General features: G+C 31.1%; 3 protein-coding genes across 8 annotated transcripts; 1 reads left to right on the forward strand and 2 right to left on the reverse strand.

Annotated features, from left to right (window-relative positions):
- The first annotated feature begins 2,423 nt into the window (after nucleotides 1–2,423).
- LOC137813454 (small RNA degrading nuclease 5) lies at nucleotides 2,424–12,659 on the forward strand. Of its 4 annotated transcripts, none has more exons than XM_068615710.1 (14): nucleotides 2,424–2,549; nucleotides 2,908–2,964; nucleotides 3,035–3,100; nucleotides 5,074–5,207; nucleotides 5,290–5,402; nucleotides 6,221–6,349; nucleotides 6,438–6,508; nucleotides 6,816–6,875; nucleotides 8,465–8,520; nucleotides 9,848–9,908; nucleotides 10,049–10,316; nucleotides 10,648–10,829; nucleotides 10,916–11,211; nucleotides 12,325–12,659. In XM_068615710.1, exons 1-14 carry the CDS (start codon nucleotides 2,457–2,459, stop codon nucleotides 12,446–12,448), a joined length of 1,710 nt encoding a protein of 569 aa, XP_068471811.1. In that variant the 5' UTR covers nucleotides 2,424–2,456; the 3' UTR covers nucleotides 12,449–12,659. The 4 variants fall into 4 exon arrangements, with proteins under 4 accessions (XP_068471811.1, XP_068471812.1, XP_068471813.1 ...); XM_068615711.1 differs by having other exon boundaries at nucleotides 2,424–2,515; XM_068615712.1 differs by having other exon boundaries at nucleotides 2,435–2,549; nucleotides 3,045–3,100.
- Nucleotides 12,660–18,450: 5,791 nt separating this feature from the next.
- LOC137813455 (scarecrow-like protein 1) lies at nucleotides 18,451–22,474 on the reverse strand. 3 transcript variants are annotated; one of them, XM_068615716.1, is made up of 4 exons: nucleotides 22,153–22,366; nucleotides 21,628–21,772; nucleotides 20,551–20,613; nucleotides 18,451–20,452 (listed from the first exon to the last, which is right to left on the reverse strand). In XM_068615716.1, the coding sequence occupies exon 4, from the start codon at nucleotides 20,411–20,413 to the stop codon at nucleotides 18,638–18,640; it is 1,776 nt and encodes a 591-aa protein (XP_068471817.1). In that variant the 5' UTR covers nucleotides 20,414–20,452; nucleotides 20,551–20,613; nucleotides 21,628–21,772; nucleotides 22,153–22,366; the 3' UTR covers nucleotides 18,451–18,637. The 3 variants fall into 3 exon arrangements, with proteins under 3 accessions (XP_068471817.1, XP_068471818.1, XP_068471816.1); XM_068615717.1 differs by lacking the exon at nucleotides 21,628–21,772 and having other exon boundaries at nucleotides 22,153–22,474; XM_068615715.1 differs by lacking the exon at nucleotides 22,153–22,366 and having other exon boundaries at nucleotides 21,628–22,094.
- Nucleotides 22,475–52,301: 29,827 nt separating this feature from the next.
- Nucleotides 52,302–54,148, reverse strand: LOC137815472 (transcription factor CSA-like). The gene is made up of 2 exons (XM_068618588.1): nucleotides 53,998–54,148; nucleotides 52,302–52,891 (listed from the first exon to the last, which is right to left on the reverse strand). Exons 1-2 carry the CDS (start codon nucleotides 54,146–54,148, stop codon nucleotides 52,302–52,304), a joined length of 741 nt encoding a protein of 246 aa, XP_068474689.1.
- Between the last annotated feature and the right edge of the window lie 17,941 nt (nucleotides 54,149–72,089).

Genomic DNA, 72,089 nt, shown 5'->3' on the forward strand with positions numbered 1-72,089 from the left:
ACATAACCCACTTATCCTACTTCCCACTTTCTGTCATCACTATTTCTTTATCTTTGTTCTTCCTCTATATTTTCTTCTTTTAGGTTTTGATTTTTGAAATCTATGTTTTACATGTTATATTAATATTTTATTTGTTTTTTATTTGTTAATTGTAGAGAGTTAATATTCATAGCAAAATAGAGTAATCAGAGAAAGAGAAACTGAGTTTCGTTGTCGCGCTCACTCCCCCCAATCGTCGTAAGGTTCTAACACGAAGGAACATTAGATTTGGGTGCGAAAGATGAGAACAATTTAAACAAGTCTCTATACAGGTCCAAGGGTCCAAGGTGAAGAAAAGAGAAGCAGATTTCATTGCATTTTCTTCTTATTATTGGTTGTTTATAGACCTAATAAAAAACATTGGTTTAGTTCCTATAATTGATCAAATATTAAAAATTATTAAAAAAAATATGAAACTCAAATTCTATTTAATTATTTTTTCGGTTGAGTTTGTAGTTTTAAATAAATTTTAACTATTACCAAATACATATATTTTTACCCATAATTAATAAAATATTAAAAATTATAAAAAAATATGAAACTCAAATTCTATTTAATTATTTTCTATCTTGAGAGACGGTTTTAAATTCAAATAGTAATTTTAAATTTTAAATTTTAAAAATTCATTCATTCTCTTTACCATATGTAACTTTTAATTATCGTTCTCCACTATTTTATTAACCTACCATTTAACTCTATACTCTTTAACTTCTCATTTTAATGTTATTAAGAGAAATTGTTTTTGAATAATAAAAAAAATACTAAAGAAAGAGAAATAAAAAATGCGGATACACACTACTATTTTAACTGTATACTCTTTAACTTATCATTTTAATGTTATTAAGAGAAATTATTTTTAAAAAATAAAAAAAATACTAAAAAAACAGAAATAAAAAATGCGGATACACAAGCACGTCAGAATGTCTGTGTTCCCGCTAGTTAAAATAAAATTATTTAGCAACTGAATTTATCATCGTAGTTTTTATTTTTTTACACTCTAGATATAAATATACATTCCAAGTGGAATTTGAAAAATAAAATGACGATAAATATAATAATTTTATTAATATTTTAAAATTATATTTAGGGATAACAACACTGTTCTGGATAACAATGGATGTTATGGATCTTTATTGGCTTTGTTTAAAATAATTGTCCCATTACTTGTTGGATACTTATAAAAAAATAATATCCATTATGAATACTACAAATGGAGTTGTTTTTTTTTTTAAATGACAAATTTAAATAGGTTTTATTATAAAATATACATTTTAAAAAAGTAACATTTTTAAAACAATTTTAATTTCATAAATATAAATAAAGAATATAAATATATAATAAAATTATAAATAATTCTTCAATCATTAATATTTCTCTCACTACTAATTTTATTCTTATTGTTTTTAAATATTAAATTTATTAACAAGTAGGAGATAAGTATCCACGTATTGAATATCATTATATCTATATCTGCATCTACTTTATTAATAAACAGAGATAGTTAAAACACACGTATCCATTATCTAATTTCTTTTTTTATCAGCAATCCATTATCTACATATATCTATAAAGATATTCATATTCATTTAATATTGAATATGCTTTTTATTTAAAGAAATCACATATGTAGCTTTTTTCGGCTAACCCTAACATTGGCAACATTAGTAGGAAGCTTATGTTTTGGGTTATGAAAATTCTTATTTTATCATTTTCAAATTATACCATCTATAAAAGTTATTTTCCATCTTATAAATCAATTTTTTCTTAAAAGTTTTTCTGATTCGATTTTTGCTTTTAAATTATAATAATTGTGCAATATAGAAGAAAAAAAACTTATAAATTGTGTAATCCAAAAGGGTATATGTCATTCTCTTTAAAAAAAATGGAACAACTAATAGATTGAGACTACATTAAGTGCGTGTGACATCTTCGTTAAAAGTCATAATGATGAAAAAGAGACGATATAATTAAGGAACTTGATTTTAGTAACGATTTTCTTTCTAGCGGTAAGTACGGTTAAAGAAGACAACTAAAATAATGGAAACAATTTGAATTGTGAAATCCATAATAAAAAATAATTTTTGAATTATGCGTACTTTTAAGAAAAAAATATTTTTCAGATTGAAAATGACTTGTACATGTTGAAGATTTTCTTGATTTCACGTTTTATAAAACACTTTTATGACATCCGGATGGTATAATTTAAAAAGGGCAAAATGGGATTTTCACATTTATGAGAGTGCAGAAAAAATGTTTGGTGGTGCAGGAAGAAATTACTTTTGGGCTAATCTATAACACTGGAATGGGTGGCCCATGTGTTTAGAAAGAGAAAAACAGAGATCATAACATTAGTATAAATTAAATGTTTCTTCCTCACACGATTCATACCCCAAGTAGAAGTAGAAGCCGCAGAGAGAATGAGTTCCTCTGAAGCCTTCCTCAGCGTTGAAGAAGATGATTCTACTGCTAACAAAAAGTGCGGCTTGTTCTACGATGTTTATGGACCCGAAGTACATTTTCATATCTTTTTTTTTTCCTTTTCAATCAATTTCTTCTTTCTATATTTCTTAACTTCTTCAGGAGAAGCTTTTGTTTTCGTGTTCCTCTCATGTATCTTATGTCTGAGCTTTTATAAAGAAAAATAATAATCAAAATGTGGTTTCAATAAGGAGGACGTGCTGTTTTTTTGTCTTCTTTTTCATTTTCTGTTGTTGTTAAGTAGTTGTGTGTTTTGCTGTGAACAGGTACAGTTATATTGTCGCTTGAAATGTTGTTCTAAACTGCCAATAAGTTTTCCTTGTTATGTTTGTGCTGTTTGTTTCTTGGTGTATAATTAAAAGGAGTTGATTAATCGTTGTGCTTTTGCAGGGCAAGGCAGATGTTGTTTTCAATTCTCCAGAAGATAATTCAATTCTTGATCTAAAGGTAAGTTTTTGCAAGCATTGGTGAATTGAAATTTGAATCAAAAGTAGTCATGACTGAGATGGTGAAGCAGGATATTCAAGGACTTGTAACTTGGGTGCTTGGTGAAGGATTTATGCCGTCATGGGTTTTTATTAAGGTACTAATTATCTTTTATTTCAACAAATACCCGTTCAAAAGGAAATATGATAAAAAAAAGGTTTATTTCTAGCTTTTTAGCTCTTGTATTCCAAACGGCTTCCGTGGTTGTGGGAACTGTGTGAGTTGTATCATGTTAATACTGGGATAGCAAGGTAAACAGCCACTGTGAAGTGACAAACCAAGTCTCTTTTATGGCCGGGTGTTGCAAAAATATTGTCATTGGACACGCTAGCACTCACTGTTCAGATGGACACAGACAAAATGAACCACTGATCAGCACATGGGGGCACCTGGTCACATCAGCAGTGGCAAGCTCAGCTAGTTGGGCAGTTTTGCCTTGGTGTAAAGAGTTGTGGGAGGGAAAATGCAACAATGAAAGAAACATTTGTAGATATATGAGATAGACAATGGCAGAGACAGGGTTTTAAATAGTGTACTATAGTGCCACTATGGCATCGTAATTGAGCGGTTTAGTTTAGCGGTAAATAGCAGATGCAGCAGATGGGATAGCAGCACTATGTGATTCTACAAAGAAAACCCTCTGAACAGAGGCATTGGGCTTTTCGGGAGGGCTATTTTAGATTTTGATTTCAAAGAATGAAATCTCCATCTGTAATAATAGTGAGAATGATAAAGAAGACATGATTTAGAAGATGTGGATTGATGATTCTTATCTAGGAAACTTATATTTGACATTTGTTCGGATACACTTGTGTGCTTATTTAAGGCACCTGCTGCTTTTTATTGTTATTTAGGAATGTTGTGAATTTCATGTAGCTTTTTCAGAATTTGAGGATATATATGTATATACATAAACTATGTAAATTTTTTCAGAATAGTGGCTATCCCGCTATGAGCTATCTCACTTATAGCAGTCACTACGGGTCACCATTTAAAACAGTGACAAAGGAGAGGGAAAGCAAAGATGAATGTAAACAAAAAAAAGTGTTTTTCTTTGTTTTAAGTATCATTTATGGGAGATTTTCGTTGAAAAATTTCAAGTATTAATGTGATAACAAACCAAGTATAAATTTATTCTATTTCTGCACTTGTTAATGATGTATCTTAATTTACTCATTCAGTATAATATGCTTTGCAACATAGGATATTCTTTTTATTGGAGGAATGTTGGCAAATATTCTTTTAGCTCTTTGATACATTATTGTTATTCTGGAGAGAAAGAAAGTACCCGGAGGTTGCACATCATCCAATTATTGCTTCTATGGATGCATTACTAGAAGACGAGCTTGATTTTAGAAATAAAAAATAGGGACTAATAAAAATTTGGTTAGGATCAAAGCATTTGCTTGAAAGTCTTAGTTTTGATTCCTGTAACCTGTTGCCAACAACATCCTTTGGTATATATGACCTGTAAATGCCACTTATAATAAGCAACTACTAAATCTGGTGGCAGGACCTAATCATATAATGGGGGTCTCTCCCTTCCTACTAGATGATATTAGTAATGAGGGACATAGACAGTGAACATTCGTAACAGCATTCTTTCTCTGTTTCACTGGTAGTGGTCTGAATTTTCTTTGGTATTTGGCTACATTTTGCAGTAAAATGTTCTACATCTTCATTTGTTTCTCTATGTTGAGTGAGTTATGGTCTTTGCAGTTTTGTGGTTCTGCTTTAACATTGATTTTCTGGGGCCTCTAACTGGCTTTGAATGTTTCATAGGACTAGTTTTATGTTAGTTTAACAAAAGGATTAATTTTATCAATCTTTATGCTTGTTTAAGCAAGCATGTCATTCAATTTGGAAAAGGTTGTTAGACTACCCTAAAAAGCTTTAAGTTAATATTAAATATATATTGGCTGATCCTATACATAAAAAAAATAGTTGATCACTCTTGTCAGTTTAAAAATAGCTACAGACCTTTTGATTTTTAGACCTTCGATTTGTATCCATATGGCATATCACATTTTATTTTGCCAGTATCACTAATATATCACTCATTATTTGCAGAATAAACCTCTTATTCCCAAAGTGGTTATGGTCTATATGCCAGGCCTAGATGCAGCTTTGTTCTTGTCGCTGTCCAAAATGCTTCGTAATATAAAAAAAATCTGTGGCAAACCAAGGCCTGTCCTGGCTCTTAGGTGTGTAGAAAATGTATTTACTTGTTTCCTTCAAAATGTTGTTCCTCTTACTTAAACTTTTCTTTTTTCTCTCCCTGGCTAGCTGTGTGTCAGATAGTATGCAGACGATAGATGCACTCCTAACATGCAAGATGAAAAGAAAAAGGGATGAGAACAGTTCACTTATGAGGAAACCTGCTCTTACATCTCATCAAGGTTTTCATTATTCAAACCAATATATGCAAATGTCTCTTAATATGTGTTGAATTTGAGGTTCTAGTTATTGATACAAAAATTCCTGGAGTGGCAATTTCCTAAAATGTTATCTTGTCTGGAACCTGAAGTCCTCAAGTTGTTTATATCAGTCCCTGTATTTTGCCAACTACTTAATTCTTAAAGAGTTTGGTAACACAGCAAAAGGAAATAGCTTTAATCTGGAATCCTTTCTGCTTAATTATTGTGTACAATTGATGCATATTGACCGATGAGTTGAAAAAGTAAGATATCAAATTCAAATTTCCTAGGATGGCTTGTCTTTTGGATTGTATATCTGTAATATTTGGGGGGTGGGGAACCAATAAACTTCTTCGTTATACTTGACATAAAATTGACGGTGATGGTTTATGGTATTTTCTTATAAATACTTTACAATGTTTATGAATATATATTCACATGATTGTTTATAAGAATGGAATCCCTGTTAAGTTAGCAAGGAAAGTAGGCTTCTTGGCGTTAGGATTTTTTCTGACTTATGATATATGCACTCATACCACTGATATATGTTTTGTAACTTTTCTCATGTTTCACTCTCAATTGTGATGTAAGTACGTGAGATTTCATTTCTCTTAATTTTGAATTCATTTTAAGATTACTATCCTATAAACTAAACAAAAAAGTTTTTGAATATGACAATTCAAACTAAATCCTATTGTGTGTTGTTTTTCCACTTGGAGCAACTTTATTTGAGCTGTTCTTTATGGCCACAAACTTGAATGCATTGCTATCATTCAAACTTAAATTCCATCTTGATGCAGAAGAAGGTTGTCGTGATACAGACAGTCTATCATTTACTGAGCTTACTAAAGACATACCTTTCCCTGTTACATACTATACACTAACTGAGAAAGAGCTGGAAGAGAATGGATATTCTTTTAATCAACCAGGTGATTTTTACTCGGCTACTGATTATATGTGTATCTTTATGAATTTTTTCTTACTGGACAAGTTTTTTTTATGCCCAATTGTTTACAGGTTTTCTTTCTACTTTGCCTGCACCTTCAGGATCTCCTTTTTATGAGATGTTGGCACTTGATTGTGAGATGGTAAGTTAATCAATACCAGTTTGGTTTAAAGCTAATGCTGTTTTTATCACTGAGAAATGAAGTTGTGGATGATTACTTGTCCATATTTTTACAATTCCTCTGAGAACTAAATGCATTTAACATGTGATGCATGGACTGCAAGTTATTCCAGCATAGTTTAAAATTATACTGACTGACTGTCGTTTTATTGGCATACATGGCCAAGAACTTCATTTTATATTGAGACAAATTAAAGTAGTTATGACATTTTTTATGTATATCCTGGAAATATGCTATTCTGATCAATCTACTTTTACCATTTGCTTAGTGCATAACAAGTGAAGGTTTTGAGCTCACAAGAATTAGTCTAGTGGATGTCAAAGGACAGGTATTCACTGATTTTTTTTTTCTGAACTAGCTTTTTGTGAAGTAATGCATCTATCACTGATTTTAAGAGGAATGGTCATTATTTTTAAAATTTTAATAAATATTTATGAATATTCTAATTTCTATTTCTTGTGTTTGTTTCTATGTATCTATTTCCATTGAGATCATGGTAGTCAAAATTGAGATCTTACTCAAGATCGGAAAGGGAAATATGAATCATAAATTAGAAGATTGTAACACGGATTGTAAGATCTTACAAATTTTATGAAATTTATATATATACCCAAAAAATCATTATATCTCACTTAAAATTCACAATTTAACTTCATAATATAAAACGATACATCATTAAACACCACATCCTAGTTAAATCAGAGTAACTCCTTCATAGTTACAAAACAATAACAAAATAATACTCCAGCTATACCAAATAATCTTGTAAGTTAAATTCACAATCTGCTTAGAAACTTTCAACTCCATCATTTTCATCTGCTTCACCATTCAAATCAGTCATGTCTAAATCATTCTTTTGTAAAGACTAATCCTCCTCAACTTGGACTGGAACCAAGTTTTCATCCAAATCCAATGCTTCATTCAGCTCATGCTCATCTTCCACAATCTGCTCTTCATCGGATGAACAATCATCATTTTATAATTAATATTCAAAACTCAGGCTTGAGCTTAGTACATACGTGACAAATGGTCGAGGAACATATGATGAATCAAATAGGGACCTCTTAGAACCACATCAAGAACTGTCTGAAAATAAAAATAATAGAACAGATGAGGCCCTGCCACTCTTAACTTGACATGGAAAAACAAAGACGCCGAGTAAAATTTGGGATTTGCCTGAAATGATGCTGGGAGTGCAGGTTCAGTGGCAGATATGGAGGTCGGCTGTAGCCAAGTGTCTATTCTTTTCACACTCAAATACTAGTGAAGGGTGAGAAAAAGGTGTTATCCCAAATCAGATGTCAAACACGGGAGTATGGGGAGTATGAGAAAAATACCCAAAAAAGGCTCGAATGGTGAGCAAATTTGAATGAATAAACTGTACATTTTTATTTGTGAAAGAATAGCAGCTAAAAAATTTGTGGTTGTCTATGTTAGCAGCCATAATATGTGGTTGTCTATGTTAGCAGCCATAATATGTGGTAGTGATTCTACTCCTTCAAAACAGTTTTTGACAGCAAAATAAATAGTTTCACAAGGCTGCTCCCAATGCTCCTCTGCAGCAGTGGCATTATAGTGTGCAGTAGATAAATAGGAAGTTGTTACCTGAGAACGCTTCTTAACAAAACTCTATGTTATGTTGCTTGTCATTGCATTTTTAACAACTCTGTTCTTTTGTTTTGGCCATTAGAAAAAAACATAACTTTTTAATTGTTAGTGAAGCTACCCATATTTGTCTGGAAAAGACTAAATGCTGTTGTTTAGAGATTCTGTTTTGATTGTCTTTTTTTCTGTTTTATCTACAATCTTTAAGAAATTGAAATAACCAAGTTACATATTGAGACTCGGTCAATTCTTTAAAATTGGGATCTTTTTCTTGTACAGTGATGGCTTAATTTCTAAGATTTATCTTTTCAGGTTTTGATAGATAAATTGGTTAAACCGTCAAATGCTATCACTGACTACAACACAAGGTAAGTTGTTGTTTGAGTATCAGTAGTGTACCTGTATAAGCTCACTATTTAATATTGGAAATTAAAAATGCTATTGCTTAATAGATTCATAAGTTGATCTAATCAACACCCATATTATAAATTTGAGTACCTATTTTTCAATTTGAGGATATCTCTTTAATGTATTTTTCCACATGACACATGTTTTCACCCTTATTTAGCACTTGCTTTTATATAGTCAAAAAAATTCTTGAATTATTAATTTTTTTCAAATTTTCATTTTTGCATTAAGACGTTTCCTCTCAATTCTCAGCTTTAATTGCATTTAAATTTATCTTTTTAAATTAAAATTTTTATTTTCATCTTAAATCTGAGATACTTCTAATCTCAAATGATTTCTAATCTGAAGGTACTTTTTGTTTTTTTTACTTTTTTTACATGAATTATATATATTTCTTATTAGTTAAAATGATTTTTTTTTTTCACATCTGTAAGTTCTACAAAAATTAGAAGTCACCCATACAGCCATTCACTGGTTCAAAGTTCTAATGCGAAGGAAAGCTATCGGTAATCCGGGGAGTGGGTGAATTATCTATTATGTGTAACATTTGTCTTTTTTTATTTTTCCCTTCTGATGGGAGTAATTCTGTTCTGAGACCTTCACTGTCTTTTCTCTTTGTAAAATCTTCTCGTAAGGTTGTTATTTGCATAGGGGACTGTTTAGTTTATAGGAGGGGAGAGAAGGTAGTCCTTTTCTTGTTTGGTTAACAATGGTAGGGGAGGGTTTTTAAAAGTTAGTTTTCCTTTGTACCCTTATAAATTTAAATTTCAAAACATTCTTAGGATATTTTAGTCATTATAATTAAAATGTTTTAAATCTCCTCCAAATCCCCCAATATTCAAGGGAGAAAATATTAAACGTCCCTTCTACAAAATCCCTCCCTCCTCTTACTTTCAGTACTCTCCAACCAAACATTGTGTTATTGCATAAGATGAGGCTTGGGGGTTTGGTTTCCATCTTATACGGGATTGACTCCTTTTTTATGAAAATGAATAGATTAAATTGATATTGTTAGGTACCCTAATGATCCTTAGAAAATACTGAGAGGAACATATCAGAATGTTGTCAACTTTCTAGAGCTAGAAACCCCTAAATAGATTGAGTATTATATGTTGTTGTTTGGTCTTGGTGGGATACTCTTATCTATTTGCAATTAAAGCAAAGCAGTAGAAAACCAGAAAATAAGTTTAATCTAAAAAAAAGGTTGAAATTGTTCTGTATGATATATTTCTTTTCACTGGATTTGGAACTAAATTGTGTGCATCAAGTAATAATTATGTTGTGCAGATTTAGTGGAATAACGCCTGAGATGTTAGATGGGGTGACAACAAGTCTTAGAGACATTCAGGTTCAATTACTTGGGTTATCTTGATTTGGGTCTTTTGTCTTATTTCGGCTAATAGGCTCAGACCTCTGGTTCTTTGCTGAACCATTTAAGTTGAAACTATTTGTTTTGCTGATTTAATTTCTTTTGCTTTGCATTTTCAGGAACTGTTCCTAGAGTTTGTTTACAAGGAGACTATCCTTGTAGGGCATTCTCTGGAAAATGATTTATTAGCATTGAAGATATCCCATGACGTGATCATAGACACAGCAGTGTTGTACAGACACCCCCGAGGAGCATCTCATAAAAAAGCTCTAAGGTTTCTTACTAAGAAATTTCTTGCAAGGGAGATACAACAATCAGAGAATGGACATGACAGCATTGAAGATGCTAGAGCTACCCTGGAATTGGCACTATTGAAGATCAGAAATGGCAAGTACTTCTTCACGCATTATTGCGGCTGCTGAAATCTTTATGTTGGAAGTTTTGGATGCATTATAGTTTCTGTATATACTCTGTAAAAGCAGATGATTTGCTTAATCACGTGTAGAGCTGTTACCCTTTTATGTTAGTGTGAAGGGTACAGCCATCATAGCGGCAAGGTAATAATAAATATAGGATGTATTTAGGAATTTGGCAAAGCACAAATGGGGATCGGAAACAGAAGACTATACTGTAGTGTAAAATAAAGAAATTTTCTATCAACAAGCTTTTGGTTTGCCATATTGTTGTTAACGTTACTGCTGTGATCCTCTTGAAACAGGGCCTGACTTTGGTTCCCCTCCGTCCTTTACAAAGAAAAAGTTCCTTTCTATTCTGAGTGAGTCTGGCAAAACTTCATCATTGATTGATGATATATCCATAGTAAAACGGTATGCCTCCGAGTCCTCTAATGCAATTCCAGTGATCTCTGATGATGAAGCACTTGCAAAGACCAAGAAGGAGGTACATGTCATAAGCTGGCTTCCTTTCCGTTTAACATTTATGACTACTTTATGGTCTCGTTTCATGCCTTGTGTTTTTTGTTTTAGGTGAAGAATGACAAGGTACATTTTATCTGGACACAGTTTTCGGAGCTACACTCATACCTGAAGAAGAAAGCTGAAGATTCTGATAGCTTGAATGAAAGACTTGCAGAGATGATGGCATTGCAAACATGTCAGAAAAATTCTGATCAACAGAAAGGCTTCAAGTTGAAAGCACCTGCTGAACTGAAGGAAATTCTGGTTCGCATGGATGCTAGAGTTCATAATCTCTATTTGTCATTACCCACAAATGCTATGATGATAATTTTTACTGGACACGGAGACACTGCCATTGTCCGCAGGTAGAAATGCTTACCTTTTTTACATTCCAAGTATTCTATCTTTCTATTTGTTTTAATTGCTATGCACTTTCCATCTTACAATAATGTCGGAATAAATTAATATGACCCTAGAATGATGCATTTTTCCATGAGTCCTCAATCCTCATTTCATACATAATTTCCATAAAAGTTTCATTTGTCCAAATCTAGAAATTCTCCACCTACCCTAGTTAAATTTGAGAGCCAGATTTACTCATGTAACTTGTTGATTCCTCATGTCTTGATGGGCCTTAGATCACATTGAACTAACTGATTTGCATTTGAATTCAATGGTGCTGTATAGTTGGTGAGTCGCCAACAAATTGAATGGCTGGGGTTCTATTTTATCAAATGTTGGTTAGAAAACTGTTTGTGATAATTGGGCTAGAGATGAGCATGAACCAACTCATTCCACCAATCTGCTGGCCTGTTTGGGGTCATTTAACCCAGTTTAATGTTTGTTTTCTCTTACAAAATATAAATTTCTTGAACAATTGTGTAATAAATTTTTTTGTTTAACATAATATTTTGTTTAAGGTAATAATCAATTTGTTTATTTTAAAAAACATATAATATTATATAATTTAATTCAAGCTTTATACTTTTTTAAAGTTCGGGTTTAAATAAATGCCTCGGTGGAAATTTCAAGTCGGGTAGGGACATAGGAAAACTTGTCCCAACTTGCCTCTTGTTCACCCTTGAATTAAGCTAGAAAAAAACATCTTTTTAGTGGAAGCCCCTTAATTTACTTGGGAATTATTCACATTTAACACTGGTAGGATCGTACCCTAGGCGACACTCATAATGGTGTCCTTTGCCCTTGGCCACCCTAATTTTTCATAAAACCACTCACCATTTATTAACCCTTTAGCCATTGTCAATGTGATCTGGCTGATGAACATTACTGATTGAAACATGAAACCTAGTCCACAACTCCATTATGCATGAACTTTCAATTAATATGGGAGCATAAACAAACCTATGATTGCCTTATTTTTAGTTAGACTTTTGGTGAATTAACATTTTTGTTTGTTTATTCTGCATGTTATGTTTTGTTTTTTAACATGTTTGACCCCCCACACCCCCCTTTTGAAGGTTGAGGAGAATGCTTGCAGAGCAGACTGAGCCTAATTTTTGTCGTGAAAAGATTGTGGACATTTTGGCAGAATTTCAGGCTCAAGCTGAAGTAGCATTGTGTTTTGTAGGCATAAAGCATTGAGTATATTGAGTATAGTTAATTCAAAATGAACTGAAATTAAGTTTTGTTAACATGTGGCGAGTATCCACAATTTGATTGTGAACTTTGTAAATATAGTGGCAGAGGCCTTAGAGTAGTTATACGTGTATAGGCCTTAGAGGGGGCAAATATGAAAGTGCCCAAATGTATTGAACTAAGTAGTTCTGCTTCTATTAAAGTTACTTTGTCATCATACATTCTTAGATACAGTATTTCCTGCTTAGTTTTGAACTTCAGTTAATTACTTCATTTATAAAAATTTCTTAAAGAATGTCATAAAATTGAATTTTTAAACATATAGTGTTAACATTTCTATATTTTGTTTAAATAAGGTATAGTTTAATATTAATTTTTGCTTTAATAACTATTTTTTGGAAATATTTCTTTCCTTTACTCTCAACATCCATAGAATTTTGGGAAAATACAGGATTTTTTTTTCATTTAATGGTTAAAAAAGTAAATAAAGAATAATTTTTTAAATAAAAATTGAAGAATAACAATTAAAGATTGTATGCACGAGTCATCCAAATAGAAAAAGAAAGTAATAAAATTTGGGAAGAAATATGTTTGGCAAATTTGTCCTGCACCATAACATCAACCTACATTCAATATGCTATTTAAAATAACGAAAATACTCTTGTGAAATAAAGAAAAAGAAGTTAAATGAAAGAAGAGTGTGGATAAAAATATATTTTTCAGAACTTTTCTTAAAAGTATTTTGGATTTGAATTTCTCGAAACACATTCTTCAATTCTGAAAATTTTATTCTGGAATGTATTTTCAAATTGTGTTCTGATTTTTTTGAAACACATTTACGAATTCTGATTTTATTTTTTCAAAGTGCATTTTCAAATTTTGTATTTTTGGATTTTCCTTTTTTTAGAATTTTTTTTATTTATTTTGTATTTCCTTTTCCATAAAGAATTTTTTTTACCTTTGAATTATATTTTGGATTTTGGATTTTCAAAAGGTAGTTTTAGAAAATTTAAAAGATGATAAGATACAGGTTGAGGTTGAAATTGATATGGCCCAGAATGAACTTGTCAACATATTCACTGACTAGAATAATTTCTTATATTATTGTTATAGATAAATAGTTTATTTACCCAGTGGTGTATGGTTGTTTATTTTAAAAAAAAAATATTTTAGCTTGTTATAAAATTACGTATTAATTAATTTATAAAATTGTACATTAAAATATATTATAAAATAAAAATAATTTATTAATGTAAGTTAAAAGGAATCATAAAATAGTATTTTTATAAATTTAAATAAATTATACCAAAGATTTAAAATGCAGCAACAGATAAATTTGAACTTTATCTTGGTCTTTTGTGTGCAAGAAAATAAGGTAGCTACTGTATGAAATGCAAAGAATACACTTTAAAAGGCATAAATAATGTGTTACTGTAGAAAATACAACTTCTTCAAATGAAATGCAAAGAATACACTTTAATAAGCATAAATGTGTGTTAGTGTTGAAATGAAAACTTAATTCAACTTTTGAAAACTTTTTGAAATGATCATAGAAGTTACAAAGTAACTCTAGGACTTGTATCTTGAAGTTTTTTATAAAAATATTCGAAGGAATGTGTGAATAAGGAACAATTTGTTTTTATAGAGGTTCATTCATCTTTACTTACATGTTTTTCTTTTCAAATTAGAAAGATTCAGTAACAAATATCAAAGTGGTTTTAACTTTGTCTTTTCACCATTGATGTTTTTTTGTGTTTACTTCTTACCTTCTAATCCCTCGAAGGTTTCCTTTATATATTACACCGGAAATTGTAGAGACAACTCTATAGGTAAATTTGCCATTTTTAATAAGATAAAACTTTGAGATTTTTTAGATGTTTTTTTAATAGATTAGAGTAACCTTTTGCATGGTTAACCTTTTCAATTATGCAGAGCCTTTTTTTTTTCTTCCTCTTTCATGTTATTAATCTTTGTTAGAGGTAGGTTTAGATTTATCTTAAACAAGTATTATATAATTTGGTAGAGCCCTTAACATGGATTAGTTGATACGTTAATTTGTTTCAACAAGTATTATATAAGCAAAGTATAAATATATCAATAGATAAAATATAATATAAGATTTTTTTTTGTAATGATAAAAATGATTTTTTTTATGTAATTCTTTTATCGACATATATACACATAATATAAAAAAAAAGTCTAGATTTTCTATGTGAATTCTATAACCCACATTGACACAGACAATTAATATAAAAAAAAAATCTGTTAATTAAATAATTGTTATAAAAAAGTTCATTTTCTATGTCATTTTTAAATATTCGTAATAGAACAACTTTAAAAAAATGTTATGTACACCATTTTGTGTTATTTTTTTACATTGGTTAAGACTCTAACCCACGTTAAAAGCAACATTTCTATCACCGTTATAGTTTCAACCAATATAGAAAAATGTGATTTTGAAAAATATATATATTTAACTTAATCACTTCTCAACATATATAGCAAAAAAAAAAAAAATCTCACACAAATATTTGGAAATATAAGCTTAATGATGTAGTAGATAAAATTATAAATTTTATTAAAAGTAAAAGTTAGTGTATTCAACTATATAACAATTAATAACTATACAAAGTTATTAATTCTAACATGATTATTTACAACAAACACTTAGAAAAATTATGTTTATTGTTCTTGAATCTATTGTAGCACTTCATCCTTCAATGCGATATGTCATTAAATTTATACAAATCAAATATTTATTTGATCAATAAAAGATGAAATAAACATTTATATATCTAAGGTATTCAAGTTAATTGTATATTGTTAGATTTGAGGACTTAAAGATGCTCAAGTCTCATGTGATGCTGTTTTGAAGATGAAGATTGAAGATTAAGAAGTTGAAGATGCTCAGAGTGTCTTAACTTTTGTTGTAAAGTTGTTTGAGTATTTCACATAAGGTGTATATTAAAAGCACACAACCACTTCCAAAATGAGTTAAAATGTTTTTGAAATATGATTTTTTTAAAAAGGTTTTATAAAGCTTATAATTGATTACATTCTTGTTTAGTCGATTAAACTGTTCTTGAAGAGGTCAAGAATAAAATAATTGATTATATTTCTTTTAATCAATTAAACTAAAGAGTTGTGAAAACTTGTTTTAGTTATTTAATTGATTAACATTGGTTTTAATTGATTAAAATAAAAGTTGTTATAACTTATTTTCAAAGAATAATCTATTAACACTAATAATAATCGATTAAAAGCATTAGTCTTACTTTTTAATTAATGCCTTCGAATCACTATAAATATAACATTTTTTCTCATTCTTTAACAATAGTATTATGAATTGAAAAGTGTATTATGAGTGATAAAATTGAGAGTTTTCAAATGCTCATTTTCAGTTATATAGATTTAAAATACAATCAAATATTTGATAAAGGTTGTGTTATTGTTGTTGTTCCCTTGAGAGCTTCTGTTGTGAATAATATTGGTAAACTCTTTCTTCTTTTTTGTTGGAGTGTTCCAGTAGTGGTTTGTAATTTTTGTTGTTATTTTTGGTGATCAAGAGTTGATAAGTTATATATCCTCTTGGATTGTAAGAGTTGTCAGGGCTAATATCCTCTTGGTATCAATGTTTTCTGTTGTAAACAAGAGTTGATAAGACATATATCCTCTTGGGTGATAAAGAGTTGATAAAGGTTGAGATCCTCTTGAGGTGTGTCAAGAGTTGATAGGCATACATTCTTTCTGTTCAAGAGTTAATAGAGGATGATATCCTATTATAGTGTATATCCCATTGAAGTTGTTTAGAAGTTAATTTTTTTTGTATTAACTTTGAAAGTTAGTGAAACCATCAATTCTTTAGTTGAATTATTAAGACTGGATATAGGATAATAATGAATCTTTCTTTTTCTTTCTCTTTGTATTTGTGCCTTAACCAATTCTTGTGACAATCTTGCTACCACTTATAATTGCATTTAGTTTTTTTATGTTAATGAAGTTTTAAAAGAATTTCAAGAAAGGAGACTTTTGTGAAAAAGATTTGAAAGTCAATCCAACACTAATTTTGGTTTAATGAAGTTATTATTTTTTCCTGATATATTTTACCTCCTCAATGAGGCCCTAATATTTGTGTATATAATATATATGTGCCTCATTACTTAATACCCACACTTTTGGCTCTTCATATGATGTGAACATTACATGTTAGTAATCATTAAATTTGTTAATATTGAATTATATAACAAATGAAATGCAATAATAAGAAAACTTATATGTCTAATGTATTCCTAATTGCTAAGGTGATAGTTTTTTCTTATGTAATGAACACAAAAGAACAACAAGGAAAAATGACTAACAGATTTGTGAGTGACTTCTACAAGTTGAAAAAATATTAGCAACAATTAAGTCTTATATTAATTAAAATTTATAAAATGTAGATTTATTGATATCAGTAAGGCTGATAAGTGCCAAATTTTAGTAATATTTCATAAAATATAGGTACTTATGAGTATTAATTGCTAAAATATGTATAAAATACCCTTAATTTATGAATTTATACATTTTTACAAATTTTATGATTTTAATTTGAATAAGAACGATTTATTCCTATGTGTTAATTTCAGGATTCTTAGGGAAGAATGGAGACAGTTGAGCAAAAGGAAAATATACAAAGCTAAAAAGAGAAAGTTGGAATGCATCAACACTCAACAAAGCTGCCCAAATTCGTAAAAAGCTAAGATGACACCAGTGGATCTTGCTCAAGCAAGTAGAATCTCGCTTGAGCGAGATAGCGCTAGTAACGTTGGGTGTTTTTATGTTTTACTCGTCAAATGAGCCCATTAGCACCCAAGCAAGAAGTCGCTCAAGTCCAAACAAATTAGGTTATTCAGGAGGCTTGAAGCACAACCCCAGTGTGCAAGATTGAGAGAAAAACATCATTGATTGACTTGTAACTCAATTGGAAGAATAGAAGATGTTAAAAGGTGTTAGAAGACACCCAAATATATTATCTTGAAGTTTTGGATTAAATGTAGTATATTGATTTCTTAGACTTATAAGTGTTGATTTTTTAAGTAGCTTGTTCCTTTAATACTAAAACCTCATAATTGACTTTGAGGTTATATTTTAAGTCATTCTAACCATGTTTAATTTATTGTTTTCTCTTAAAAGTTACAAGTTATTTGAAAATTTGTGAAATAAAAATAATTTCCATAACCACTTGATGATATGGGAACAATCAAAGCATTTATTAGGGCTCAATATATGCTATCCACATGTCCATGGAAACTAAACTCACTAATCCAAATCCAACGTGATCCTGGCTGATCAACATTTGATTGAAACATGGAAGCTAACCCACAAGTCGCTTTCGATTAATTTTGACAACTTAGAAAGGCTGGGAACTTAAATAAAGTTAGGACTGTATATGACTTAAAAATAAGGTCAAAATATGAAAGTGCCCCAAATTCTGCTTCTGCTTAAAATTATTCATTTAATTATCAGTGATTAATAAATTAAACATTTGAATAGGAAGTTTACTTAATTACCTGATTAATAATGTTTTATTGAATAAAAAATGTCATAAACTTGAAATTTAAGGAATAATCCATATTATAAAAAAACTTGAACATTCAAACTTATTATAATAATAAAATACATAATTCAGTTTAGTAATTGATTAATGAAAGTAAAAAAATCATAAAAATAGTATTTTTAAATATTTAAATAATTATTTAAACAATCTGCAGCAAATTATAACTCATCAAATTACACTAATAAACTAACTAGTGAATTTCGATTTGAAGTTATAAAAATATCATTTTTCCTATCTTTAGTTACTCAAAGTTTTGCGTGGGAGTAACAGGAATGTGACAGAAAAAACTTTAGGAAAACTGAATAGAAGCAGAATTTGGTATGAACTTTGTTAAAATCAATTAATCACCATGAACAAAGACTAACTTTAACCGGATATCTAACTAGAAATTATGTGAATAGAAGGCTGAGAATTGATAATTGTTTCATGTGTGATATCCCCATTTACCTTCATCCAAGGTTTGTATCAGCATAAGCTGCACGTTAGTAGTATACATCAGAGTTTGAACCAAGCATAAACATATAGATACAGACTAAACAAGCAAACAAATAATACATTAACACTACAATGAGTCTCATGCAATAAAGAATTTATGTGGGTCACTTCCATGCTGAAGCAACAATTAAGTTTTTGTCTTCCCACCCAAAATGAAGTGCTCCCATTTCCTCCTTTATCTTGAACCTGTCACAGTACTGCTTAATAATCAGTTTCCTAATTGCTTCTCTCACATTTGTGCTCATTGGGGATGGAGTGAAGCCAGCCATTGTCAACCTTGCCCTCCACTTTCCGGCGACTTCATACCGTTCTATTCGATCCTCCCCCTCACAAGCCACAATGTTGACAATGTCCTTTGCCAAACATTGCCTTTCAACATTCATCCTGTCCTGGCTCTCCCTTGGTAGAGTTGCATCAAGTGTGTCAAACACAGCAGAGTAGTAATTGTATGCTTCAACAAATCTTTGGAGAAAAGGGGAGGTGTTGGTGTTCATGTCCTGCTCCACAATTGTCACAAGTTTTGGATTCAAGCACTTAACCATGCGAAGAAGTTGGTCTCTCTCGTTCACTGTGGATACAGTTTCATCACGCATGTGATGAAGCTGGAATGCAAAGTTCACCACAAGTGCTTCACCTGGACGACAGTTGAGCATTGATGGTGAGACAATTGAGGTCTTTGAAGCCACTGCTTGAAACTCAAATGGCAATCCAAGTTCCTCTGCCAGCTTTTCAAGCCTTTGTCCTATGATGCTCATGCCACCAATGGAGCGCTGCACAGTCTCAGGATCATCCACCCCAGTTAATCTCACATGATGTGGTCTACCTGGCATTGATGCAAGTGTTTGTATTAGAGTTATGTACTGAGTTCCTTGGCTGATGTCAAAGTCTATTATGTGAACCTTCTTTTCATCTCTAACAGCCTCAGCTATGGCGCCATTTGCAGCAATGTATCCAAATTTAAAACACGGGCAGACCTCAAATAGGATCTGCATAGCTGCCAGGCGATCTGAAGAAGGAGGTTCTTTGCATCTCAATGCTTGATAGATGCATTTTCCAGATGAAGCAACACGAGCTACAAGCCCTTCCACCATGTAGGCTGCAATTCTTTGAGAAGGTTCCCCCTGAATTGAGACCATTTGCCTGAGATTGTTTATCATAGATGTGGCTTGCTCTTCATTTCCTTCTGAAAGTGCTCTAGCACAATCACAGAGTAATTGTTTGGGGGTCTGGGAAGAGTTTTGTGAAGTTTCTTTGGTAGTGCTACTTATGCTGCTAATATTGGAAGAATCTGAGGATGAGGACTCCTTTGGTGAGTCATGAAGTAGCATATCTTGAAGCGGATTGGCCCACTCGGCCAAGTCAGGATCAATCTCCATGCTTTGGACAGTCTCAAATATATCTTCCTCCTCCTCTTCTTCATCAGAAAACAAAACCCTCTCCAATTCTTGTAGTTTTAATCTCATTTCACCATCAAAGTCAAGGCTATCAGGGCTCCTATTTTCCACGAAATCTGATTCAAAATTGGACTGATAGGCATTGCGACGCCTTGTAGACAGGATACGAGTGTCAAATGGGTTATTAACAATCACAGAAGCTCCTGAACTAGCTCTGAGCAGGTAAGAAGAGGCACCATCAGGGTGAACTGAATTTCCTGATATGCTGGAACTAGACGGTTCTATCAGTTCTTCTGATGGTGAATAACGGAAGTACTTTTCATAATTCTCACTGGAGTAAGAATCTGTGATATACATGTTTCTGTGCTTATCTGGAACAAAATTGTGGGAGGACAGATCAGGTGTAACATCAGTTCCCTTTAGTGTGTAGAGCTTGGCATTCCCATACGATGTATCAGCCAATTCCGTGGATATAACCAATGACATATTCTCCTTTTATTCACTCAGAACATACAAAATTTAAGTCTGCAACCAAAACATCACAAAGATAAAGTCAGATAGATGCTATAAAATCTGCAATCAATTAAAACTACTGGGCTTTATGTTTTTCTCCCCTTTCCTACCTTGAGAAATAGTAAAACGATGCTCACTGATGAAATCTTGTTGAACCTTCTAGGATATCTTTGCTGAGATTGGTGAAACAAAAGGGAAGAGACAACATTAGAAAACATTTATAAACATATGAAGCAACTTATTAACAAAATTTAGTTATTGGCTTTGACCACATAAATTTATATGCAGATTAAGTTTCACCCAGCATAGCAAAGAATTTCATTCTTAATAGAGTGGTTTCAGTCACAATATTTGGGACGACGACAACAACAACAACAAAAACCTTATCATAAGACGAGGTCGCCTACATGAATCACTCGATGCTATTCAGGTGTTGAAAGACAATCTTGAGAGATACTATTTATCAAGCAACACAGAGTATTTGGAAGAGAAAAATAGATGTAGTCTCGTTTAAACCAATGTGTACAATCTGGTGAAATGAAAGCAGATGCTAACAGGATTAAATCCAATCAACATAACCAAACGCATTCTTGAAATCAAATGGAAATACACAGGAAACAAAAGTTTTTGCATTGACCGATGATTCTTCAGACATTAATCTTATCTGGCACTAAAAAACGAGGACTCATACAGAGATTGACAAAATATTTGCCTTTTCAAATAACTAGAAAGCACAAGAAAGGAGTACCTTGGTTGGAACACAAATTTTGATTTAAAAAGCATGAGACTTTCAAGAACAGTTAGTCAACCAATCACTTTGTGTTTTTCATATGAGAAATTAAGGGGTTAAAGGATCCACTGCGACGAAACAACGTTATTTTAAGACAACAAAACTCCCTTCCAAAATCCACCTTTGTTGCAAATGCAGAAACAGAAAAAGATGAAGTGAAAAAAATATTTTTGGAGAACCAACCCATGATAGGAAAAGTTAAATAGTCCCTGAAAAAACACTGAATTCAGAAACTATAAAGTAAGGACATTTTTTCTCTACTCTTGGTTTAATTCAACCAACAATTAAACACAAGAATTGTAACCGATACCCCTTATTAAGAGCCACCCAATTTACAAAAAGTGAACCACATGAACAAGATTCTAGAGGTAGAAATCAAACAAAAGATAAAGGGTACCTAGTGAAACTTCAAACAGATGAGGATGATGATGATGATGCTCCTGGAGACAGATACGGAAACTCGGCTAAGGCTTTTGACCAAGAAGCAGAGAGATTGATTATAGGCAACCCAAAGGGCAAGCAAGAGAACCTATTGATGAGTCCTTAATATATTAAAGAAAAATGCTTCCTTAGCAAGGTGAGATTGGTGGAATAGCAACGAATCAGATAGACAAAAGATATACTAAGAAGGTACTTGAGAATTGATATGCACAACCAATCAAATCTAATAATAATAAATATAGATGTGGACAAAGGAAGGAAAAGATAACAAGACTTTTAAGTTTAAAGGTTCCAATGAATTAAGAATTGTGGTAAGTTAGGAGCAATGGAGTAACCCTAATAAAAAATAATATGAATTTATGAACATTTGGTATGGTCTAAAGATGCCCATTTATTTATTCATCTATTTATGATAATCATGATGACAATCTTAGCTTCTGGAACCGAGTGAAAATGGTAAGCAAGTGGAAAACAAACCCACCTAGAATCAACGAAACTTCTTGGAATTCACTGAAACCTGTCTGTCTCAGACCGAAGACATTGGCCACACGAAACTATGATCACACAATGACATAGATACCCATCATGGACGGTCCAAACTGCAAAGAATGTCCACTTGTGGGATTCACATATTTCGGCAACCAATGTAGTGGCAACTGTGTCTTTTCACTCTTCTCTAACTTCAACCCTAATGCGAAATTAAGGCACACACTAGCTTATTTATATTAAATTATTGATTGAAAGGATTGAATGATTCTAGTACCTCAGTTTGGAGAAAGGATGAGAATCCACATCTTTTCAACAAGCAATTGTTTATGATAGGATTTGGAAATTTGAGTAAGATTATCTATAAAACGTGTGAAAGTAGAACATTTTATAATAAATACACAAAAACATTTTAAGATTTTATAGAGTATTTAGTTCACATTTGGAAGAAAAGGAATCCTACAAATTGACGCGTTACTAAATGAATATACTTGCGTATTTTTGGTGAATATATATTATGCCTTATTTATTCTATATGTTTAAGATAAATGAAATATTTTAAAATAGTACTAATTAGTATTGTTTGGAATACATAAATTATTGGGTATTGTTTGAACATTTCATTATAAAGAAAAGTTATGTTTTATTATAGATAAAAATATTATACATTCTAAAAGATTATGAAAATTGAAAATGTTTTTTATTCACAAAGATGTTTAATATTTACAATTTTGTTCGTGTTGCAAATTCTTTGAAATTGATTCAACGGTCTTCCTCTATAATTGTTTTTTTTTTCTTCTAACCATGCTTAAAGCTTTGAGACACATTAAATGCATTTGACTTTAACATTACTTGTGTTTAACTGCTTTTGCAACACCTTTAGAACACAATAGAGATAAACAGGTTTGGGCAAATAATTTCTTTCCTTCTTTGAGTAAAATGTAGGGTCTAACATAGTTGGTTGACTCTACAACACTAACATCCTGCCTTATCCAGAAAGTTGTTTGCATGGAACAACTTTCAACACATTCTTTAATGGATCTTCATGTTAACAAATGTTGTGAGATCTTCCCGAAAGAATGAAGAAACGAGCATTCCCTGCAAGCCTAAAGTAAAATTCATAAGTTTGATGTATACCATAATATACTCAAGGCTTGCATCCGTTGGATGAAGTATACTTATTGTTTGTACAAGCAAAAACTTATCAGACTAAGTATACACGCTTACATATGTTCAAACAAAAACTTATAAGATGAAAAGAATAAACAAAGAACTTGTGTTCTGTGTCTATTGGACGAAACTAAACATTTGTGTCAGACATGATCTTAAAAAGATTGTGTTTTAACACTTTGTTGTTTAAGCATAAAATCAAAACCAAACAAATGATTTGTTAAACTTTGAAACATAAAGGGATATTAAAAATAAATCCTAAATCCTAAATGAAAATCAAAGTGTCAATCTATATAATTGGGCAAACAAATAAATTGACTATCTAAACCATTCAAACATTGTTGATAACATTTGAGTTCTGGGTCAACCCACCTCTAACCACACTCAAATACATTTAACCCGCAAATTAAGTGCGTCAAGTTAATTTGGTCCATATTAAAAAAAAAACAATCTTTTCCAATTAAACATATCTCAGATCTATGGTGAGTCAGGTTGGCTCATGAGTTTGAACTTATTTTTACACTTGTAATTTTATATGTAAACTAGAGAACATGTTGTGCAATTAATTTTTGTTTCGTAAACAATTAAAAAAAATTAAGTGGGGTGAAAGAAATCCTCTCTAACTAGGATGTCAATGGAAAGAGTATGAGTTTGATTATACTCATCCTATTTTTTAAGTAAAATATTTAAACACTTTCGTATTTTTAATATTCAGCTATACAAAATTTATTTTTCATTTTTGTCCCTATTAGGTAACATATACACTTGTACACATATATGTACTTGTCCAAAATTTATTAAATAATATTTCTACAGAGATAAAAATAAAAAAATAAAAAAGATGATATTATCATGAATTTATTGTCAAAATCACACCTTTTTTTTTCACTTCTATGTCAAATAACAATAAAGAATTATAATAATATAAATAATAAATAAAATAAAAATAATTTAGTAATTGAAAATAAAAATAAAAATAAAAATAAGGAAATATATAGATGATTAAAAAGTTGAATATTATTCATATTCAATTAATCCATTCAGTATATCATCATGATAAATTCGAACCATACAAAAAATACTGAGTTTTTTTTTATTCCTCACTTTAACACCATGAGACAATTGCACTTGATAAAAACTGAGATGAATTTTATAATATTAAGAATTAACTTTTGTTCTGATATGTTAAAAAACTTAGTAATTTAATTCTAAATTATTTCAATTTTAATTCTTAAAATTTTAATTATCTATAATTTTGGTTGAATTTATGTTTATATAGTTTTAATCCTTAATTTTTAATTATTTATAACTTTTCTTAATTTTCAGTTGAATTATCCATGATATTTTTTTATTTTAGACATGACACAGATTAGAGAGAAATATTGATAAATGCATTATATTAGTGATTTAAGATGTTACTAAAATAATTTTATATGATTTAATATATTTGTAAAGTAAAAAATTAAACAAAATTATAAATATTTATAAATTAAAGAATCAAAATTATTTACAAAAATTAATTTTATATGATTTAATATATTTTTAAAGTAAAAAATTAAACAAAATTATAAATATTTATAAATTAAAGAATCAAAATTATGTAAAAAAATTCAAAGACCATAATTGCGTTTAATTAAAAATTAAGAACAATTTTTTTTTAAAAAACTTAATAAAAATTACAAATTAAGTGAAATATAGAAGCCGAAATCTATTATTAGTTATATATATATATATATGTATATATATATATATTCATTAAATTTGAGGGCAATATCATTTACACGTAAATTCTCCATTCTAATAATTAAACTATGTCAAAATTAATATAGTGTATTGAAATGTTATTTGTTATATTTATTAAGAATTATGGCTTCCCATACCAATTTACAAAAAATGTTGAAGTTTTTAATTCGTTGTATGAATAAAAAAGATGTGTTTTCGAATAAAAATGTTAGGAACGCGCTAAAATGACACGAGTGGGAGTAGCCAACATACCATTATAACCACTTTTTTTTGTTTATATCCGAAAATGTCGCGTAAAATTTCAATAGTGCCTTCTCACGTACAATCTTTCATCATAACATAACCGTGTGACGTCTTTCGTACTCTCTTTCCTTTTTTTTAATTTATATATTATTCGTATAAAAAATCATTTATCAATTTTATTAATAATTAATTTCCATAATAAATTGAATAGATAATTTTTTTATTGTATCTCTCTGTCTAGTTATATTTTCTCATCGTCAAAACATAATCGAATCTGACATATAACATCACACTTTTATTCTATTAATTCTCAAAATTTTAGTAATATAATATGTTCCAGTATAATACAAATACCACCTTTAATTTGTTGTATTATACTACAATTAACTTGTTGTTAACAGGTGATACAAATAATAAATATTATTTATCTAAATTAAAAGAATTCAAAATAGTTAAATAAAATTTAAAATATCATCGTAATCAAACAACTAAAAATGTTGTTAAACCATAATTTTTCTTAATAAATTTAACTCAAATTAATAATTTTTTATTTATTTTCTCATTATCTTTATTTTTCTTATGTTTACGTTTGGATTGGTACAATATGGAAATAAAATTAAATATTCACTAATTTTCATTTTAACTTTTATATAAAATAATTCATTCAAAAGTTTATGTTGGAGAATAAAATAAATTAATCAATGCAGCATTAAAAAGTTGATTCCTATAGGTACAACATTTTAACCAAATTAACACACTTAAATTACTTATTTTCTAAAATAACATATATTAAATATTTAGCCAAATAACATAGTGTGTAAAATAATTATTCAAATAGCACAATTTACAATAACAGTTCAAAATTCAAATTCATTCTAAACTTGATTTTTTTATTTAAAAAGTAAAGAATTTTTTTTGTGATAATTTTGAGTTTTTTTTAAATATTTAATAAAATTGGGTAGTAAAATAATTTGTTAAAAAAAATCATATATAACATAATAATTTAGAAAAATAATAATTTTATTAAATAATTATTTATAAAAACATATCTTTTAAGCAATAACTATGTATAAAAATATGTAAAAAAATTGTTAACAAAATTAACATTTACAAAATTTAAGAAAATTTATTTTTTGAAATTTTGGTTTAAATTTGATAGGAAAAAATTATTTTTTTAAAAATAGTGGAAAATGTTTTATATAATTGAAATTATTTTTTTATAAATAAAAAAATATAATAATTAAAATATTTATAAATTTAATATTGAAATTGACTTGGAATATTTTTAGTTATAGGATTTGTTTTTACATTTTTTACATATACTTAATCTATACTTCTTTTTAAATAAATAGCTATTAATATTTTTTTTTTCAAATAATTAGTTCTTAAAATAATTAATTTTTAAATATTTTTTAATTATAGAGTTTTAAAATAATTATTTGTTAATATAATTAGTTTACTAAATTATTATTTTAATTTTTTAAAATATTATTTTTTAGTATAATTATTTTTCTAAACATAAATATCTAACATAGTATACTACCAAAGAAAAGAAATGATTTAAATATATTATTTTTGTCAAAATTTAAGTTTTTAATACCAAACATTCTAAGAGTGGAAAATAAGAAATAATTGAAGGCTTGGACCAAGTCAGAGATGTGCGTTTGTACCTTTTTCTTAGTTCAAACCTTACTTCCCACCAACACCAATATTGGTGGCCAATCTTTGACTATTTTCTTTCCCTTTTTTGCTACCGCGTGCGACCTTCAAAGTGAAAAGACATAAAAGCCCTCACCCTTTCACATTATTCTTCACTAAAATGATCACACAACAAAGATGAAACTAACATCTTCTTCAACAACAAACTTACTTTGAATTTCATCTTATCTTAATCTTATAAAATGCTTCCTAAAATTATAATCTCTAAAAATTATAAAAATATTAATTGAAGTTTTATAGGTTTTTATCTAGTTACATACTTTTTAAATTTTGTTGGCAACTTTTCTTTTAATACAAGAATTTTATAAGATTTATATTGTAATCAATATTTATGTAGTTATTAACATGAATATGTATTTTGAAAACAAAAAATATTTTTTATTTTTTAAATTTAGTGTTACATTAACATATTTTAATAAAAATATTTTATAAGACTAAAATTTTATATATTACAAAAATTTAATTATTTATATCTACTAGTGGGGAGGAAAAAATGAACCACTCTATCCAATGGTTTTGAGACTTGTAGTGTGAAATGAATCACACGTGTCATCAATCTTACGTGTTATTCATAGAAATTGTAAAAATTGAAGAGATTAACATCCACACAAGTTCTATTTATTAGTAATTTAGTCTTTATATTTTCCCCTTTGTCTTATCCAAACGGACCAAAACAAGTAAGATAGGAAAATAATTGACACAAGAATTATTGTTTATTATTTATAAGTTATCTAATGTTTGAGTTTTAAGTAGCCTCCACTTTTGTATGATTAGTATAATCACCCTTTCATTGTATCTAACATATTTTCATTATCACATTTGGAAATGTTTAGACAAGTGCAATCATTATGCCTAAGTGCATGATCAATGTTTTGAAAACCACAAATTGATTATCATAATAAATTAATTAGACATTGAACAACAAAAAAGAAAAGAAAAACTATTTGGATTCGAGCTAGTGAAATGATCTAATGTCTCCTAGCGTAAATCACAACTTTATTTATTTTTATTAAAATTTGTAGGTATATTTAATGTTTGACCATGTTTTAAATAATATTATCTCTAAAATATATAATTGTGGAAAACTAAAACACAAGAAGTCATAATTAAATTAGCTTTTGTCTTTGTTTAAACATTTTATAAATATAAAATATAGTATATAAGGTTAGGTTGGCTTATCTTATTTTTTTCCTAAAGTTATTTTAGACATTAAAGGTTCAAATGTAATTTTTATTCTTTTTTCTACTTTTTTAATTCGTGATTTTGGTTTCTTATTTTTTAAAATATATAATTTTGATCCAAATCCTAATTTTATATTTATTTATTTTTTATTTTACATAATTACTTTTTATAGTACTTTAAATTACTAGGTTCTAGAGTTTTGTTGAACCAAAATAAACGAACTAAAATATATAAAAACAGATTATGGAAACAAAATTGTGATTTTTTTAAAACATGGGATCCAATATGCCCATTTTAAATATATTAAGACCTAAAATAATTTTAAGCTCCAGTTTTAAGTAAAAAATTATTTATAAAATTTTGGTGATAACAAATATTTTAAATATTTTATATAATGTGTTTAATTTATAAAATATTTTAACACATGTATTGTGTTGGAAGATTCATGAAATCATCAAGTGCTCATACATGTCTTACTTAGACGATCTATCATATCACACCATATGATCTTATAATTTGAAATTAATTAATTAGAGAAGTTGTAATAAAAAAATGATTTTTTACTAAAAATATTTCATTATCTATGTATTGAAATGATTTAATACCAACAATCAAATAATTATACTAATATAGCAACAAATGATCAATTGTGATTAATTATTATATCTACAAATTTGTTTAAATTATTTCCATTTCAGAACAGATACATAAATGTTTTGATAATTCATATTAAATATTTCCTTATTAAGCCTTTTAAAGAAGATAAAGATTCTCGTTGAAGTTCAATCAAAGATTAAGTTTTAATATTTCATGTTGCAGTCACTACAAAAAAATCATTGAATAAAAATTAATCTTAAAAACCTAAAATAATTAGTTGTTATATTGACAAAATTAGATACTATTTTAGAGACTAAAAAATTATTGGTATCTAAATTAGTCTCTATTATTGATAAATGATTTATAAATTGGTATCTAATTAGATACCAAGATTTTAGATACCAACTTTAGAATCTAAATAATTAGTAGCTAAAACTTAGGTAGCTAATTAGATACCAATTTAGAAACTCTTTATCAATAATAGAAAGTAATTTAGAAACCAATAACTTTTTTAGTCACTAAAATAGTATATAATTTAGTTAATATAGAAACTAATAATTTTTCTCTAAAATTGGTTTCTAATTAATGATTTTCTAGTAGTGAACAATAATCTTTCAGAGTCTATAAAGAGAACAAGTTAAAAGATGAAGAATACACAAAAGTGCAAAACAACACAAGTTGTCTCAATTCTTTCTAACTTAGTGAGCTTAGTGTTCTTTGGGTGAGTTATATAGTCTTTGTAATTTTTCACTTGGTGAAGTTTACCTTGTGAGCTTTCATTATGCTCTCTGTAAGAGTATTATTTTATGTTGAGATGTCTTAATCTCAAAGGGAGATTAAGATAGGTGTAATCATAAGTGATTAATGTAGTCATGAGAATAAAAAATGATTAGTGTACTCATTTGTAACCAAGAGTGGTTATTGTTGCTGTACCGACCAGTCCTCGGTCATCAACTCCAGCGACTAACCTCAGACATCACACACCGACGCTTGATAGCAAAGATGGGCCACGTAAGGTGGCCCCAGGTATGCATATCAGGGTGTTGGTCAGTCTTCGGACATCGGTACCATAGACCTCGACGTCGGAGATCGACATCGGACCTCGCTAGTCGAGGGAGAGATCGGACGTCGACTGTCATAACAGTTATATTGGGCCACGTAAAGTGGGTCCCAGAATTACACAGTTATTAGTTGAAAACACCAGATATGAGAAAAGCCTATGTCACGAGGGATCCATGCAAGTAGTGTGTATAGTGCATTAAGACGCGACACAAGTGAATAACTCCTGGAAGCGCTACGGCCCATTAGGGTTAGGGTTTCGAAAGGAAGATGCATGCATGGCACGTGAATACTTAGGGCACCCGCACGACAGATGGACCCAGAGACTTGGTGCACAAGTTGGTACCCAGGTGACCACTCTGTTAGTCGTTGCACTCCAGTTAAGGGAAGTTCTATGTGCCAGATACGCTAAGATTATGTAAATAGCGGCGCAAGGACGTTCCCCAAGGAACCCTAGACAAGGGTAACAACACAAAGGTAAACTCTAGTTTCAACCTATATAAAGGGTGCCAAGAGCCCTAGCAAGGTACACGGTTTCTAAGACTGAAACTACTTTATACACTTGGTGTTTCTTTGCCCTAATACTGACTTGAGCATCGGAGTGCAAAACCGCCGTCAAGGCGCCCTTTGTCTTTGCAGGTGAGAGATTCTTTGATCAAGAATGTTCTAATCTCAGGCGGAGATAGGAGGGACAGTGACTACCGTTCGAGTCAACCGGCAACGCGAGTCAATCGGTAGGAACAATTGCATAGTGATGCCTAACATGAAAACTTTTATATAAAAAAAAGCTGTGGAGGAAGGGGATGAAAATAGTTGCAAGAGAATGTTATATTAGATGAAGAAGATGACCTAAGTGACATTGATATCGGAGATGATGAATTAAAGCATAAAATTAGGATGTTGTTGGATTTAAATATAGAAAATAATATATTACAATTTATTCCGTTTTGATTTTGTGGATTGAATATTTTGACTATTTTCATATATGATATTTTTAATATTTTTTTTCATATCACTTATTCTTATTTAAAAATATATCATATTTTATTTATTATGTATGTTAGGATTCATAATAAGATTCGATTTACAATTAAAAAAAATTCACGATTAGAATCTTGATTTTATAACATGTTTTAGATACCAATAACTTTTTTAGTTTATAAAATAATATCTAATTTAGTCAATATAATAACTAATTATTTTAATTTCTAAAATTAATTTTTATTTAATGATTTTCTTGTAGTGTATAGTCTATTGCGATAAACATCTAAGCTTCTATAGTCAATTGTTTCAACAAAATAAACATCTAAGCTTCTATAGTCAATTGTTTCAACAAAATATGAAATATGTTTAAATTTATTTTTAAATATAGTTTTTAAAAGGAAAAAGTTGAAAATAAGATTTATTTTTTATGTCTTATAAAAAAAGAGATGACTTAAGATAGAAAGAGAAAAAGAGAGAGAAACATGTGATACAAATATTGATATTTTAGTTTAAAATATTAATACATATTAATGTATGACTACTTTTCTTGTGTACTATCTTTCACCCAACATTTTTTTTTTTTGAAAAACATGGCTGTTTATTTTCCTTTCGTAAAAATTAATTTGCTTAATTTTTAAGATATTTTTAAATTCCTTAATTTTCCCTTTTAATATATATATATATATATACATAATTAACAAATCAAAATATTATAAATAATATTTTATCCATTATTTTGTTAATTACTTTTCATTTTAAAAGGAAAAAATAAACCTAACATATTTGAGAAATATTTTTTTAAAATTAAAGAGGTTAAGTTTTATGAAAGAAATGGAAGAAAAATAGTTTTTTAAAATTACTAATGGAAGTTACACTTATTGTTACGTTCATGTTCAACAAACATTTTTTTTAATACCCTGTTTTAACAATTAAGTGTAAGACATAAACTTTTGTATCACATCATGTCATACGCAAAGTATTGAGTCTAACCTAATGGACTCAAGTTGTGTGGTTGGATAGATGTAAATATTATTTAAATTGTGTTTCATCTAACAAACACAAGTATTTTGCACATGCATCATCCGATAAGTTTTTGCTTGACTAAACAATAAGTATACTTTGTCTGACAGAAACAAGCCTCACAACCTTTTAACCATTTCATAGTACACATCAAACTCTAATAGATGTTTATTTTATTTTATTATTATATGCAATAACTTGTGAAATTTAGTTTCAGAAATATTTTAAAACAAGTAAATATGTGAACTTAAAAAGTTTCATATGTCATGGCACATCCGACACAATATATGTTAATAAGTCAATAACAAATTGCTTGACAAACAAAACTATCATCTGAGTAGTTACCATCATCAGAAGACATTTGCGATAATTCAATCCTTAAAAACATAATTCAATCCTCCCTTATTGTGTTTTTACTATTTTTCACATTTTCAAAGACTATAAAGGATTTTCAATGGTTTTTTTCCTATTTAATAATGAAGGTTGATGATGATAATGCTTTTAAGGATTTTGTCGTGAAAAAGAACATTGTGTTCCTTAGTTATTTTAGAAGAGTGAACTTCATTTTTATTCATCTTAGGATGCTACCCCTATTTTAGAGAGAAACCTATAATTTTTTAGATTATTTTCTTTGCAACCTATTGTTTAGTAAGGGGTGATTGTATTCCCAATAATACTCACACTAGTACAAAAAAAGCCCTTTAACGACGGTTAAAAAGACCATATAAAGACGGTTAAGGAACCATCATTATTTCGGACGTCGTTATAAATAAGTTGTTTATAATGGCGGTTTTCAGAATCGTCGTTATAAAAAACATTAATGACACGGTAGCTGGCGGGGTGGGTTGGTCGCGGTAGCTAGCAGGGTGGGTTGTGGTAGCTGGCGGAATGAGTCGCAGTTGCTGACGACATTACAGGCGGAGGGCGAACGAGATCGACGACGGTGCTGACGCGAAGTGTGGTAGTTGGTGGCGCAAAGGAGCGCGTTCGTTGGCGGTGCAAGGGAGGAAGAGGTCGCTGGCGGCGTGGTGCAGTCACAGGGAGAAGCGGAGTGGCACGATCACGGGGAACAGTGACGCGGTGGCTATGTCGAAAAAGGCAGTGGCGTAGTGACTCTGTTGCGAGGTGCAACGACGCGGCAGGTGAGTGCTTTGCGGTGGTGCGGCAGAGCGGCGGTGAAGAGAGGAAGAAGAAAGGAGAGGGTGAATGAAGGAGTGAAGAAGACTGAAGGCCCAGGAGAATGGAGGAGTAAAGAAAATAGTGAAGGCGCAAACGGGAGAGAAGACGGGATTTAAAAATCTACCACTTAAAAACTCCCAGCCACTTTTATAACGACTGTTCATGCTGGAACCGTCGTTATTTTGGCTGCAAACACAAAATAATTACAAGTTTGTCACCACATTTTTTTTAACAATGGTTATGTAAAAACCGTATTTATATACAATCGTCGTATTGATATTTTGTACTAGTGTCAGTCTTAGTCAAGATTGATTATTATGAAAAATACTTGGTCTTAGTGAAGAATGACTTTGTTCTAAATAATACTCAATTTTTAGCCAGGAGTGATTGCATTCCAAATAATAGTCGATTTTAGGCAAGAATGATTGCGATCTAAATAATAATTAGTTTTAGTCAAAAGTGGTTGAGGTCCTAAAGATACTCGCCTTGTATTTTTTTAGTGGTAGTCTCTACGATGAAACTTTATATGGTTGATTAAGAACTGAACGTAGAGTAAGTTTGCAGACGAACCAATACAAAAACACCAAATGTAAATCTTCCCTTTTGTTGAGACCCTAGACGGTTTAACCTCAGTACACTCTTCCAGAGACTTTTGATGATAACAAAATACTTAGATGAATTATATTCATACATATGCTATATATGTTATTTCTTCTCTCTCAACTCTTTAAATTGCATTTTATTAAACTACAACAATCAAATCAAAGAAAGTGAGCTTTCTAAAACAAAATTTACGGAAATATTTTGACAATACATATGCCAACTTAAAATTGTATATTGTCTTATCAATAAATGATCTTAAGAAAACTTCTTGATAGTACATATATCAAGTTAAAACTTTTTATGAAAACTTCTTGATAGTGGATATATCAAGTTAAAACTTTGTATGATTACTTTTTCATAAGGAGTTATGAGTTGATCATGTGAAATTTTAAAAAATTTTAAAATTTTAAATGCACAATTAAAGTTTCATTTCTTGTGTATTTTGTTCGTTTTTACAAAATATATGAAGCTTAACAAAGAGAAAAAAAATATAACTATTAAACAAGTGTAAATATTTTAAAACCTCCCTCTCTTACATAATGAGTGTGTAAAACTCCACCCATATGACCATTATATATTTTCACTTTTATGAGTTAGTCTTGTAAGTAATTATGAAAAATAATCCTACTGGATATATAGTACAATTATTATGGCATTTTTTCCTAGTATTTAAAATAACTGTTTATCCATACTCAAATTTAAAATTAACATCTAAATTAAAATAATTGGTGATAATTAAGATAAGTATTTCATTTTTTAAAAAAAATTAGGTACTTTTTAAGGTTTAATTATTCATCTTATTCTATAATCACAACATTTTTTTTAGTGCCTATGGTTAAAATGATATTTTTTTGTTCTTTTAGATACTTTTTAATCTCTTATCATTCTAATACATATATCATTTTAATCCTTTTTATTCCAACATCAAAGAACTAAAAGGAGTTTAAAATGTCGTTGGGTAATGATTAAAAGAAACAATTTTAAACATAAATATTATAAGTTTTTAATCTATAGAAAAAAATTGATAATTAAATATATTTATAACAAAGTCAAAATGAGAAAACTTTTAAAAAATTGAAAAGGTAAATACTGGATTTAAATAACAAGTATTAACACAATAAAAAAATACTACCGTCTTGATACAACCTCTTTAATTATATAACCTGTGTTTGAACTCCTTTGATAATTAATATAATTGTGCATTCTTTATTAATTGTCACACATGTTTAACTTTAATGTGTAATTAAAATCAATAATTCTGTTACGTTTAATTGTATATTAACATTAATTTTTGTAATAAATAAATATAACAGTTAGTAAAGGTAAAACATAAAATCAATTATTTTATTCAACTAACAAAGTTTAAACAAAATTAACATAATTAAAGTTTTTTTTATTAAAATCGTAATTTTTTTTCAATTGTAGTAATATTATAGTTAACCCACTATTTATAAAATTGAAATATGCTAATTGATTTTGATTTGAAGTTTATTTTGTGTGTGTTTATGACATGTTTATTCTAAGTGAGTAAGAGTTATTGACTCTTCTTATTTTGTATAAAAAGACAGTACTAGGTAGTGTGTTGGGCCCGGGGACATTGAAATCTTCTTTATCTTTTTTCATTTCACAAAACAAAGGCGACCACAGAGATTTTGGGACACGGTTTTCCGCAAAATAAATAAACAAAAAAACATACCAAATCTGCAGTTTTCAACATTCACGATTTGCATTAACTAACGAAAGAATTTAATTACTCATTCAAACTAACTTTAATTCAAAGTCGTTGAGATTAAGAAAGTAATCGCATGGAAATTATGTTACAACGTTAAAGGGTGCTTTTAAATTTTGGGTCGCAGCAAGCAGAGTTTTCTTATTGTTAGAACTTTGAAATGGAATTGTGCATTTGTGCCTTCCTATTTCAAAAATCATTGGGTCATGAGTTATGTGCCTTTTAAATAAGAGTTTTAAATAAGAGTTCCACAAAAAGATGTACACAGCCGACTCGGACGTGTCTTATGCAGGTACCTCCCTCATTTGACATTTATTCGAGACTGAGAGTCGAAGGAGTAGCGCGAAGACTAGAAGAATCATAATGAAGTATTAACAATCTATGCAAAAAAAGGAAGTAGATGAAACATTTAATAGTTTTCTAGGTCTCATCTCTAGTTGTGTGTGAAGATGGAAATTCATTTGTAGAATTTTTTTTTTTCACTTTTTCTTTATATCATCAAACACTGTGGTTAAAAACAATGTTAAAGAATTATTCTTTTTACAAGCGCAAGTTAGGTTGAATAGTGTTAAGTGAAGTCTTCTAGGTTGAATTTTCAACCACATTAAACCTCCAAATTAGAATATAAGTCATTTGACTTTATGTTATTACATTATCACTAAAAAAAATCATTAAATAATAAATATTTTTAAAATATAATATAATTAGTTATTATATTAATTAAATAAACTACTATTTTATAAATTAATTTTTTTTAGTTTATATTATTAATAAGAAAATATCAAATAATTTTGAAATTATATCTAATTAATTATCAAAGTTTTAACTATCAATTTTAAAATTTAAATTAATTGATAATTAATTAAATACTAAAAATTAATTTAAATTTTTTTTAATAATAATAAAATATCAGTAATTTTTTAATCTATAAAATAATATCCAATTTAGTCAATATAATAACTATTTTTTTAACTTTTAAAATTAATTTTCATTTAATAATTTTTTTTAAAGTATCATTATATCAATAATTTATATTTAAATTTAAAGTATTATTTATTTTAAAATTCAAAACTTGATCGCAATTTTATATTTATGAATGTTTCAACAAATTAAAATGGAAAGATATATTTTGATTATTATTAACCTTGACTATTTTATATTTAAAAACGTTTCAACAAATTAAAATAGAAAGATATATATTGATTATTATTAATCTCGACTTTCAAGTGAAGTAAAATTATTATAGATACCCAAATACTTATTAATTTTATAATTGAAGTTTTCAAGGACTCAAAGAAAAGGAGGGTTGAATGGGATTGTTGAAAGCTCATTGATAAACCATCTTAAAAATGTTCTAACATTATATATTTATGTTAATTGCAAAATTTGTCGAGTAATTAATAAAATAGTTTTGCTGTTAATTGTAACGAGATTAAGAATAAATTGCTATTATTTTATGCAAACATGTTCTTTCAAGTTGATAAGTGCATTCGTGTATATAAATTATGTCAGTGAAGACTTTTAATGCAAAGAGATAATGTGAAAGTAAAATTTAAAATGGTAACTAAATAATGTATTGGTGAAAATAGTTCAGTGAATTAGTAATTGAAAATGATTGATATTAGTGGTAAAGTGAAAGTCACTTGACTTATGTCAAATTATGACGAGTGAAGTTAAATTATTCAACTAATTATTTTATTGTGACTCGCTTTCTTCCATCTAATCTACTAATCAAATGAGTTTTTGGTAAGTTGAGTTAGACCAATCTCTCAGGCTACCATTTCTTTAAATTATTAAAAATTTAAATTTGAAGTTTATAATCTTTAACTTTTTAAGATTTTAATTGTAACACCCCAGAAAATATGTCTAACTATTACAATACAAGTTTTACTGATTTTTATTACAAGATTATGATTTATAGAAATACAAATATTAAAAATATAAGATTTAAAACTACATCCCAAAGCCCTTCAGACTCTCTGACACCTGTATGATCGTGTACGTAGTACGTCATCGCAGTTTACAACATAACAAGAAAAACAAGGGTAAGCTAATGGAAAAAAATTTCATAACATATTTAATTCCGGCAAAAAGAACCGATTAAACTAATCATTTATAAACATTTCTTTAAATGTTGTAAGATAAAATTTCAATACCAATTTCACCATTCATATAGACCACACATGAATCTATTTTCAATCACAATTATTGGATTTCATTTCAATCTCATCGTCTTCCGGAAGACTCATTAAGTATGCCCCTACTAGAGACTAACACATGATCTAAAGATTACCAGCGAATCTAATAGAAAGGATCCGGTAAGTTCAAACATCCAATACCGAGTGTCTATAGCGGGACCCGGTGTGTATGAACTCCCTCTCAGCTTCTCACCACCTGATATTTTAGTCTACATGACTTAGATCATCAGTGAACTCCGTTAAGCATATGCTTTTCATACTTAATGTACCATCAAACAACAACTCATACATTATCCTAAATGTATGACATCAATTTCATACAATTTACATCATTCATATATAATACATATAATTCAATCACATAACATTTAAAAATTCATATCATTCAATAACGTTTCCAATATCAAAAACAATATTTAACTCTCAAACTCTCAAAATATAATATTTATAAAGTTTAAATAATATATAAAGAAACACACAATATATAAACAAACAACATCCCTACAAGAGAAATTGAATATTGGGACCACGTCCCCTCCATATTCAGATATCCTAGCCTAGGGTATTATTGAGAGTTAAAGTTAGCTTCCCTTACCTGTAATTCTTTATTCTGATGGAAATTCTGGTTCAGGTAGGAGAACCACTCTAAAATCTAGGAATCTAAAACAACTTATTCAAACATTACCAAAATTTAGTATGAGCTTAATCAAGTTGAGAGAAACACTTTTCTCAACTGCCCTCACTAAGATTGATGACTAAATCATAGAGAAAAACAGATAATAAGGGAACTTTAGAGTAAAAATGAACTTACTCTGTTTGAAAATCTGATCGGGTAGAAATGTAGTCTGACTCCTCATCTGCAACATGGCGTGATTAAATTTTGAAATAGATGAGGTATGGGAGAGAAAATGAAGAGAGAAGGGAGATGAGAGAAGTTGGTAGAGAGAGAAAGTGATTTGGAAGAAAGAAGAAGAAAATGAACATGTGGGATGGCGGAAAACGCAGTTTTTTTTTTATACGGCTCTTACATTAATGTTGTTAAAAAAATCAACAATTTATATTTGTTATTATTATTCGTTTATTTTCTAAATTTAATTTATGTAATACTAATAAATAAAATTAATATTAAAATGAAATTTATACTTAATTATTAATATATTTTAGATCTTTTTAATAATTTTTTATTTAGATAATTTTTTTAAAATATTTTTTTTTGTTAAAGTTTGAAAGGACTTGTCAATCCATATGTGGTTGCTTCTTTCTCTACTAGACACCCCATAATACATATGAAAATACGATAAGTAAAAAAATAAAACTCTGAATCCTTGTTTTTATTTTTCCTTAGTGTGGCATCCCAACATCCATTTGAGTTTGTTGATGTTTTTTTTTTGTTCTTTACGTATTTTGTGATTTTGTAGTGGAAAATGTTTGTTTTGTAGTTGCTTTTTACTATTTTTGTCTATTGGTTTTTCATTGTGTTTGTTATTGTGTTTGTCGTCATTTCGTTTTTCATATTTTGTAAACATTTCGAATATGTAAGTCAGAAGTAATTTTGTAATCCAAAATTGTTTATTTGATTTGAACAATCTGAAAGTAGTTTTTCAAAAATATATATTCTGGATTACATAAATTGGAGTCCATACTAAATTTGGAAATAAATTTTGATTAATGTAATCCAAAATATACTAATTTGAAAATATATTCCAGATTACTTAAACTAAAAGCTATATTCAGATCCGATAATGACTTCTTGTTTAGGTAAACAACACAATAAAGAAAAATCTAACATATGCAATCACCTTCGACCACCACACACCACATGCATCACCACGAACCACTGAAAACATAACTTAACAACAACATAACAACCACCAATGCCTTCACCAATCTTTTCACGCACCAACACTTCCACAATTAACATGCCTTTATAACTATAACTTATAAACATTTTAACTTGTTTACAAAGTGATGACCGAATAGTAAATGAAGAAACCAAGAACATAAAGAGGAAGGATGAGGGCGCAAGGAAGAAAAGGTAAAAATGAAGAGAAAGAAAGCTTATGAGTATGGAGATGGTATCACGTCACTTAGAGGGTGGGAGGCTCCAGAAAAGTGGTGCAGATTCGCCACTTGAAGTGCACTGCATTCAAGATAAGACCTAGATAAAAGGAGTATTCATACTCACAAAACACTCACGTAGAGTTTTTTTTACTTCATTCAATTTCAATATCTCATTACATGGGGAAATGCACCCTTTATGTAGGGAGAAGTGTCTTGGAGAACAAGAATAGGGGAGGGTAGAAAAGGAATGAAGAGAGACGACCTTAGGGTTTGACCAAGGTCAATGTCGCCCCATAGACCTAGTTTCTAGAAGCTAGGGTTTCCCTTCCTCAACCTAGGTACTCATTAAGAGAAAATGGGCTTGGCACAAGCCCGAGTTGCTAAGCACACTCCTATTTATGCTATGTAAACCTACTCTAGCTTATTCTTCTATTTTGACCCCCAAAGTGAGTCAAATTTATTTACATAACTTCTCTTGTGGAAAGACAAGAAGGAAGAACTTATGATATTCTAGTTTATATCTGGTTCTTCTTTTGTTGATGCTCTCTCGCGATTTGGTGGGGCCTGACTTTGTATACTGAGATGATTGACCTTTTTGTGAAGTGTTTGATGTATCCTTAGTCATCTGCTGGTTGTTGTGGTTTGTATTAAGTTTACAATGTGAGGGCAACACATGTGTGTGGAAGAAGATGAAGATATGAAACAGGGAGGCAAAGAGTGAACATTTTCAGAGAGGATTTTAGATTCTCCATTGAAGCTCCTCGAAGATGATACGAAGAAAAGTGTGCAACCAAAGGAGAAGGAAATTTTAATTTTAGGTAGCAGGGGAGGTGTGGCCATGGAAGAGGAAGGAGAGAAAGGAACGACTGCCGAAGAAAAGAGTGTGACTAGTGCGTCTTCTTATAATGCCAAAAGTAAATACAAGGGAAAGGGTGGGTTATCAAGCATAGAAACGGGGAGGATAAGCTTGTTGGGACTCATTCCTGTGAAGATTTTAACATCCAAACAGTGGGATTTAAGGTTAGATACTCAGAATCTCAATAATCGCTTATCTGATAATGCTGTTAGGAATTGTAATAGGTTGTTTTGGATTAATAATGAGCATTCTGAAGCCTTTAGAGTTTGGAACATTGGTAAGGAGTTGGAGTTTTCTTTTTCGAGAGAAGACGATGTCGTTATTGATCGTCTACAAGCTATGAAGATGAGAGATAAATCAACGGCTAGGAGGGAGAGCATAAGCAGGGTGAAGAATAGTTTGTCTAATGATGAAGCTAATTAGTATGAATATAAGAAGAGTAGGGGGGAAACATTAAAAGGAAATATCTAGGTGAGTTGATTCAGAAAGAACCGGCGAATTTGGCGTGTCTACAAGAGGCAAAGTGTAAGAAATTGGGGTAGGAAGAGATTTTTAAAATGCGGGGTACAAAAGAAGTCGATTGGGCTGAGAATGGAAATGATAATAATGTGGGAGGCGTGATCATGATGTGGAGGAGAAACTGCTTTCTACCTAGTAAAATATCTTATGGGTATAACTATAGTATAATTGAAGGGGAATGGAGGATATGGGAGGTTTTACATATTACTATTGTTATTATGTATAACTCTAGTTCTCTTACGGAGAAAATAGTTGTTTGGGAGGAGGTGCGGGAAAGGAGAAGGGCGCAAAAATACAAAGACTTGGTGTGTGGTTGAGGATTATAATTCTATCAAGAGACCTGGAGAGAGGAGGAATGCAGGGAATGATGTTGATCACAGAAGGGAGATGAGAAAAATTAATGAGTTTATTGAAAACACAAAGCTGGTTGATATTCTGATGTTGGGAAGAAAATACACGTGGTATAAACCAAATGGTTTGATTAAGAGCAAAATAAACAGAATCTTAGTGTCGAGGGAATGACTGGATAAGTGGTCGGGTAACTTGTATTATGCTTTAGATAGGTCGGTGTCTGATCATTGTGCCCTGGTGCTAAAAATAGATACCACGGATTGGGGACCGAAATCATTTAGGAGTTTGAACATTTGACAGAAAGATAATAGGTTCAAAGCTTTTGTCCGCGACAAATGAGGAAGCTATGAGGTGCAAGGAAGTGAGATTTTTCTTTTTAAAGAGAAGCTGAAGATGTTGAAATCATATTTAAAAGTTTGGAACAAAGAAGTTTTTGGTTATGTTTTCCAGCAAGGGGAGGAGATTCATAAGAGACTACAGGAGCTAGACACAAAGGATAATGAAAGTGAGCTGCCTGAGGTAGGAAGGGAGGAGAGAAAGTGGTTACTAGTAGAACAAAAAAGAAATAATCTCAGCTAGGAAGCACTTTTACAGTAGAAGGTCTGTTTTAGGTGGTTAAAGCAAGGCGACCTGAACACGAAATACTTCCATTCAGTAATTAAATGGAGAAGAGTAAGGAATGACTTTAGAGGGTTGAGAGAAAAGGGACAGTGATTTGATGAGCAGGGTATGGTGAAGGAAAAGGTAAGAGAATTCTTCAAAGAAAGGTTTAGCGGAGAAGCTTGCCAACGAGTCAGGTTAGATAATGCAAAGTTCAACAGGATTACAGAAGAAGACAATGCCTTGCGGGTAGGAAGGATAACTGATAAAGAAGTAAAACATGTAGTGTGTAGTTGTGACAGTGACAAAAGCTCGAGCCCCGATGACTTTAATTTCTGATTCATAAAATTTTGATGGGAAGAGATGAAGGATGATATTCTAAAAGCAATTCGTAATTTTGAGGAAGACGATAGATGGCCAAGGGGACAAACGCTTCTTTTATTTCTTTGATTCCCAAAGTTGACAATCCACAACATCTGAATGAGTTGAGACTTATTTATTTGGTTGATTGTCTGTATAAAATTGTGTCTAAAATCTTGTCTCTGCGGTTGAAGAAAGTTTTACACAAGGTAATAGATGGTAGGTAGTCTGCTTTTTTGGAGGGTAGGGGGTTAATGGATGGTGTTTTAATAACAAATTAAGTTTTGTAAGAGGTAAATAGGAGGAATGGTAGTTGTGTTTTCTTCAAAGTTGATTACGAAAAAGCATATTATTTTGTTATTTGGGATTTTATTTACTACATGATGGAAAGGTTAGGTTTTTATTGGAAGTGGGTTGGTTGGTTAAGAGCATGTCTTGAATCCTCATCGGTGTCGGTATTAGTAAACGGAAGCCCCACTCAGGATTGAAGCCAAACAAGGGGTTGAGACAAGGAAATCCTCTAGCACAGCTCCTTTTCCTTATTGTGGCAGAAGGGTTAGTTGGGGTCGTAAGGAACACAATAGAGAAATATTTATTAGGAAGTGTGGAGATCGGAGGAAGGTGCATTAAAGTCAATAGCATCAATATGCAGATGATATGTTGTTGTTCTGCATGCAAAAACACAAAGCTTGTCTTTTTATCACGGTTATCCTAAATTGCTTTAAATTAGCATTAAGTTTATAGGTTAATTTTCATAAGAGTAGTGTTAGAGGGGTGGGAAGCAACTATCATTTCTTACAGTATTTTTGCGGCTATTTTGAACTGCGACATGATAAAGACCCAGTTCAAATATCTGGGCATGCTTGTAGGTGGATATCACTTAAGAAGTAAGTTCTGGGAAAGGGTGGTGGAAAGAGTGAGGAATAGGTTAGGCAGATGGAAAGGCAAGTTTATGTCAATGGCATGACGACTTTGTCTAATTAAATATGTGCTTTCCCTCTCCCACTATTCTACATGTCTATGTATAAAATGTCGGCTAAGGTGGCGAAGGATTTAGTGAAGTTACAGAGGAATATTTTGTGGGGATGGGGTTCGGAAGGTATAAAAATTGTGTGGGCTTCGTGAAAAATGGTTTGCCAGCCAAAGGAAGAAGGACAATTAGGAATGATAGACATAAGACGGTTTAACACTACTTTGTTAGGAAAGTGGATTTGGCGCTTAGGTTACGAAGAGTATGGCTTGTGGAAAGAAGTGTTGGACTCTAAGTATGGTGGTTGGAGGGATCTTTGGGCACAAAGAAATGGTAATTTGGAGTCTCTCTAGTGGTGGGACTTGAAGGAAGTCTGGTCTCTTGAGGGATGGAAAAACAAGTTTGAGGATAATTTTACATGGGAAGTTGGGAACGGGAGGGAGATAAGGTTAAGGGAGGACAAATGGGTGGGCAATACGACTCTTAAGGATAGTTTTCCGAGGTTGTTCTCCATTTCTTCTAATAAGGAATCTTCCTTGTGGCAAGGAGGGGTGAGGTCAGAAAATTCAAAATGGTCTTGGAAGATTGAATGGAGAAGGAACTTGTTTGAATGAGAAAGGTTTCAGGAACAACAGTTGATGCAGATTTTGGGAGAGAAGGGGGTAGGTGAGGATAAGGGGGGTTCTTGGGTTTGGAAAGATAGGTGTACGCAGTCAAATTTGCATACAATATTCTTAAAGAAGATGCTCAGGCGGACGAGAGAGATTTGTTTGAGGGTTTCTGGAGGATAAAGGCACAACCATCATCTCATCTTACAACATGGAGGGTTTTGGAAGACAAAATAGTGTCTAAAGCGAATTTGACGAGAAGGGGAGCATGTATGAATAATAATATTTTTTGTATGTGTGGGGAGGAAGAGGAAAATACGTCTCATCTTTTATGTACGTGTAGAGTTGCCTAGATCATGTGGTCTAAGTGCTACGAGTGGATGGGGTTTGCATCGACGGATCATCGGGAGCCTAAAAAGCATTTTGATAATTTCAAGTTGAGTGGAGTCAAAGAAAGTGTTAATCATATTTGGGGTTGTGTGTGGATAGCAGTTGTAGGAGAATTATGGAAACACAGGAATGAAATGATTTTTAAAGGTGGTAGGATAGATCATAATGAGATTTTTACTTTGGTGCAACTGAAGGTTTGGTCTTGGGTGAGGTCCAAAGCACGCGAGATATATTTTTCCTTTTCAGATTGGTGTCTTGAGCCATTGGTTTGTATAAAGTGTGTCAAACATTATTAGGAGATTTATTTGAAGAATAGTGGGATTTTAATGATGTTAATTTTAATGCTTTATTAGGAAGGTTTTGTTAAAGAGGTTAGTTTTAAGTTGTTTCCTTGAAGTTATACAGAAACCGATTTAGGTTGATCTTTTGTATAAGAGTTGATATATTTATGAAATATTTGATTTTTTTTATAAAACAAATAATTTGTCTAGTGGTTTTTTAATACTACTTTAATGGGAGTAATTTCAACATAAATAACAACTCAATAATAATAAAGTAAAAAGCAGCGAAATAAAATTTATTCCAAACTTGCTAAGAGGAAACATGGAACAAGAGACAATAAGTTTTTTAACATGAAAATCCTTCAATTTAAGAGTAAAAACCATAGTCGTCTAAACCATAGAAACAAATTCATCATGATGAATAAAGGGTACAACTCTAAAAAGTGCACAAACAATTCTTAAGATTAACCAAAAACAAACTAAATAATAATCATTACAAATAAGAAGTAAGTGAAAACCTGAACTACTACTGTGAACCATTTTTACTTCTCTATCCCGAATAAATAATCCAATTGTTGAAAATGAAGAACCACTCACACAAAAGTTTTATTCAAAAGGAAGTCTCATTTGGGAGAGAATTAATTACCAGTTTCAATTCGAAAATCTGCTATATATATATATGGTAAATATGCAAAAACTCATAATAGTTTATTCTCTTCTCTCTTGTTTTCCAGTCATGTTTTCAATAGTAGTATCTCACATATAATCCTACTCTTACCCTTCTCTCCTAAATAACTCAGACAAAAATAAGCTTATACATTTGTGCATATTTAAAATTTTAACTGCACTTGAAAACTTGAAAAAGTATAAGATATTCAAACCCTGCACCGAGAGAAAGACCCTTGCTTCAACTATGCAGTGAAAAGGAAGCTATCAATATACATAAAAGCAACCATATATATATATATATATTTATCAGCAATGAATAAATAAAATTAAAGAGGATACTTCAGGGGTATCCCAACTCATATGCAGTAACCACAAGTGGACTTCCTATATCATCCACAAAAGAAACTCTCCTTTATGGTTGGAGCAGAACAACCATAAAGTGAGAAAAACATACCCAAAAATAGAACCAACAAGTTACCTCAAAACAACATTCAACTTTACCGAAACGCCCAGAACCGAGGCCACCTACATTCACCTCGCCACGCGACAAGTTACCCATGCAGGGAATAACTTGCCATGTAGCTTACTCTGGTGAGCACTAAGTGCCACGAGGAGCACAATCTCTGCAAAATCACCTGCCGCCAATGCTACTCGCCATGTATGCTCTGACCTAAGGAAACCCCGCTCTCGACGAGGATCCACTCGGGAAATCCCCTCGTCGACGGGCGAGCTATTCCCTTCATCTCATTGCTCATGTTGAGGTTTAACAGACATCTTTATCGAACCAAAACATCTGGACTTACTCACCTAAATCTCCAACAGCTTCAAATAAGCTTTCTGGAGAACCCGGCGACGTGTCTACCTCGGCGATTTCCAGTTATCTGATCTTCTGTTCTTCGGATACGGCAATGATGCACAACTTCAGCGACCACCGACTACACACGCATGAAGAACGCCGCTTCATCGACCGGCGATCATGTTGACCTTTGCATAACTTCGACGACCACCGACTACACACGCATGGAGAACGTCGCTTCCTCAACCGACGATCATGTTGGCATTTGCATAACTTCGGCGACCATCGACTAGGCACGCATGGAGAACGCAGCTTCAATCGACTGGCGATCATGTTGGTTTTTGCAACTTCACGCATGGAGAACGCCGCTTCATCAACCGGCGATCATGTTGGCCTTTGCATAACTTCGGCGAGCACCGACTACGCACGCATGAAGAGCGTCGCTTCATCGACCGGCGATCATGTTGGCCTTTGCATACCTGCTGATATGACTTTACCACTGTAATGTCACCTTCCATCCCAACAAAAGTTATCTCTTCCGTCTGCAGACCTTACTTATAACTATTAATGCATATCAAAGGGTTTAGAATCCAGTCTACAAAGGAGTAATTGAAAGAATGCACCTTATGCTTCATCCAAAGCCAAGATTTGAGTTGAGCCCTTTGTAGAATCTCTTCTGCGTCAACTACACCTTGCTTGAAGACAATTAAATTTCTTTGATCCCAGATGCCTCTTATAATATTAACCCAGACTCCTTTCCAAACCAGGTTTTGCTTAGAACTAGCTTGGTTCAAAAGCAACCATGTATATATTAAATACACAATTTGCATTGGATGAATACAGACCAAGTCCAAAGTCCACTGCATCTTTTTACCTTTATCAGCAAGAAATTGGTATGGCTACAACGGGAACATAACCCATTAACACATTGACAGACCGTATCTTTCAAAGGGCTTTAAGCACTAGTTTGAAATATGTGATTTTCTGTTCATTATGTTTTAAGGTGTGAGATTTGTTTCATAGCAGAAACAAGGTTTCAGTAGCTGAGACTAAAATTTTTTTTTTTCAGTTTGGTGTCTTTGTTTTTTGAAACACAGGATCATAAAGCAGTCCACTGCACCAATCAGTGCTTATGGATTCCATAACAATATCAATAACAACGTAATGCATGAATTCCTTCTGCATCACACACATCCAAAGGACCTAAACACCCTCACTGATGAAACAGCCTTAACCAAAAGATCCTTCACCACCTTCAACATTTAAGAATTCTATCAAATTCATTTGCTTTGAAATCCCTTGTTGCAACAAAAACAACTTATGTGTAAGGGACACCACCTTTCAAGAATACAAACAAATCCAATTCCTTGGGGCATCTCCTGTTGCTATACGGACATGATATAACACCCACCTTTGTTTGAATTGGAAAACCATGCTTCAATAATGGGAACCACTTCATAAAAACACATATCTCCACACCATTGGCTTTTAATTTATCAAATTCTGATCACCATGATAATTAAAGAGATCAATTGATGGAAACAAGCATCCATCGATACGCTCCAAATATGATGTATTCCTCTGGAATAGTCATGTTAAACATTATGATGAGTCCTTTATAAGAAAGCAAGTAACAGTTAAAAGCCAGCTTAAAGGGTGGGGTTAAACCATGAAGCTTTTGCTAATACAGGCCTTTAACTTGGAATTTTCGATTCCTTAATTATGATAATTAGGAATACCACATACTATTTCAAGTAACTTTTTTTTTATCAGCAAAAAATAAAATTAAATTAAAAAAAAGACACTTTAGGAATTTTGTAACCCTAATACAAACTACATACAGAGCAACACATCGAAGATTAAACCAGAAAACATTTTGACAGTTTTACAACATGGTTTCTGCTTAAAGACTACAGCAAAGCTGCTATACAACCGCTCCCAACCTACCCGAGAGGGCATTTCTTCCTATGATTACCATCCTTTACCTCATTAATCATCCTAAGGAGTTTTTTTATCAGCAAATAGCAATGAAATTAAATGAGACCACTTCAGGGGTGATCCAACCCTTATACAGCAAAATGATGCTTCCAAAGAACTTTTCCATCTACATATCAACAAAAAAGACCTCCTATTGTCTATCTCATCTCTACCAATAATAAAAAAGTCTCAAGGATCAACCTTATAAATAAAAACTAAATTGAATGCATACATACCAAGGGTTTAACACACCAATCAGAGAATGAGAAATTAGCAGACGATATCTTTGATGAGATCCAAGACCAAACCTTAATCTGTGTCAGAGAGAAAACTTCAGTATGATCAACCACTCCACCTTTAAATAAATAGTTATTCTTGTGCCTCCATATCTCGCTAACCAACGCAATCCACAAGTTACCCATAATAAGATTAACTGAAATAGGTGCATCCAGAATCTTGAAATGTTCAAAATGAGACCCAGGATCCATACAATCGACTGATCTTATTCCTAACCAGTCATAACAAAGATTACAAATTAGCCAAGCAACTCTGCATTCGCAGAACAAATGATTTGTTGTCTCCTCTGATCTCCTACACAAGCAACACAGATCACTCTCGATCCCGAATCCTCTTCTCCCCAGATTAACCCTACAAGCAATCTTGTTTTCAATCACTCTCCAAACTGTGACTTGAGCTGAGGGGAGCACCTTCATTTTCCAGAAAAATTTATATATTCTTAAGTCTTTTTCACTTACTTCTCCCCTTAAAAACCCATAAGCGAGTTCAACTGAAAACTCCGTTGAATCACTATCCTTCCAAACCCATCTATATCCATTGTTTTCATCTCTAGCTCTTATTAGAGATCAACTACTAAAAGTTGACTTTCTTACTCCTCTTCCTAAGCGAACATACCCCTTCTCCACCTTAAGTTCCACTCCCACGTCCCATTCTCCCATATTCCACAATCACGTAAATTTATCTCCTTATTAACAGACAAAGAAAATAACCTTAGAAATTTGTTCTTCTAGTCTTCTGAGTCTATCCAATTGTCTGACCAAAATATAACCTCTCTCCCGTTTTCGACCTCCAAATTCAAACGATTTTCAAACTTCCCTCCCCATTCCTTCCCATTCTTCAGATTACACCTTCACAATTGTGGGCCATGGATGTAGAACTTTAAGAAGCCCCATCCCATTCTCCTTAATAAAGTTCTGATATAACAGAACACCACAAAACTCTTCTACAAACGGTCAACAAGGAAATTACAACTCTTCTTAATAATATTATATATAAACCTCCCATAAGAAAACTTTAACACTATTTTGTCTCCACTTTTGGTAATGGTATAACTGAACTAGCTGTTGTTGCCTTCAAAGTACCAAGTACTTGTATGTTTGTGCCAAACCAGTGATCCCTCTACTAGTAGCTTATGCAGCGCACAACTGATATGGTTGCTGGTGCTATGTAACCCTCCAACAGAAACATCCAGCATAGCAGACTACTTTGGCTCATGCTAAGCTTTACTCATTAAAGCTGCCAATCACCTAAACTTCAGGAGAATGCGTAGAGCACCGTTAAAGGTTGTTCCTAAACTACAGAAGCTGCTCACAAAAACAGGTTTTGCCAAAAGATTGGGTCCTTGCCTAGACCATTCACGCTGACCACACTATTTGTTCAACCTCTACACTCCCGAGTCCTCAGCTGAGCATTCCTCATTGCACCACACACCTAGCTATAGTACCGCTCTCCCTCAGCCCTTGAGTTAGGTTCAAACCCAGCCTAACTATTTCAGGTAACTCTAATTGACAACAAACAATTCCATACCAGACTGGATGATTTAAAAAGAAAAGCATAGTTGTTCAAAGAAATGACTTAATGAAATTATGTCATGAGAGCCAAGAGAAACCCAAATGTACCCTAAAACACAAATGGTTGAAAAGACAGAAGATGAAATGAAGCTAAGGAGTTAGTGTCTAGGTCCTTCTGAATGATCTTCCAAAAGATGAAGCAACAAGACAGCATGAAATTTTTTATCGCAGTGATAACAAAGCTCAACCAACGACACATCTTTCTTGTAATTGGGATTGTGAGCATTGAGGGAAAGAGGTCAAGGGAGGGGTTCGAGGGTTAGGGTTTGTGGATAATGGTTGGGAAAAGGGGTATAGAGATAATGGTCTTTATTGGGAAAAAGGGTATAGACCTAGAACCCTTGATTTTAGAGTCAACTTGTTTGGCAAACCCTTGGTCTAGCATAGCTAGATAAAATGCTAGATAAAACAAGAGAAGGAGAAAATAGGAGTTTGATCAGAAGCTAAATGTTTAAACATACCATAAGGCATATACATGACGATCATCTAGGGTTTGCTGGAGGGGAATCAGAAATGTTGAATGGTTTGAGTCTGGGCAACCATTTTCTAAACTCAATGTTTGAAACTTATAATGAATTTGAAAAGGAAAAGTTTTATAAAGAAAAAATATGATAAAAATGATAAACTTAATTAGGAAAATTTACACAAAAACTAAGTTAACTTTTAATAAAAAGAGAAAAAAATTTAACATGTTCCTATTAGATACTGTGTTATAATTGATCGATTTCGATTTGAGGGAGTTTGAAACAATTTAATCCTTTAACTTTGCACATTTTAGGCAAATAAAAGATAATAAGGAATTAAATTTAAGCACAAAATGTGAGCTACAATCGCACATTGATTATGTAGAGAAGCTATTAACTGAAAAATCATATTCAAAATGTTTTGTAATTTTTTTGAAAAAAATAAATAAGTAGTAATAATTAACAAAACTTCTTTAAATTTTTTATTTATTAGTTGATGAACAATAAACCCTCTTCAAATTGGTTATAAAAAGTCTTCTTTTAAATTTGGAGAAAATCAATTATAGATAATCACTGAAAGAGATATAGTTGTTTCCATTAATGAGAATGAAATGAATTAATTCTTAAAAATACGCGTATCTAATACCTAGTGTAACATCTTTAAGAAAACATATAATTTAATATGTGAAATACACCCTATAAATGTTTATTTCATATAAAATCTAAAATTTATAATAAATCAATAATTTAAATATATAAATTATATTATAACTAAATTTAACGACAAATCATATTTTTCATTAAATAGCTCATATCTTACATTTATTTAACTATTGATAATTTCTTTTAAAAATATTTCAACTCAATTAAAAAAATAAATATAAAAAGAATATGAAAGAGATTAATAAAATATTTTCATAAAAAAATCTAAAAGCTTTTCCGTTAATAAATAAATTCTACGAAAATTTTCATTGAAAATAAATATTCTAATTTATATATAGACAGAGAAAGAAAGAGCTTATTCTTATTAATTTTATTATAAACAAAGATTGAAGAAAATGATAAATTTATGTCCAACATTTGCTTAGGATAAAGAAGCCAATGACAACAAAACTTTTCAGGAATCCTACTTGGTTATAGAATTAAAAAAAAATTGTCTGAAAAATATTATAATAAAAAATGAATCAAACTTATTTTAGCTTTTTAAATGGGATCTATTCACATACATGCTCTAGTTTTAAATTGGAATACTTTTTAATATATTTCTTCAGAAAAGGAAGCTGATATACTTTATCAAACAAGATCAAAACATTCAACAATTTTGTTTTCTAAATAAACATCATTCTCCATGCATCTCTTTCTTCTTATGATTAAAAAGGTAAAACGGAGAAGCATATATGCAAACAAGTAAACAAGAATTATCGTCAGAGATTCACTTAAGAATATATATCTAAGTAACTTTATCCTGTTGCAGTTGCTTAACTAGTTACTATGCAATAGAAAAAATTTCTTAGAGTGGATGCATACCAGAAGATGAAAATTTATATCAGATCCCCAACACAGATTGACTCAGGTATGTTATTACCACTTCAGTGACAATCCTGCAATCAGGAACATTCATGCTATATATCTGATGTTAGAAATGGATATGCATCTGATGTAACTTTTCATCAAAGTTAACAATACTGAAACTGTAGAGTTTCAATACCGTGAAACCCTACATGTAGTGCACCAGGCAGACATATTTAGAACTCCAAATAGTTTAGTATATATATGTCCAGAGTTTTAAATTACTATCATCATAATTTTAGAACACTTAACAATATACTGTGATTACAATCTGGGTAACTGTAATCACTATTTAAAACTTTAGTTAGGGCAAGGTTTATAAACGAGAGTTCTATGCCAGACAGAAGAATAACATAGGAAGTTTAATATTAGAAGCACTTCACTCATCATCATCAGCACCGACACCAAGAAAATCATAGAAAGTAGCATCTTTGAATCCAGCGTCATGTGCTTGGTTTTTCTCCGAGGAAGAAGAACCCTCAAACTCAGCTGATGATGAGCCATGAAACAAGCCCTTCTTCATCATTCCACCACCACCAGCAGCAGCAGCAGCAGCAGCAGCAGGAAAAGATTCTGAGAAGGATGGTACTGATCCAAAGTTGGCAGGGCTGAACGAAGCACTGGAACACACTGGTGCAGGTGCAGTTTGTGCAGCGTTGAAGTTCCTCATGTGAAAGAATGCGTTATGATGAGGACGAGGAATGTTGCAGGGGGAGGAAGAGCTTGAAGCGTTGACCAGCTCTTGCAAACTTCCATTGTTGGCTTCCTTTCGCTTTCGTGCGGTCAAAACGTGCCAATGGTTTTTCAAGGCATTATCGGTTCTCCCGAAGAAGAGTTTGGCTATGGTTGCCCATTTTGACCCATAAAACTCGCGAGCTGCAATTAGCCTCTCTTCTTCTTCTTTCGAGAAAGGGTTTCTGTTAACTTCAGGACTAAGATGATTGCGCCACCTTAATCTGCAACTTTTCCCTGAAAAACAACATAGGAATAAAAACCCGTTTTCAAAATACATTACAAAAAAAGAAAAATGATATATTATACTAACATATGATATTCATACACTATATTATAAATTAGTTTTCTATTATACCAACAACTTACCTTAGGTTATAAATATATATTATACTATAATAGAGTGATAGCTGTATCTCCATAAGAAGAATTTTATATGATATTTAATTTCTGTTAATAGAAGCATAACAAGTATAATGTCCCCTCCAAGTTTATCTGCTATGTGACATTTCTTTGTATCAAATAGGATTAAACTTGCTCAAACTGATATGAATTTTATGCAATTAATAAATAAGAACATGATTCCAACCAGCACACATACGATGTTTATGTATGATGTAAATAAAATCTATCTTCACCAGTACTCTGTATATTGTTTAGTTATGATTTATTCTTATTTTACAAAAGATTGTTCTGAATCTTTTTGCCAAATACCAAAATATTTTCATTTTTCATGTTCTGAATATTTATTTTCTATACTTGTTATTGAGTATGATACTAACATAATTAATTTCGTAAGGCTTATATTATATAGTATTTTAATTTTGATTCCTACTAATTAATTAAACAGAGCCTATATTTAAATTAATGGAAGCAAATAGATTTTATCAACTCGTGTATTCCTTTTTTCTTATCACTCTGCGCACATAAGAAATATCAAATACAATTAATTAATTAAATAATATAGCCATTTTATCCAACCAATTAAAAATAGAGAAAACCCTGTAAGAATATGGAAGATCATGTGCTTAATTTGATTATGATCCACAAATCAATCTTTATCACACTCTTGTATTGTTGTTCAGTTAAGATTATCATTATAAAAAAAAAAACCTCGTTTTTTTTCACCGTCAAAAGGCAAATCATTATAATTTTCTGATGTTTTAACTAATATGCACTAGATTTGCGTAACAGATAGTGAATTTTAGGTGTAGATGCAGCAATGCTAAAAAAAGGGACATTGGAAAATGCATATCCCAATAACCTAACCCAATTTTATTTTTAAAGGGGCATATGTGTAATTGACCATCTTAATTACTACATCTCTAATTCATAGATTTTACCAGTTCGTCCATGTATATGCTGAGCAATTGCATTCCAGTGTTGGGGACCATGTTGTTGAACAAGTTGGATTAGCTTTTGATCCTCATCTTCCTTCCAGTGATTAGCACGATGATGGGGCAAGTTCTCAGAAGCTGCAGTAGAATTGTCCATGGCTATGGATTCAATTCTTCAGAATGAGGCACATCAGAGAGAAGCCCTAAAGATGAAACTGAAGAAAGGGGCACAAAGATGGGGAGACGTTTCTCTAGAGTTGTTGCTCACTATTTAATATTCAACTTCTTACCTCATAAAACAAAATATTCAATTTCTCTGTGTTTTCCTTTTATAATTTCTGGGAAAAGAGAGTTAATTAGCCTTGTTTTTCTACATTTGTGTATGAATAAAAACAAAACAAAAAGAGGGAAAAATGGATTATTATGTAAACATAAGATTACTTGCAAAATATGTTTAGTTATTATTCAAATTTCCTATGAAATTGCAATTAAGTATCATACAGGAACTTTTTATTTCTTTAACCCGTGGGAGGATGATAATATTTTGTTTTAAGTTATTGAGAAACTAATATTTTATTTTTAAGGAGTATTTTTTATTCTTTATTTTTGTTGGAGATCACACATTAACTAGAGATTGTTGAAAACTTTCGGTTTCTCATTTTTTGCAGTTTAATGTGTTAAATGCATCTGCCCAGGTTAAAGTTGTTTGGAGTAGCATCTGGATTACAGTAGTTAATGAAATCTGGAAGCACAGGAATAAACATATTTTTCAAGGTGAAGTGATAGACCATTCAGAAATGTTCACCTTGACTCAATTAAAGGTTTGGTCTTGGGTAACATCTAAATCTGGTTCTGCTTGTTTTACTTATTATGAGTGGTGTATTGATCCTATGACTTGTATGTTGTCAATTAAGTGAGATTATGCAAAGTTTATCTCTTTGATTAGGGTGTTTTTTACTTTAAGGTTTAGGTAGGTTGAAAGGGTTTTGTGGAATTGTTGTGTTATGAATATGTATAAGGGTTGAACCACTCCTTAAGTGGTTTATATTAATTTATTTTTTATTGCCAATAAAAAAAAACTAGAGATTAGGACATTTCATTGTATATAAGTGGGTGTAAACCTCACCTCATGAGTTGGTTTTATGGGGTTGAGTTAGGCTTAAAGTCCACTTTCTAATCTGGTATAGAGTCATTTTGAGTCTATCTTAACGAGTGTTTGTTGACCTTATCAGGTCACTCGCTATCAGTTTGTTATTGGACCACCCATAATATGTTATCCCACGTATGAGCTGTCACTCTCGACGTGAGAGGTGTGTTGGAGATCCCACATCGACATTTCATTGTATATAAGTGGATATAAATCTCACCTTATGAGCCGATTTTATGGGATTGAATTAGACTTAAAGTTCACTTCTTAATAATTTTCAAACTTTTAATTTCTTGTCATGCCATAAGTTAAACTAGAAGGAAAAAAAAATGTATTAGAAACTGACAATTAATTTGATTGCTAAAATTAAAATAATATTCATTAAATTCAATTAATGATTAAATTTCATATCTATTTGAAATATTCACTAAACTACTACAAGTTTCGGTAATATAAGTAGTTGTTATACCACTACACACCGAAAACATTAAATTGATGTAGTAATTAGACATTATATGTTCATTAATTGATGTATTTAAGTTTTTTGGAATTATATATGAATCATACTTTTTTAAAAGAGGGTGGGAATATTCCTAAAATGCTTCATATTAATTCATTATTTTGTTAAAATAAAAAATATATTATATATGTTCATACATTAAAGATAATATGTAGCGGCGAAATCTCACTATCTACATTAGAAAAAACTCATTCTAAACAAAATACAATACACTACATGTGTAAGGTGTGTTTTTTAACTTAGGAGTGTAGTAGATCCATATAGATATAAACTATTAGTGTGTTAAGTGTGATTATTTCTGTATAAGGGTTAGTGTACATTTATTTATTTAATTTATTTTTTACTGATAAAAAATAAATAAATTATACTTTAATGTTTTAATAAACTAGTTTAGGATTTAGGTTTCAAGTGATTTCAAAATTTCAAATCTTTCTACATATAAAAACCATGCTTATTTTTTCTTTAAAATTAACTTGTTATTGAATTTGGATTATATATAATTGTTTAACAAAGTATTTAGCACTTGAAAATGGTAATACTTTATCAAATTAGTCCTTAAAATTATGAAAATGATTAAATAATTCTTCAATTGCATATCATTAATCAATTTAGTCATTAAAATTATATTGAGAATCTAAAATAAATAAAATAATGGAATGGTGCTTAAAATTATAGGTTATAAAATAATTTAGTCATTAAAATTGTAATAGTAAGACAAATTGTACTCTAATAATAAAGGTTTAATTGCACTTTAACCTTTCTAATTTAATAACCAAATATAAAAATAAGAAAAAAAATTCAATATACATTTATTACATTTATAAATTAGGGTCCATTTTTTTTACTCAATTCCTCATATAACACTATTTATACTTTTACTTCCCAATCTATCACCTTTTTATTTTTATTTTTCTATCTAACACCCTTTTATTTTTATTTTCCTATCTATCACCATTTCAAAAGTAAAAAAAAAAAAAAAATTAAAAAAAATTGATAATATTAATTTTGAATACATTAAAAAAATAAATATTTTAATGTCTAAAATAGTTATAAATATAATTAATGAATAAAGAAATAAATTTTTACAAAAATAAAAATTAAAAATTAAAAAAATTTAGTTTAATTTTTTTTAAGAATGAAGAAAATAAAAAATTAAATCCTACAACAACATAAAAGTTGAATCTATAAACAAAAAATAGTATTTATTTATTATTATTGATATGTATCATGTTAATTTCAAGTAAAAAATACAGGACATAATTATAAAAAAAAATAAAGTCAATTAGTATTAATTAGTACTGAACACACATATAATATTGAAGTATTTATCCTAAATGCAAAATCCTAAAAAAAAACTAATGTTATACTTAATACTTAAAAATGAGTAGACACTTTAATATTATCTGTGTGTTCTCTACTAATTAATACTAATTGACTTTGATTTTTTTATAATTATGTCTTATATTTTTTACTTGAAATTAATTTGATTACGTCATCAATAAAAGTAGATACTAATTTATGTTTATAAATTCAACTTTTATGTTTTTGTAGAGTGTAATTTTTTATTTTCTCCATTTAAAAAAATTAAACTAAACATTTTTAATCTATTACTTTTTTTTAATTTTGTAAAAACTCATTTCTTTATTCATTAATAACTATTTTAAATATTAAAAATATTTATTTTTTTAATGCATTCAAAATTAAAATTATTAATTTTTTTATTCTTTTATTTTATTTTTTACTTTTGAAATGGTGTTAAACAGAGAAATAAAAACAAAAGGGTACTAGATAGGAAAAACAAAAGAGTATTAGACGAGGAAATAAAAGTGTAAATAGTGTTATAGGAGGAATTGAGTCTATTTTTTTTCATTATTACCATTTAAATGACTAAATAGAATTAATAAGTTTAAGAATATTTTTGTACTTTATCTATTTAAAGGATCAATTTAATTTTTATTATAATCTAAAAGAGTAAACGAATTAATGATGTACAATAATATTAGTGACCATTTTATTAATTTTAAGGACCCATGTAACAAATTATTTTCAAGGAGTAAATTGATAGTTTATTTACAACTATTTAACCTTTTTAATGTGTGCAGTTGCTTTACAATTAATAATTGCCTTTAATAATATTTATATATATTCAATAATACATGTACACAAGCGCGTCTTCATTTACTTTAAACAATAAATATTTTTGACATTAGTTATATGACTTTTATATAGGAAGTATATGTTAATTAACTATATACTTGTTTATAAAATTTAAAATTCAGTTTAATTATCAATGGTGCACCTTTTTTAGATTTAACTAAATGGGCAAATGCAGAAAAAATTATAACAATTAACATTTCTCACTTAAAATTATCAATGATGTAGGCAACATCAATTAAATTCATTAATTCATTCATTTTTTTTAATTAAAGTTGTCATCCGAATTAACAACTTTAGTTTAAATAAAATTGGACACTGGATTAACAACTTCAACTTCACTATAATTTATCTCAATTAAACTTCAACTTCACTATAATTTATCTCAATTAAAGTTGACAACTTCAACTGATTTTTTAAAATAATTAATATTTTTTAAAATAAAAAAATGTACATAATAATAATTTAAAATTTATTTAAAATTACATGAAGTGAATAAGAATAAGAATATTGTGAAAAATTGTATTTTATAGATAAATAATATTAAAAAAATTAAAACTAAAATTTGTTTTCACAAAAAACAATATATAATTTATGCAATTGAAGTAACATGATTTAATAAATTTATTATTTATTTTTTAAGAACAAGTTAATGCATTGTATTTGTTATTTATTTTTTTCAAGAAATATAGAGAACATCTCATAAATATTCCTATCTATGTCAAACATTCAAATTTTCTACCAACAAAGCTTGTTAAAAGGTGTGTCCTACTATAAATTACAAATTATTGTACCTTCTTCACCAACTATATTTGAATTCTTTTTGTTAAACATAGAGGGAGTGTTAGAGTTGAAATATGTACTGTTAACAATTTTATTTTATTAATTTTTTTTAAGCACAAACACTATTTACTAAATTGATTGTTTAATCAATTAACGTAATATAAAAATGTAGAAATAAATAATTAGAACATAAAAATGTAGAAATAAATAATTAGAATATAAAACCAATCAGTGTTGCATATTGATAACATAGGTAACATTGTTTTCATAAGGTTTATGCAACGCTTATTTACATGTTGTCTATCTTTTTAGATAACATTTATTTATATGTTGTCTATGTTTTTAGACGGACTTTTTTTAACATGGAAAATTATGAAATACATGGAAAATTATGAAATACATCTTAATTTATAAAATTACGCAATATGCAACATTTTCAAACTGATTTAAAACGTAATTTTACATTTAGACCACATTTATAATTTTATATTTAGGTCACATTTATAATTTAACTAAGAATAATGTATATTATATTAATAATTGAAATGTGCAAGTTACATACTCTATTGTATATCAAAATAGTAGAAGTTGTAGTCACTACAACTAATTAGAGTTAGAAAATCTCTCAAAATTTCTACATTTCTTCAATCAATCATAAATCTTTCTCATGTCCAATATTAATATTATCTTGACATCCAACATGTAACAATTAAAGAAATTGTACAAACTTTTTAAAATATTATCAAATTTATAAATAAAATAAGATAAATACAAAGTACCCACTTTGTAACATTGAATGCAAATTATATGTCTATATTTGGTCCAAATAAATAACATGAGTGGAAACACATGAACCAGAAGCAACTACATTGTTTTCTTTCCCTAAAACTCAAGACATCATATATTCTATATCCCCCTCTTCAGATCTGGGTTTTGTTACTTAAGCACGAATTTCACAATTGCTTCTAAATCTTCAACTTTTTTATTCAGAGAATTCACTTCAATAGCATACTGGATAGCGACAATTTCTTGATTCCTTTTTAATATTGTTGATTCAAATGTTTTTTTATACAGTTTCACTTAATGCGTTTTGCATAGAACTTCAATCATGGACTGAAATATATGTACAAATATCAAACTTAATTATTAAAAAAAAAGCACTTAGACACATTTTGTAAATTAAAATAAACTTACAATGGCATCTAGTGTTTCTTCATCCACTGTTTTTCCTTTTCGAGTACGACAACCTTGACGTATTTTTATAAACATGTCAACTCTAGTGACTTCTTCACCATCCTTATTTCCAACACTCTATAAGAATTGAAAATTAATAATGTGTATTTGTAATTTTAAGTTGCAGGAAATAATGATATAACTAGATTTATAAATGAGAGAAGCAATTAAAACAATACTAATTTAGCTCGAACTCTAGCAAAGTTTATTGGTCCCATTCGATCCATATACTTTTGTGTTTGTCTATTCATTACATTTTTTTCACTAATGCTCTGTATTTTGGGACAACAAAATCATCAGTCTACTAAACAAGAGTTCTAACCAATATGCAAATATATCATGAACTTAATCAATAAAACTAGTTTGACTATATATAAACAGAACTAGAAATTTAAAACAAAAATGAAATTGAAAATAGAAATATAAACAAAAAGTGGAAATAGAAAACATAACCAGAAATTGAAAACAAAGCAAAATCATAATTTGAAAATAAGAATTGAAAACAGAAACTGAAAATAGAAGTAGAAACTAAAACTACAAAATAGAACCAAAAATTAAAAAAAACAAAAACTAAAAACAGAAAAAAAATTGGAACCGAAACGAAAAATAGAAAACAAAAACAAAAAATTGAAATAGAAAACGAAAACATAAAACACAAACGGGAAATGAAAGAATATTTTCTGTTTTATTCAATCTGTCTTTCATCTATAACAATGATACATATATATATATAACCATAGCATTAGAACCGTACAGAACCGTACAGATTCTTTTTCTAACATAACATCTGTAATTAGGACTAATTATAGACCCATTAATAGTGATTATATTCCTATAATTAAGTCTAATTATAGACTCATTAATAGTGATTATATTCCTGTAATTAAGTCTAATAATGATTTTGTCCGGTAATATCCCCTCAAGTTGGAGCATGTAAGTCTTGAATGCCCAACTTGACCAAGATGGCTCCAAACTTTTTAGCACCGAGAGCTTTGGTGAAAAGGTCAGCTAGTTGTGTATGTGTGGGCACATAGGATGGAAGAAGGCGCTTGTGAATGATTTCATCTCGAACAAGGTGGCAGTCAACTTCAATGTGTTTGGTGCGTTAGTGGAAGACCGGGTTTTTAGCAATGTGAAGTGCTGTTTGACTATCACAATAAAGACGAATTGGGTCAGGATGAGGAACATGTAGAGAAGCGAGAATGTCTTTAATCCACTTTAATTCTCGGGTGGTCTTAGCCATTGATCGATATTCAGCCTCAGCAGAGGAGGCAGAAACCGTTTGTTGTTTCTGGGTTTTCCAAGAGATTGGGGAAGTGCCGAATTGAATAAACCATCCGGTGAGAGATTTCCGTGTCAGTGGACAACTTGCCCAATCAGAATCACACCACCCAAAGAGTTGTAAGTTGTTCTCTCGAGGTAGGAGTATTCCTTGTCCAGGATGCCCCTTTAAATATCGAACAACACGAAGAGCAGCTTGCCAATGCTAGGAGCGTGGATTTTGCATAAATTGAGATAAAGCTTGGACACTGTAGGCAAGGTCAGGTCGAGTGAAACACAGATAAATTAACCTCCCAACAAGTCTACGATAAGTAGCCGGGTCAGAAAGAAAAGAACCAGTAGCGGAGCTCAATTTGTGATTTTCTTCACATGGTGTAGTGGCGGGCTTCGCATCCAACAATCCGACTTCAGTAATGATATCTAAGGCATATTTCCTCTGACAAAGGAAGATTCCGTTGGGGGAGCGAGCAACTTCAACCCCCAGGAAGTACTTGAGGCGGCCTAAATCTTTCATATGAAAGCATTGATTTAAGTAGCCTTTAAAACATTGGATGACAGTACCATTATTCAATGCAATCACAAGATCATCAACGTAGACTAGCACAACCAACTGTATGTCATTATTATTGAGAGTAAACAGGGAATGATCCTTCGGGGATTGTTGGAAGCCGTAACGAGTGAGAGAAGAAGATAGTTTAGCAAACCAACACCTGGGGGCCTGTCGGAGGCCATATAGAGACTTTTGAAGCTTGCACACTGCCCCTGGTTGAGATTCTTGGAAGCCAGGAGGGAGTTTCATATAAACCTCATCATCAAGATCACCATGGAGAAACGCATTGTGAACGTCCATCTGATGAAGCTCCCAATCTTTTGCGGCTGCTACTGCTAGAGTTGTGCGAATGGTTATCGTCTTTATGACAGGAGAAAACGTCTCGTTGTAATCCAAACCCTCCACTTGATGATTGCCAAGAATTACCAATCGAGCCTTGAATCTTTCAATTGTTCCATCCGAGTTGTATTTGATTTTGTAGATCCATTTACACCCAAGTGCCTTCTTTCCAGGAGGGAGAGCGGTGAGTTTCCAGGTGTCATTGAGTTAGAGAGCATGAATCTCCTGTGCCATAGCATCACGCCACCAGGGTTCTCGGACCGCTTGAGAAAAGAACAGGGGTTCCTGCTCGGTGTGTAAAGAGGCAAGAAAACTTTGATGATGTTTAGAAAAGGAATCACAATTCACAAAATCATGTATAGGATACGAAACACCTGAGGATTCTGTTGAAGGAGGTGACGGAACAGAGGGGCTTGACGGTATCGTGGTGGCTGCGACAAAATCGCGTAACTGTACGGAAGGCAGATTCGCGCGATGCCCTCGCCCAAGGGGAACCGCGGCCGTCAGCGGTGGTGAAGAAACTGACGGCGCCGTCTCCGTCGGACGCGGCGGTGGATCCGCGGGTAGCGTCGAGGCTTCTATACACGGATCGGAGTCGTTGATAGTGTGGTCGAAGTCATCTGTGAGGGTAGCATCCTCCTTGGCTAAGATGGGAGATGCAATGGGTTGGTTGACGATGCATTCATTTAGGTTTGAGGAGGCAACTTCATGAAGAAAATGTCCATCTTTTTGGCTTCAAAATATGGAAATTTATTTTCGAAAAAATGTACATCACGAGAGACAAAGAAAGTTTCTGTTTCCAAATCAAATAATTTCCATCCTTTTTGGCCATATGGATACCCGACAAACACACATTTTCGGCTACGACTATCAAATTTATCCCGCTGTCTATTTTGATTATGAGCATAACATAATGAACCAAATACTCGTAAGTGCGCGTAACTGGGTACACATCCATGGATCACTTCATAAGGGGTTTTTCCTTTTAGAATGGAGGATGGTGTGAGATTGATTAAGTAGCCTGCAGTCAAAACGCATTCCCCCCAAAATTTAATGGGAAGATTGCCTTGAAACCGTAATGACCGAGCAACATTCAGAATATGCCGATGCTTGCGTTCGACGCGTCCATTTTGTTGCGGGGTCCCGACACAGGAAGTTTGGTGAAGGATACCTTGTTGAATGAAATATTGTTTTAGACACATGAATTCGGTTCCATTGTCAGAGCGAACCATTTTAACACATTTGTTGTATTGCCTCTCAACGAGTGTGAAATTTTTTTTCAAAGTCACTGATACCTCTGTTTTTTCTTTTAACAAATAGATCCAAACTGCCTGTGAACAATCATCCACAATTGTCAAAAAATATGAAGCACCACAGGATGAAGGAGTTTTATAAGGACCCCATAAATCACAATGAATTAAATAAAAAATATTCAAAGCTTGATGCGCACTTAAGAAAAACTTATCTCTCGTTTGTTTCGATTTTTCACAAACTTTATTCAACTCATCACGAGTACATTTCCCACTTATATCAGGAAGCATTTGCACAATCTTAAATGACGGATGTCCTAATCTTTGGTGCCAAAGTGCTAGTTGATTTTCCATCTTGACATGACATGCTTGAGTCTTCCGTACCCCACGATACCAATAAAGCCCATCTTTCCGTTCACTTGCTCCAATCAGCGTCCTCGAAGTGCGGTCCTGTATAATACACAATTTATCAGTGAATGTTACAACACAATTTTCTTCATCCGTCAATTGAGGTACTGAAAGTAAATTGCATTTTAATTTGGGAACATAAAGGACATTTTTCAATTCAAGTCCTTCTTCAAGAGTCACTGTTCCCTGTTCGCAAGCTAGAACACGTTCACCATCGGGTAACCCTACGGGGCACCCTTGTATAGTTTCCTTTTCACTCAAATTTTCCAGTGACCCGGTCATATGGTTTGATGCCCCACTGTCAATAATCCACAAATCCCAAATGCTCTTACCAGTCATTTTCTCTGATTCATTTGATTTTTGTTTGCTGATCATATCAACCAGTACCTTCCATTGTTCATTGGTCAGACCTGCCATCTCAAGTTTCTTGTCGTCATTGTTGGCTTGACTGTTGCTTCCACTAGCGTGTGCCACATTTGCACGTGTCGGGTTACCTTTGTTTCGCATCCCTTGGCGTCCCCTGCTGTTCCATTTGCCTTCACTTTTTGGTCTGTCCCACCATTTGGTATATCCGATCAATTGGAAGCATCCCTTCATGTCGTGACCATTTTTACCGCAATGACTGCACGTCATTAATTATTCTACCATATCTCCACGCCCTTTTTCTTTGTAGTTGGCCTGCATCGCGAGACCCACGACCAACCCCCTTTCTTCCGTTGATTTGGCCATCATTCTCACTCTTTCTTCTTGTACCAACATAGCATATACGCGGTTCAGAGACGGCAATGGGTCTGAGGCCAGAATGTTTGATCTTACTGTCCCGTAGCTTGCGTCATCCAACCCCATAAGGAGTTGATGAACCTTCTCCTCCTCCCTTCGTTTTTCCAACTGAGCACCAATCCCACACTTGCATCCACCACACGTACAAGATGGAATTTTGTCACTGTTAGCAAGCTCATCCCAAAGGACCTTCAATTTTCCAAAGTAAGTTGCCACCACCATTCCCTCCTGCTTGCATCTTGACAAGTCCGACCTTAGTTGTTGAATTCTAGGTCCATTCACGACCGAGAATATTTCTTTAATGTCTTCCCACAAGTTATGTGCAGTCTCAGCATATGCTACTGTGGATCGTAAGCTTGGTTCAATGGTGTTTAGAATCCAAGAGACAATCATGGACTGCACGGTCCACCAATCTTCAAGGTCGGGTGCCTCATCCTCTGGTTGGATATGTGTTCCATCAATGAAGCCCCATTTTCTCCGGGCACGAAGCGAGATCTTTACTGCTCTTACCCATTCGTCGTAATTTTCTCCGCGCAATTGGACTTGCGTGATTATGTTTCCGGGATTGTCACTCGCGTTGAGATCATATGGCGAGTAGGTCTTCTTAGCACCTCCTCCTTCGTGCTCTGCTTTGTTGGCATTATTCTTTTCTGGTGCATCTGCCATGGTTGTGCACCGTTGCCTTTGCTTTGTGTTTTTCGGGTATCAGAGTCTATATTGATTTTGTCCGGTAATAGGAAACAGAAACAAAAATATAAATAGCAAAAAGAAAACAGAACTAGAAACAGAAATATAAAATCAAACTAAAAAAATAGAAACAACATAAAACATAACCAAAAATTTCAAAGACCATCAATGTCACACCTAATAACAACATTTTCCATGCAATCAAATTCTTGAAATGATGTTCAGGAACGAACGATGTTTGATGTTTCAATCGTTCCTTCGTGGTGGGATATTTTAGAAAATATTGTGTTGCAATCCAAGGAGATGGATTGAAGAAGACATGGAGTTACTTATGTTGAGGGCAAGAATAAGGGAAGAACCTAGAATAACCATAGTCAGAATCCAGAGTCGCCTAAACCTTGAGAACTAGGATAGGACTGATCTATTTCCATTTAATGATTTGGATGAATTAGTTAAATTGTGTGTTAAGGTAAAACAACAAATTACAAGAAGGTTTATCTTTAGGAAAGACTATCCTAACACATCATATTCTAGGAGAGAGTCTAAGAGGGAAGGTTACCCCCTCCAAATCCAAGTACGATGGGTCACGAGGGGAATATAAGGAAAGAGGAATAGAAAAAAAATAAAAAATAAAAAATAAAGAAAGTTCCCCCAAGGAAACTAGAACTTGAGACATCCAATGCTTTCATTGTCTTGAAAAAGGACAATATGTTTCTGAATGTTCTATCAAGAGAATTATGATCAAGAGAATTATGGTTTCAAAAGACCGGGACATTGAAAGCCATAATGAATTGATACTAGTGAAGATGAAGTTATAGTGACTGAAAAGGAAAATAAAAAAGATGACTAAAGTATATAAATAAATAAAAAATCAGCAAACAATAAAGAGAAAGAAACCTACGGAATTAAAAGAAGATTATGATGAACTCAAGACACAAAGAAAAACTAACTCTAATGAACTTTTCAATCGTGTAATAACAAGTAAAAGAACTTCCATACAAAAAATTAAAAGCACACAAAAGGACCAAATCACTATAGTTTCATCAAACAACTTTTTGAATTTTTGTTGTTGGAAACAAAAGCAAGAAAATAAAATTGAACAAAAGTACTACTATAATTTTATGACGTTCATGGATTCACATGACTTTGACAACATGAAAAAATTTAGAAAATCAAAATGACACAAAATTAAAGTGAATTACCCAAATAAAATGAAACAAGACTTAAGAGAAAACAAAAGCACACATGGTTTCACAAAATAGAGCACCTAAAACAACATATTGATGTTTCAAGTAGGAACAAGTGTTTTGAACCAAAAAAATTGAACAAAACAAAAAATCAATAGGTGGAATGAAACCAAAACATGTTGAAGACAGTCAAAATATAGTGAAGACAAGACGAAAGTGATGGAAATTATTTTAGAAAAAAAAAACTACTTATCTCAATATAACCATGGCTTTGATACCAAATTATGGAAAAACGCTTTTCTTCCAGTAGTCATTTTTTTGTTTCTTCTTTGAATGGATGAGGAAGGAGATTTGATAAGATAAAGCATTCAAGAAACACAAAAGGAGTTTCAAGGGATTGAAGTGAAGTTAGGAATTTGTGAGAGTGAGAGGTGAGACCAACTCACTAGGAAAGAGTTTGGGTTAAGTCTTGAACAAGACTAAACTAGAGAGAACTCAGAAACAAGTAGAATGACAAAAAATGGGAAGCATTTCATTACTAATTCCAAGTATAAAAATACAAGAGAGGTACACTTTTATTTATAAGAGGCTTGGATGTCTAAAATAAGAATTTTAACCTAAAAACTCTCCATTGGCAAGGTGACAAGTGGTGTCACATGTTCCATGCTCATGATCCTCTCAAATGAGAGGTTGACATGTGTCTTCCCTCTTATTTGAGAAATTCCTCTCAAATGAGAGGTTGACAAATGTCACCTCTTAATTGGTGCGAATGCTTTCCATTGAGGAAGATCCATGTGGATATTCATGCTTCCAATGCCACACCTATGCTTTCCATGTCAAATGGTGAGTCACTTTACAATGCACACCCATTCTTCTATTAGTCCAAAAAGAAGGCCCAAAATTAAACCCACACCCAATACATGGACCAAATGAAATCTTAAACCACTTTATACAATTATTTAAACTAAATCCTGACTTAAAAAGATATTTGACTTGGTCTTGCTGAAGCTAATTGAGTTCCAATCTTCTTGTAATCCTCCAACCAAGACTCTAGTATTTTTTCACGATTTAGAGGTCTTCTTTGAAATACTCTATACATTTCCTCACCCTAGAGTTATCGTCTTTATTGGGTCTACAAAAGATAGACAAAAGCTTAATTAGGCCCATATGTGTAATAAGTCTCTGAAGAAAGCTCTAGTTATCCGTCCTCCTTATTTTGTGGATGTTGTGACTGGACATATTCCATCATCCCTTCCCTCGTGATAAGGATTTGTCCTCAAATTTGCATTATTATTTCAGGACATCATCCTTATTATTTTTTGAGGTTCATGTTTTTCTTCCATGATCAAACCCCCATCTGAAATAAACACTAAATAGTTCAAGTGACATACATACAGAAAAATCAAGAACAAGGTTCTTCAAGAGACAATTTTCTCTTTCTTTTTTTTGTTTTCTGGTTTTATTTTCTTGGTTCTTTACCACTTGTGAAAATGAAAAAGAACTAAGTACAATCTTATTTTTATGACTGCAAATTATTTTATTAGTATGGCCTTCTCGAATGGTTTTAGGATTAATTTGTTGAGGTCGTTCTAACAAAATATCACAAGCTTCCATTGGTACTTGACCACATAAAACGTTTTGCTCATAGTACCGTATGGAAACCTTTACTTTCACTTGTTGCTTGACTACCATATTCTCAACTTTAAAAATCCAATGAAATTTATAAAGTTTAGGAAGAGAAATGGTAGTTAAGTTCATCATTTAAATAAACCTAGTACTACAAATATTGTAGTATGATCCACTATCCACAATGAAAGAACAAGTTAGGTTAGAACAATGTGTTTGAAAACTATTCTCTCTTTGGGATGTAGTAGTTTGATCAAGAATTCTTTTCCCCAAGGAAAGTTTCATTAAAATAAGGAGAAAAAGCCTTAACATGCGAAACATTTGGACTAGGCTTTTCTTCCTTGGTATCTGTTCTAGAGGGAGGTTGATAATGTTCATTCATCCTAAGTCTACCCTCTTCTTTATCTTTTCTTTCTCTTCTTTTCTTCTGATAAGAGTTTGCACTTTTTCTTTAAACTCTTTTTCTCCTTTTATAATTTTTCTTCCTATTCTTACAAGATTTTTTATTTCTTTTTTAAGTTTTAAGATTTTGAATTTCACTTATTGATGAAAGTAATGAAATGTTGTCCAATTTTTAAGACACTTCACTTGTCAAAGTTCTCTCTAGAGTTGTCTTCTTGTTAAACAAATTTTTAGACTCCTCTTATTAGTGTTAGCCCAACCTCTTTCTAGAAACTAAATATTGTAGAGTAGTATTTTCAAATATTTAAATATTATTTATACTTATAATTATTTTATAAATTCAAAACAATATTTATAATTTTTTTTTACTTTATTTTAAAAAAAATCAATATTATTTGTAAAGTAGGCTTTTCCAAATATTTAAACATACAAGTAGTATTTTTAAATCTTTAAATATTCTTTATACTTATAATTATTTCTTAAATATTAAGTGGTATTTATTATGTCTATCAAAATCAGTTTTACAAGTTAAATATAAACACACTTTAATTTCTTAATTAACTATACTTAATATTATTATTTTCAAAATATTTATGTTTTTGAACCTAATTAGCATTATCAATCACTATGCTATCAGAATCACTATGCTATCAGATTGTGAAAAAATAATACACTTATTCAAAAAAAAAAACAACTAATTACCCTTATATATATTTTATATACATACATGAAAATAAAAAACAAATTAAATAATTATTTACTCAGTCAAACCAAAAAAGAATTGCATATATACATAAATCAAATCACAACAATATATACATAAAATAAAAAAAATAAATAAGTATTAAAAATGGAGGGATAATCACTTTTGCATTGTGATAATTGATGATCTCTCCGAACAAATGTGTAAAACTATCGTTTATTCAAACATCGATTCTCCAAAAATCCTGAATGTGAGAATCGATTCTCACATGGCAACATCAATTTTGTGTTTTTGTTTGTGTACTTGGGTGAGCTCAGTCCACTGCATCGACGACCACCATGCACTACCGACCAACGACGACTAACAACCACGCACCATGTCCAACCACACCCACCGACTACCAGAAATGGAGCCACACACCACCACCACGACCAACTTTGCACCACACACCACCAACCTCTCCAACCTCCAAGGACCTCTTAACCAAGTCCAAACTCACCTTTTAGTTGTGATCTTTCTTTGCGATTACTTCACCCACCAAAGAACCAAATTTTGTATTTTGCGCCTTTTGTTTTTGCTACTCATCCTCGTAAATTATGAAATACAAACACAAATATCATTTTTTTTGGGTGAACGGTCATCAACTGGATATGAATGCATTTAGGACTTGCGAAATAAATTGGCAGCGTAAATTTGATGACAAATTGGTGTGGCTAGCGTGAATTAAGGTGAAAATTTTAGAAATTCGAAATTTTTGTGGAGTCCGTAAGACTTGGATTGAGACAAATTGCAACAAGTTCTGCACGTGACAGCAGAATTGATACAGGAGAAAAAGAGAACTTGTATTCTGTGGGTCCATATGTGCCATTCAATTTTTTATTTTTGTTGCATTGGAGCCTTTTGGGCCAAACCGTGGCAGAAGAAAATATGGAGGTGCAGGAAGAAACATATTTTTTTGATTATTTTGAATTTTTGGATAATCTTTGTGTCTTGTCTCATCTTTAATAATCTTTTGAGTTTAGCTTTATTCATTTTGGGTTTTTCTTGATTTTGGATTTTATTGACCTCCAGAGATAAAAATTATCTCTTAGTGTGATCTTTGGAAAAAAGTTGACAAATATTGCTAGGTAGCATATTGGAGAAGAAAAAATCAAGTTAAGGATGATCACTCTTGAAAGAATCAACAAGTAGAAGTTCAAAAGCAAGAGTTAAACACTAGAGTGAAGTAAACAGTCCAAACACGTTGAGAATTTTCAATTTTATTTTGTATTAATTCTCATGTAATTAATTGATACTAATAAATAATTAAATTAATAATGCGTGTAGACAATGAGTATGTCTCAAAGGTCCACTAGTGCCAATGCACTTAGGATTAATGTCTTTCTTTATATAGTTTTAGTATCTTTTCAAAGTTTAACTTTCTTTTAAGAAAAACTAATTGGAGTTTCCATTAAGGAAGACTGGTGAAAGCTAACTGAGGTAACTCTATATAGTAAAGACTTGGTACTTAAGTAGTTCTAGTGACTCACCTCTCTTTCTTGAGAGTGAACTTGGAAACCCTTTGACCTTTCAACCTTCTTGTAAACTATTGATTTTCAAAATCAAATAAAAAATAAAATGAGTACTAAAGAAACATCCATGGAAGAGTTAAGAATCACATTTTCTCAATGCATCCAAAGTCAAAGAAAATCTAAGAGTAAACATGGAGAGGGGTCAAATAGGAAGAGAGGACATCATATATACTCTCATTTCCAAATAGAAGAAAGGGTGTGTAGTAATCTTTGCTATAATTCCTATCAACTACCTTGTAAATAACATCATAAGCCTAGAATTTTCCTTTATTCTACTGAGCTAGAAGTATACTTTCCTTCTTTTTATGGAATTAAAAATGTTGAGGTGTATTTGGAATGAGAAACAAAGGTTGATCAAACTTTTGAAAAGCACCAAGTGAATGAATTTAGAAGATTATCCATGGTTACTCTAAGTTTTCAAGAATATGTCATGTCCTAGTGGAAACAAAGGCAAAATGATGTTATGATTGGTAGAAAGTTATAAATTTTGAATTGGAATAAATTGAAGGTGTCTATAAGAAGAAAATGGGTGTTAAATAAGATGCTTTGATGATTTCCAAATCCAACTTGAAGACTTGAAGAATCTGATGTTGTGTGTGTAGATAGATAGATTTTGAGTTGTTAATTTGTAGTTAGTTATGATCCAAGTTAGTATGATTTGAAATCTCTTTTGAAAGTTTTAGTTTTCAAATCTGTGTTAATTTTAGTTAGTTGTTTCGTGTTTTAAATCAATTAAAAAAAGCTTATTTTCAAGTCTGGTTGATTTATTGCGACAACCAATTGAATTACACTTAAGGTTTTTAAAAGAATTTAAAAATGATTTATTTTCTTTTGTCTTTTTTGTAAAACAAAAACAGTCAGTTATTTCAATAAAGGAACTGACTTTGTATGTTTAGTTTTTTAACAAAAAATGAAAATAATAAGTTTGTTTTAAAAATCAATTATGTGATTTTAACAAAATTTTGTTATGGTTTTCTAACTGTTTTTAAATACTTTTAACAAATTTTATTTAATGATAAAATTGCTTTAACCATCTTTTAAAGTCTATATAAAGACTATTTTATGATAATTTCAAAGTGAAGAAGAGAGTTTATTGAAAACGTTTTTCAAGAGAGAAAGTCAAATATCTTTTAATCATTCTTGAAGTCTTGGATCATTGGTTCTGTGTGAAATAGGATTCTAGGTTAATTCTTCTTTTCTTCGATTTTAGGTAGCTTAGATTCATTCAACATAGTCCTAGCAAGTTCTTCTAGTGATCTATTTTTCCTCTCAATTACACAATTTTGTTGGGGAGTCCTAGGGGCTGAAAAACTATGTGATACCCATGTTTTTTACAAAACCTATTAAACTTGGCATTTTGAAACTCTCCCCCAAGATCACTACAAATAGATTTTATACTACATCCATTTTCATTATGCAAAATTTTTGCCAATTTCTTAAAAACCTTATAAGCATAATTTTTGTAAGCAAGAAAGAG

This window comes from Phaseolus vulgaris, chromosome 1 (assembly GCF_000499845.2).
Source record: "Phaseolus vulgaris cultivar G19833 chromosome 1, P. vulgaris v2.0, whole genome shotgun sequence".
In the NCBI taxonomy this organism is placed as follows: domain Eukaryota; kingdom Viridiplantae; phylum Streptophyta; class Magnoliopsida; order Fabales; family Fabaceae; genus Phaseolus; species Phaseolus vulgaris.

Coding starts and splice junctions, on each gene's coding strand:
- LOC137813454 (XM_068615710.1), top strand. CDS start 2,457: ATGAGTTCCTCTGAAGCCTTCCTCAGCGTTGAAGAAGATGATTCTACT. Junction 6,876..8,464: donor TAGTGGATGTCAAAGGACAG/GTATTCACTGAT, acceptor TTATCTTTTCAG/GTTTTGATAGATAAATTGGT. Junction 11,212..12,324: donor GACACTGCCATTGTCCGCAG/GTAGAAATGCTT, acceptor CCCCTTTTGAAG/GTTGAGGAGAATGCTTGCAG.
- LOC137813455 (XM_068615717.1), bottom strand. CDS start 20,413: ATGTCATTGGTTATATCCACGGAATTGGCTGATACATCGTATGGGAAT.
- LOC137815472 (XM_068618588.1), bottom strand. CDS start 54,148: ATGGACAATTCTACTGCAGCTTCTGAGAACTTGCCCCATCATCGTGCT. Junction 52,892..53,997: donor GCATATACATGGACGAACTG/GTAAAATCTATG, acceptor GTTGTTTTTCAG/GGAAAAGTTGCAGATTAAGG.